At 29.9% G+C, this 69,037-nt stretch overlaps 1 protein-coding gene across 1 annotated transcript; it reads right to left on the bottom strand.

Moving 5' to 3' along the window:
* Positions 1–26,212: 26,212 nt before the first annotated feature.
* Positions 26,213–60,714, bottom strand: LOC111619794 (DNA polymerase theta-like). Its single transcript, XM_023361610.1, has 15 exons — positions 60,564–60,714; positions 58,523–58,592; positions 54,126–54,309; positions 53,009–53,301; positions 52,760–52,916; positions 44,602–44,698; positions 44,140–44,519; positions 43,676–43,822; positions 42,839–43,051; positions 42,591–42,733; positions 41,971–42,136; positions 39,379–39,530; positions 38,961–39,285; positions 33,562–33,805; positions 26,213–26,714 (listed from the first exon to the last, which is right to left on the bottom strand). Exons 2-15 carry the CDS (start codon positions 58,559–58,561, stop codon positions 26,213–26,215), a joined length of 3,042 nt encoding a protein of 1,013 aa, XP_023217378.1. The 5' UTR covers positions 58,562–58,592; positions 60,564–60,714.
* Between the last annotated feature and the right edge of the window lie 8,323 nt (positions 60,715–69,037).

A 69,037-nucleotide genomic window follows, 5' to 3' on the forward strand; every position in this document is an offset into this window, starting at 1 on the left:
CAGTATCTAATTAGTGAGCTCCCACAACAGGTATATATGTTTTTAAATTAACATTTCTTGACTGTTATTTGATAATTTAATAATTTTACTAATTTTAATTTAATTATTTAAACATTAAATTTATTTAGAAAATAAGAAAATATATTATATTATAATATATTTTCTTATAATATAATATAAATACCATATATTTCCACAGATAAGATGACCTTCAGATAAGATGAGGTATAAATTTTTGTCAAAGTTTTATAGTTTCAGCATATATCTGTCCTATAAGACAATCCTAAACTATCAACGGCCTATGAATTTAATTTAAATCATTAATCATCATCTGGATAATAATACTGTATAGCATATACAGAATTATGTCCTATTTGTAATTTTTCAAATGAACAAATTGTATTTTTTATTTTTTTTGTATCTGGCAGCACTGCCTTGCTATTGTTGCAAATGTTCACACTGATTCATGCATTTGGGTAATGACCTTGACTATTCAAAAAACAGCGTATGGGCTATTCTATTTTGTGGACATACCCTACTCTCTACTAGTAAATAATTAGTTTTTTTTATAATGATTTTAATTTATATAAATTTCAATTTAATATTTTTGTATTTTTCCTGTAAGACGTAAGATGTATATGTAATGTATGTATATATATATATATATATAATTTATAATTGGCTGTGACACATTTAAAATTCTAGAAAATCTTTCATTTAATACACACATTCATCTAAGACAGGGGTGGCCAACCTTTTTGGGAGGAGTGCCAGTATCTGAAAAAAAAAAAACTTATGCGTGCCACTTTCAACTTTTCCAACATACTGAAAAGTATAAAAAAGTGAAAAAAATGTTATTTACAGGCTGATAATGGGATTTTTATGCAAATAGCACATTTTTCATATATGTCTGAGTAGTGGGGATTTAAAAAATAATATAATAAATAAAACAAAAGTACAAACTTAGGTTTTATTGTTAATAAACATTTTTAAAGATTCAGTCAGTTAGGTTATGTATAAAATAAAAATGAATGACTTGAAACATTTAATTCTAAATAATTATTAAACAGTCAGTACTTAATTAATGTGTCTTTTGAATTTGTAGTTTTTTTACTAAGTCGTCTATATTAGGATTAGTTCTTGAAGATGCTAACAAAATTAGGTGTTTTAGGTGCATGTCAGTTAATCTTGAATGCTGTTTTGATTTTATGTTCATAATAGGAAACATTTGTTCACAAACATATGTTGATCCAAACCTACAACAATATCTGACAGCCAAATTGTGTAAATTTGGAAAATTGCTTGTTGGTACAAAATTTGATATAATTTGGATCACTTGCAGTTGAAATAAGTTCTTTATATTTGCTTTTCAGTGTAGTATGGTGCTGTAGGTCAATAATTTTGATTTGGATTTCAGGTGGGTAACAATTAACATCTTGCAGAGAAATTGAAAAATGATCCGACAGGATATTTGCTGTTGAAATCACTATGCAGTTTGAAATGCTGCTCCAGGTTAAATTTTTCCAGCACTGCTACACAAATTCCACATATCAAACAAACAGGCTTGGAAGTATTTTGATGCATAAACAAAAATTATTTTTTCCAGACAGTTTTAAAATCATGAATTGCAATATCCTCTTCATATTTTCTTTTTGATGTCAAAGGTTTACTCATGGACATAGTGAAAATAAAATTTTTAAAACAACAATGCTAGATGCCAAAATCTAAAAACAATTTAAAGAAAGCTTAACGTCTTGCTTGGCAGTTTAAAATCAACTGAGCCAGACAGACAGAGTGTTGCACTCGCTCTCGTTCGAGAAAGGATCAGAGTTGCCAGATGTTTTTAGTGTTTGTACCCAAAAATTTTATAAGTATAAAATGCGCCAAATGATATTTTTTACGCCAAACTAAAAAAAAAGGTAGCCAAATTTGACGCACAGTAGCCAAATCTGGCAACACTGGAACAGACGACTATAGCAAGACACAACAGTGCCAAAGCAAGACAACTCAACCCATTGGGCTCGGCCCATGACCACGCTGTCTTACTGCATTGTTGTACTGGTGTCAGGCAGTGCTGCTTTCCAGCGCTGTTGTATTCAGTAGTGTATGAATAGGGTTTTTATGGATTTTGATAAAGTTCCTGAAGACGACATTATTATTTTTTTCAAATTTTTTAGTTTTTCAATAAGTCTTCACATGCCACTGTTTAAACTCTGTCATGCCACACTGTGGCACACATGCTGCAGGTTGGCCATTCATGATCTAAGAAGTATAGAGGTCCTGTTTATTCTGTTAATGAGCTGCTTTTTATTCAAATGTTATAAATTCTAAATTTAATTTATTGAACAGTTATTATATTAAGCTTTTTAATACATTGACTGCCAGCTACAAATTATCTCATAGTTGGCAATAAAACAACGAGCGCCACTTATAAAATAATTTGTAATTGTGTTTTGCCAGATACAACTATTTTCGTAGTAAGTAGTCATTATAAATGATTAGTAGTCATCGGAAATCGGAAATGATTAGTAGTCAATCGACACATCGATTGGGCATCATAGAACAAACTGTAAAGAAGTTCAAAATGTGAAACAACTGTTCTGTTTTGATTGTCAGATACAAATTTTTTCATAGTAAATACACTACCATATTGGTTAATTTGTACGTGATATATTAAGGACAGATCAATTTGGTTTATAATAATAATAAATAATAAATTGAATAAAATTTGATTATATTTATTGAAAAATAATTAAAATAATTCAATTATAAATTATTATAATTGAATAAATCGAAGTAAACATCAAATACTTGAACAAGATGGGAAAAAAATTGGCACTTTAAGATGAGCTGAAGCAAAAAAAGGAGGGGGGAGATTAAAAAAAAAACAAGGACTAAGATGTTTCAAGAAGCCAGTAATCAATTACAAAAGCAATTAAACAAAACCATGCTGTAGAAATCAATCTTGCTTGGGGTATTTTTGAAGGTGTGAAAAAAGTTCAAACTGAAGAAGGGGAGAACACGAGAAGTAGAGGAACTTCAGAAAACGTTGAAAGAAAAGAAAATCACTTTTAATAACAAATTTCCTTGGTAGGAAAAAAAAAAAAAAAAAAAAAGAGGGCCTTAGGACTGAAAATCTAATCAAGATATGTCAATTCCAGTAATTTTCCAACTAATATTTGTTTTAATGTGAAACATGTAAAACTGGTTACAGTGATGAAGGAAATGTAACACAACTGATTAGAATATCTTCCTTTAGTATGCATGTATCTTGAATTAACATTTTGATTTTATATCAAGCTGAATTAAACATTGTAAAGCATGAAATATGATGACAAGAGCATGTATTGTACATGCACATTTTTGTATATGCTTTCATTAGTTTTGTAATAACAAGTCTCCCACTATACTTTCAACAGTATTTGAATTTTTTTTTTTAAATTTAAACTTGCATTTCTCACTTATTTTCACTGTCATGATTGCTTTAAGGCCTGTGAATATAATGTAAACAGAATAGATTTTACAGATATTAATGAATTTGAATTTATTTAGTCATCTAGAAGACATATGAATAATATATTTTATATATAAAATTCTTTTTTGAATATTTATTCATTGTAATGTGATTTTAATTAGTCAATTTTTAACTTACATTTTGTTACTTTCATTAATCTTAATTTTTCTTTATATATCATTAAATATTTTAATTTTAATGCTATATGTTTTATTATATTACTTTTTAAGTGACATAAAATACTTTTTAATTAGATGATGATGATAAAAATATAAAGTGAATTTTATTAAAAATACTTTCTTTATTTAGATATTACCAACTGCTCAGAGACTTCTTGATGAATTGCTATCTAGCCAACAGACTGCCATCAATGCAACACATGGTGCTCCTGGTAAATACATATTTATTTTTTTTATATATACTGTATATAATTTACAGAACCAATATGTTACTGAAAGTTAATATGAATAAACAATATTTTTAAGACCGGTCTATAAATGGATTTCCTGAAAAGGTTCTTGGTTCTTTTATATTATATTTAATATTTATATTTATATATATTTAGAGAAATTTATATTTTTATATTTATATATATTTAGAGAAAGAAAACTAAATTTGTTTACACTTGACTATATAAACATTATGTAATACTAAAAATATTTAATTTACTAAATTTTAATGATGACTGAAAACTCATGCTATGTTATATTTTTATTTACTTTTTAATAAAATTTATGGCATACAGAGTTATAAAAACTGAATTGTTTAATTATTTAAACTCTTAAGTCAATATAAGTTTATAAATGATATTTATAAAATTTGGTGATTTTAGATCCCACTGCTGGTGCTTCAGCCAATGAACAAACTACGTGGTGTTTGGATGAATCTACTCTCCATGATAATATTCATAAGATACTCATTAAATTATGTGCTCCATCACCAATTGTTTATAGTGATGTTAACTACTTATCTTCAACTGCTCCACCTGCTGCAGCAGAGTGGTCTAGTCTGTTGCGTCCATTAAGAGGGCGTGAACCAGAAGGAATGTGGAATCTTTTATCTATTGTCAGAGAGATGTTGCGACGTAGTGATTCAAACGCCATACCATTACTTGAAATTTTGACTGATGAAGTGCTTTCTTGTGATCAGGTTCGTTTATGATAGAATAATAAAAGGAAATTATGTAGCAGAATTCAATTAAATAATAATAATAGAGACAATTTTAATAATTATGCTCCATTTTAAATATTACTTTAATATTTTAAATTTTATGAAATTATTTGCTAACAGATAAATAAATGTGTATATTAAAAATTATATGTAATTGTATAAATATTTTTATTTCAGATTTTGGTCTGGTGGTTTAACACTAAAGTATCTCTTCATATGGGATCAGGTGGTCATGGTGGCCGGGGCAGCGTTCATAGTAATACTCATGCTTCTCAACATGCATGTAGTAGCCTCTGTGATGAACTTGTTATACTGTGGAGATTAGCAGCTTTGAACCCTGCCCTTTCATCTCAAGATAGACAAGCACTACTCAGTCAGGTATATTATTAAATTAATTAAATTTAATTTCACTGGGTTAAATGAAGTTTATTAACTCTTTTATTATAGTTTTGTAACTTAAGAAAAATATTAATCTGTATTTATTATTTTTTATTTATATTTTATTAATTTACAAAATTATACCAAATAATGAATATTCTTGTCTTTCCTGTATTTGGCTAAATATCAACTGATTTACTGTATTAGAATTGCATGAAACAATAGGCTTAGAGTGTGTTCTAAACTTTTTAAGATTACCATTCACTTTTAGTGCATATATCTCATTAGCACCTTCCATAAATCAATCAAAAATGATACACTGAAAATTAAATTTTAATTAAAAATTTTTAAAATTTAAGCATTTACTTTATAAATAAAAAAAATAATTTTTGAAAAGTATCGTAAAGTACTTGATTGATTAATATAAAAATAATTAATGATGGGTCTAATGTGATGAGACTAAGTTTTCCACATCTGTCTCAATATAAGTAAGCACCACCCTATTCACCTATTGCAGACAGTGTAATATGACAAACTCTTGCAATTTTAAACAGTATGTTGCTAGATTCTTTCGAACACTAGAGGCAATTGGCAACTTTTTACAGAAAAACTTTTCAATAAAATTTACAATGAAAATTTTGTGGATATTTCATGCTTCAGTGTAATAGTTAAACTTGTCAAAATGAAAGAATAAAGTTCATTCTACCAATACTTCAACTTAATTTAAATAAAAAAAGTTAATTGCCATCTTATCCCTCCTCTATACATTTTTTATACATTTATAAAACCATGCTATTACTGAGCTTAAAGCAGGTAACAGTTTTACAAGCAACTACAAATTTCTCTAATAATTTCATAATGAATAGATCAATTTCTCCAATAGTTAGTGCTGTTAGTTAGTTTAGTTTGCTTGATTCATACAATTACAACTTGTTTATATTATCATTACTTTTATTAATATAACTGCTTTTACAATCTTCGCATAAAGTCATATGTCTCAAATATTGACTTTACTTTACAGTTTGTGTTTGAAGTTTAATAGTAAAATTTTTTGTTTCAAAATAAAGTTTTACCTCCCTTGTCTTCCAGTGTCTACTAATTCTCCCTTGCTTTCCACTACCCATTTTGGGAATTATTGGTCTAGAGCAATGGTTCCCAATTAGTGGAACACGTACCCCCAGAGGTACACAAAATTGCGTGAAGGGGTACGCGCAGCAATCTAAAATCGGTCTATTTAAAATTTAAATGCATGAGATGAAGCAATCAAAAATTTAGCAATTTACAACATGATGTGAAATGCACAAATTCATTTATTTATAATTAAAAATATTCTCAAAATTTCATCAAAAAAATGCATTTGTGACAATACCTAAATGAAATTTTTACGCAAGAAACAAAAATTGTACAATTAACCGATCACCCACTGTATATGGTTGAAAAGAACTTGTTGGAGAATACTGCATAATGTCCATACAAACAACAACTGATGTTATAATTGTAATTTTTTTCTTTTCTTTTTATTTTTATTTTATTTTATTAGTTTTTAAATTATACAGGGTGTTTATAATTAAAGTTCCATTTTGAAATGGCCATAAAATGAAAACTACTTATCACCAGTGGAAAATGGTGCTGTCTGCAATATTGTTAAACGAAATAAGACATGAAGACATCATTGAAAATGTTTTTAATCAGTTTTAAAATGAAACTGTTTGTGGGGTTTTTCCTTATATGCTAAGAGCTACTGCTGAGAACACAGTAATGCGATGTAACTTGCTTATCAAAAAAGCAGACACCACATTGAACATGTTCTGTAACGCATTTTAAAACTGATTAAAAACATTTACAATGATGTCTTCATGCTTTATTTCATTTAACAATATTGCAGACAGTGCCATTTCCCATTGGTGGTGAGTTTTTGAACCTTTTTTTTTTGGCGGGAAATAAAATCCCATGACGTCTGTACATTATTGCCAAGTTTGATAATATTCTGTCCAATAGTTTTCATTTTATGGCCATTTCAAATTGGAACTTTAATTATAAACACCCTGTATATTACTGTAATTTATTCTTGGGATTCAAATAGCTCAAAATTCCAACAAGTTTTGTATTTTAAATGTGTTCTTAACTGTTCTATACAAAAAGAACAGTTGTCAATGTTTCATGAATTTTAAAAACCTGAAGATGGCCTGTAGAACAGGTTGAAAATGTTTGTTACAGTTAATAAATAATTCTCAGTGAGATAGGTTTTGTTGTAGAAATTTAATTTAAAATCAACTAAATACACAAAGCAAAGCTTAGAATAGTTTAAATTTTGTCTTGGACAAGTTTAACCTTTAAACTTCTGATAAGTTTATTGCATTGTTTAATTTAGATCTTAATTTACATGAATTGATATTAAATTAATTATATTTTTTACAGAACAATTATTTGAGGAAATATAAAATGTACTTTCAAAAATAGAAATAACTAGAGTTTCCAGTTTGAATATATGATAAAATTATTTTATTATTGAAATTTGTTTTGTAATTTTAAATTTCTCAATAAATGAAAATTTTAAATGAGAAATTTACATAAATTTAAAATTATAATTTCAGTTATGTTCATGGCATGTGAAGACATTGGAACGAGTTTGGAAAACTCGAAGCGGAGGAAGTAGTAGTGGTACTGCAATAAAACGCGGTGATATTGATGTATTCTCTGGTTTTCGTCCAGCTATGGAAGCTTGTCTTCTGGATTGGAATGATTATCCAATTTCAGGGGTTACATATCATGAAGGTGGAGGAAGAAGATGGTATTCTTCTTATGTACATGCACAATTTAATGAACATTATCTAAATGGTGAAAATAATGAATATGTTTCTATGAAGAGAGGAAGATCTGTAGATATTAGCCATTCAGGAGGATGGAAATTAGTAAATGAAAGGAAGCATTTACATGGAAATAACCAAAGCCATCATTGTGCATTAAATCAGGAGGGGAAGAATAGTAGTAATCGTAGTTCTCTTAGTAGTGAGGGATTTTGTGAAAATGAACAAGAAGTTACTGAAGCAGTAGAGGAAAATCCCATTAAAACATGGACACGAACTTTTGTATCTAGAACAAATTCATCACATCGTTCTTCTTTTAGTAGATGTCATTCTAGTTTTTTAGACAGCATGAATCAAAGTTCAGAAACAGAAAATAATGTAGTTCAAAAGAAAAAAGTGGTCTCAGATGATTTTCCAAAACGAGAAAATGAGCCATCATTTGAATTACAAAATCAACATGATTGTCGGTAAGGTTATACTTTTGTTATAAGTGCTTTAATTTGCCGATAAATGTAGTTAATAATAAATCTAATTTTTTCAAGGATCATTATTGAATGATCATTAAGTGTAATTAGAACTTATATTAATATTTACTCTCTGGAGATATGCATTATATCTTATAATATAATCAAGATGGGTTAATAATAATAAGCACAGAACCCAAATGGTTAGGAGTTGAAAGCTGAAATTTGGTACACAGTTAAGGTATGTCATGAGAATGTACACTAAGAAGGGATTTTTCGAAATTCTCCCCGTGCGGGAGATGGAGAGGATTAAGAATTACCTGAAGAACTCTGCTTCTACTATACTATTTTAGATGCAGTTTTTTGTGTTTTTGTGGGAAATTGGACATATTTTTAGATCCATCTAAAAAATTCTCTAATTAGTCTCGGAAGAGTGGGACTTAATTCTTGCACCCAATGAAAATAGGTAAGATTGGCTATATAACTATGAAGGTTATCTTATGTAAGAGTTTATCACATTAAGTGATCAATCTAACACATTTTAAAAATTCTTTATTTCTCTACTGTACACAATTTAAAAAATTTTTTTAAATGTGTTAGATTGGTCACTCAGTGTGATAAACTCTTATGTAAGATAACCTTTGTAAATATAAATTAAATACTATAATATAATATAATAGAAGGGTTAGAAGTACGAAATAATAATATAATCTTAACTTTTATTGTTGTAATTTTTTGCCTGAGCAATGCCCTGCTCATCTGCTGGTCATATGATAAATGCTTTCATGTTTAAATAAGAATTGCTACTTAAATTTAGTATTGTACTTTATTGTGTATGTAAGTCTAGTATGTATGTGTGTACTAGATAAATTAGTTGAAAAAAATGATGTTATAATCTGTGTTGAAGTATGAATTTTGTTATCATCCAAAGATCTAAACAATTGGATTATTAATGGACAGGGCCATCATTTATTATTAAATATAATTATGTAATTAAATTTCTTCCAGAAAATTTAAATTTATTATTATTCTCATCATCACAAGATGCCAACCTATTGCTTATCTTTAAGCAAAATTATGTAATATAAATATCTCAGGATTTGAAATTAAGAATATATTCTAGTTGTCCAGTGGTAGCCAACTCTAGACTTCTGGTTGTCCAGTAATGAAATCAATTGTCCAAATTGAAGGGTGCATATTGTGTTTATAAATTATCAGATAATACAAAAATATAACTACACTTAAATAAAAAAATTAAGTTTTTTTTTATATAGCTTATTTATTAGGTTTACACATTAAAGAAATCTTGAATGTCTTGAGCAATCTATAAGATGTTTTTTTACAATAGGTATTAACACCTGTTAATCATTAAAGTGAAGCTGTTTTTAAGAAGCCTATGATATTTCTGTATTTAAAACATAGTAAAACTTGTCTATTTCAGAAAAATTATTGGTTGATGGCAAAAATAAGTATTTTCTTATATATTTTATTTCATATTAAACTGAAAACAAAATTATTGTCACAAAATATTAATGTTAAAGATGCATTTTTAATTTAGTAACATGTTTTAGAAAATATGGAGTGTCTCAAAAGTCACTGTAATGAAGATTTGACCTGTTATTACACAAACATATTTTCTGGTAATGGAATGCTTTTTCCACTATAGTATATTGGCATGCTTGTAAATGCCATGTGGAAGTTTTGTTGGCAACACCTTTCATCACTCGTGGACTTCTGGGAAATGATTGAAGGTCAGTTGCTTTGCTTGAAGCTTATTTCCAGTGTTAGTTGTACAATTGATGTAGGTACATAGATATTGCGACAGAAATATCCAGATATCCCAGTACGTGTGAAAGACACTTCTTATTGTCTGGTAAAGAGATTTCACAAAACAGAATCAGTAGCAGATAAGCCACAAAATGGAAAACCCAAGGTTTTAAAAGAGGAGATCTTGGACAATATCAAGCAATGAAATCTTTTTAGAAATCAATGTGCCAATTGTCGCAACAAGCTGGTGTTTTGGGTGCATGTTGTGCATCATTACTCTTCTCTAACTGTACTTATATAATACACAAACCTCGACACAAAACCTTTAAAATTGCAGCCTTTTTATTCACTTTTCCAAACGTTTTTGGCCAGTTTGAATGGCCTTCCTCAGGAACAAAAAAATTGAATGATTCTGATTTCTATTACGGAATTTGTTTTGGAACTTTTGAAACATTTGATTTTTTTAGATGTCTAGAGTGCAGGCTCATACAAAAAGAATTAATCTATACTAGCTGAAAACGTTTGGAAAAAGTGAATAAAAAGGTTGCATTTTTAAAGGTTTTTGTGTCAAGGTTTGTGCATTAGTTTTTGCTCATACACACAGAAAAGCATTGTTATTATGAAATAATGTGCATAAACTTTCTAAGAATGTATACTACATTGCATTGTATTGTATTGTTTAATATACAGGGAGAGCAAAAAGTCCATAAAAACTTTAAACATTCATAAAAAAATGGAAGAATATCAGAATGAAATGCAGTTTGATTGGTATGTATTGTTAGCATGGGGCTTTGTTAACGGGAAAAAATTTTTTCCAAAAATCACTAGTAGGTGGTGTTAACATACAAAAGACAATGAATAGACATGCAGACGATAATGAAAATGGCTTTCAGTGTGTTTATTATATAAGTGTTCAACATGGCCTCTATCACACAATTTAGCCAAGTAACAATGTCTAAACCTTCAGGATGGTATTTTCATGGTGATGAACAGCATTTTTCAATTCCAACAATGTGGAAGGACCCGATTTTTGATTGTGGAGTATTTAAATTCCCAAGTGTTTTTAACTACTCCACAATCAAAAATTTCATCAAAAGTCATTTTCATTGTCGTTTGTACGTCTATTCATTGTCTTTTATATGTTAACACCACCTACTAGTGATTTTTGGAACTAATTTTTTTCTGTCAACAAAAATCCCTTGCTGATAATACTTACCAATCAAACTGCATTTCATTCTGATAATTCTTTCAATTTTTATGAATGTTTAGAGTTTTTATGGACTTTTTGTCCACCCTGCAAATACAGTACATTGATATAGTTCATTCAACAATTTCTGAGTATGAGTACTGAGACAATACATCCTTTATTTTATTTTGATTTGAATTAAATTTTTAATTGAAATGCAAATTAATGAACATGAGACAATACAAAAAAAATGTTTTAAAAATTTTTATTTTACACAAAAGTACTTATTACTATATATTTAACAGGATAAAATGTATACAAAGTACAAACAAGTTAAGAAAACATGAGAAAATGAATGAGCTTGACCACTGGACAAGTTCAAAAGTACATTCAGTAGTCCAAATAAAATTTTGGTTGCCTGGGGCTGCTGGTTTAGAACATTAGATTATCTAATTAATTAATTAATTAATTAATACTGTTATAGTTCATTAGTAATCCAATTGATTAAGTCTGTGGTTTATGTTTCTATGAATTTTGCATGAAGAAATGGAATTTATGCAGCAACTTCTCAGTTTTTGCAATAAACTCTGCAAATAAGTTTAATAAAATTAATAAATATTAGAACAGAATTTATGATTTAAGCTGTTTAAATAGCTATATATTCTATTTTATATTTATCTTATTAATTTGACAAATTGTTTTTAATAAGCATTGAATGAAAATGAAGATTAATAATAATTTTTTTTATAATGAAAAATGCATACCAAAAATTAGATAAAGTGAATTATGATCAATTAAAATAATAAAGAAATGTACGTAATTTTTGTGATTTTAACTATCATTAATAAATTATACTTTCAATTTTTAAGGCTGTTACCAGAAAAACCAGGTGATGCAAGTGAATCACAACAATCTAGTGATGAGTATCAATTATATTATTACGATCCGCGACAACGAATTCCTAGTCCAGAGCATGTACAGGAATATATGGTAGAAGAAGAAAGATTTTCGGTTTCAGTTAAAAAGATAGATGATCCTTTTGAGGTAATTATATTTTTTATTTACTGTATTTTTATGCGGATTACCCAAAAGTTAGCTGTATTTAAAATAAATTTGAAATGATTATGCAATGGTGTGGGTTAAATGCTAGTTGTAAATGGTTTGTAATTATGAACTATTGCCTATGAAGCAACAGCTGCTCTTATGGGCATGGAGTATATAGTGGGATAAGTTATGCAGAATGTTTGTTCTAGCATTTTCTGTGGAGTATATTCTGCTACAGGTTATTATTTGTGTTTGTCACTACAGTATATAAATATTTTTATGTAATATAATATAACAGGTTGCTAATTAATACATATTGCATTGAATCTAAGATGCACTGTATTTTCAGAGATACTAAAACAAAAAAAAAAAGTGTCTTACATTTCGACTGTTCAGAGCAAGAGGGTTACAACTCAAAATTTTCGATGTTTTAGTTATTGTACTTATGGGAATGCTTGTATCGAGTTCTATCTTATGTATAAAGGTTATATCTCTAAATGGCTTATTATGGCTCAGGGACGTACATATAACAGTTTCGCAATATGCTAATACACTCTGTTATTGAAGGTTGAGAGGGGTTACATTTTGAGGGTTACATTTTGAGTTGTAACAGTTTTCAGCTTTCAATTAATTGCATTCTTGGTAAAAGAAAGTTGCATATAAAGTTGCAACTCTTTTGCATTCTAAATCTATCTATCTATATAACCCAAAGACCACTGATGGAATAATAGATGATGACTTCCGGGGAAAACATGAAAGCAGAAAGAAAACTGATGAGGAAATACTGAAGAATGTGAAAGAACACATACTGTCTTTTGAACGTGTTGAATCACACTATTGTAGAAGAAATTCAACCAAACAGTATTTAGATGGCAGCTTAAACATTAGTGAAATGTGTCGGCTATACACAGACTATTGCAGAGAAAAAGAATTACCACTTGCTAAAAAACACATTTANGTATTTTTCCTGTAAGACGTAAGATGTATATGTAATGTATGTATATATATATATATATATAATTTATAATTGGCTGTGACACATTTAAAATTCTAGAAAATCTTTCATTTAATACACACATTCATCTAAGACAGGGGTGGCCAACCTTTTTGGGAGGAGTGCCAGTATCTGAAAAAAAAAAAACTTATGCGTGCCACTTTCAACTTTTCCAACATACTGAAAAGTATAAAAAAGTGAAAAAAATGTTATTTACAGGCTGATAATGGGATTTTTATGCAAATAGCACATTTTTCATATATGTCTGAGTAGTGGGGATTTAAAAAATAATATAATAAATAAAACAAAAGTACAAACTTAGGTTTTATTGTTAATAAACATTTTTAAAGATTCAGTCAGTTAGGTTATGTATAAAATAAAAATGAATGACTTGAAACATTTAATTCTAAATAATTATTAAACAGTCAGTACTTAATTAATGTGTCTTTTGAATTTGTAGTTTTTTTACTAAGTCGTCTATATTAGGATTAGTTCTTGAAGATGCTAACAAAATTAGGTGTTTTAGGTGCATGTCAGTTAATCTTGAATGCTGTTTTGATTTTATGTTCATAATAGGAAACATTTGTTCACAAACATATGTTGATCCAAACCTACAACAATATCTGACAGCCAAATTGTGTAAATTTGGAAAATTGCTTGTTGGTACAAAATTTGATATAATTTGGATCACTTGCAGTTGAAATAAGTTCTTTATATTTGCTTTTCAGTGTAGTATGGTGCTGTAGGTCAATAATTTTGATTTGGATTTCAGGTGGGTAACAATTAACATCTTGCAGAGAAATTGAAAAATGATCCGACAGGATATTTGCTGTTGAAATCACTATGCAGTTTGAAATGCTGCTCCAGGTTAAATTTTTCCAGCACTGCTACACAAATTCCACATATCAAACAAACAGGCTTGGAAGTATTTTGATGCATAAACAAAAATTATTTTTTCCAGACAGTTTTAAAATCATGAATTGCAATATCCTCTTCATATTTTCTTTTTGATGTCAAAGGTTTACTCATGGACATAGTGAAAATAAAATTTTTAAAACAACAATGCTAGATGCCAAAATCTAAAAACAATTTAAAGAAAGCTTAACGTCTTGCTTGGCAGTTTAAAATCAACTGAGCCAGACAGACAGAGTGTTGCACTCGCTCTCGTTCGAGAAAGGATCAGAGTTGCCAGATGTTTTTAGTGTTTGTACCCAAAAATTTTATAAGTATAAAATGCGCCAAATGATATTTTTTACGCCAAACTAAAAAAAAAGGTAGCCAAATTTGACGCACAGTAGCCAAATCTGGCAACACTGGAACAGACGACTATAGCAAGACACAACAGTGCCAAAGCAAGACAACTCAACCCATTGGGCTCGGCCCATGACCACGCTGTCTTACTGCATTGTTGTACTGGTGTCAGGCAGTGCTGCTTTCCAGCGCTGTTGTATTCAGTAGTGTATGAATAGGGTTTTTATGGATTTTGATAAAGTTCCTGAAGACGACATTATTATTTTTTTCAAATTTTTTAGTTTTTCAATAAGTCTTCACATGCCACTGTTTAAACTCTGTCATGCCACACTGTGGCACACATGCTGCAGGTTGGCCATTCATGATCTAAGAAGTATAGAGGTCCTGTTTATTCTGTTAATGAGCTGCTTTTTATTCAAATGTTATAAATTCTAAATTTAATTTATTGAACAGTTATTATATTAAGCTTTTTAATACATTGACTGCCAGCTACAAATTATCTCATAGTTGGCAATAAAACAACGAGCGCCACTTATAAAATAATTTGTAATTGTGTTTTGCCAGATACAACTATTTTCGTAGTAAGTAGTCATTATAAATGATTAGTAGTCATCGGAAATCGGAAATGATTAGTAGTCAATCGACACATCGATTGGGCATCATAGAACAAACTGTAAAGAAGTTCAAAATGTGAAACAACTGTTCTGTTTTGATTGTCAGATACAAATTTTTTCATAGTAAATACACTACCATATTGGTTAATTTGTACGTGATATATTAAGGACAGATCAATTTGGTTTATAATAATAATAAATAATAAATTGAATAAAATTTGATTATATTTATTGAAAAATAATTAAAATAATTCAATTATAAATTATTATAATTGAATAAATCGAAGTAAACATCAAATACTTGAACAAGATGGGAAAAAAATTGGCACTTTAAGATGAGCTGAAGCAAAAAAAGGAGGGGGGAGATTAAAAAAAAAACAAGGACTAAGATGTTTCAAGAAGCCAGTAATCAATTACAAAAGCAATTAAACAAAACCATGCTGTAGAAATCAATCTTGCTTGGGGTATTTTTGAAGGTGTGAAAAAAGTTCAAACTGAAGAAGGGGAGAACACGAGAAGTAGAGGAACTTCAGAAAACGTTGAAAGAAAAGAAAATCACTTTTAATAACAAATTTCCTTGGTAGGAAACAAAAAAAAAAAAAAAAAAGAGGGCCTTGGACTGAAAATCTAATCAAGATATGTCAATTCCAGTAATTTTCCAACTAATATTTGTTTTAATGTGAAACATGTAAAACTGGTTACAGTGATGAAGGAAATGTAACACAACTGATTAGAATATCTTCCTTTAGTATGCATGTATCTTGAATTAACATTTTGATTTTATATCAAGCTGAATTAAACATTGTAAAGCATGAAATATGATGACAAGAGCATGTATTGTACATGCACATTTTTGTATATGCTTTCATTAGTTTTGTAATAACAAGTCTCCCACTATACTTTCAACAGTATTTGAATTTTTTTTTTTAAATTTAAACTTGCATTTCTCACTTATTTTCACTGTCATGATTGCTTTAAGGCCTGTGAATATAATGTAAACAGAATAGATTTTACAGATATTAATGAATTTGAATTTATTTAGTCATCTAGAAGACATATGAATAATATATTTTATATATAAAATTCTTTTTTGAATATTTATTCATTGTAATGTGATTTTAATTAGTCAATTTTTAACTTACATTTTGTTACTTTCATTAATCTTAATTTTTCTTTATATATCATTAAATATTTTAATTTTAATGCTATATGTTTTATTATATTACTTTTTAAGTGACATAAAATACTTTTTAATTAGATGATGATGATAAAAATATAAAGTGAATTTTATTAAAAATACTTTCTTTATTTAGATATTACCAACTGCTCAGAGACTTCTTGATGAATTGCTATCTAGCCAACAGACTGCCATCAATGCAACACATGGTGCTCCTGGTAAATACATATTTATTTTTTTTATATATACTGTATATAATTTACAGAACCAATATGTTACTGAAAGTTAATATGAATAAACAATATTTTTAAGACCGGTCTATAAATGGATTTCCTGAAAAGGTTCTTGGTTCTTTGTGTTGTTATATTTTTATTTACTTTTTAATAAAATTTATGGCATACAGAGTTATAAAAACTGAATTGTTTAATTATTTAAACTCTTAAGTCAATATAAGTTTATAAATGATATTTATAAAATTTGGTGATTTTAGATCCCACTGCTGGTGCTTCAGCCAATGAACAAACTACGTGGTGTTTGGATGAATCTACTCTCCATGATAATATTCATAAGATACTCATTAAATTATGTGCTCCATCACCAATTGTTTATAGTGATGTTAACTACTTATCTTCAACTGCTCCACCTGCTGCAGCAGAGTGGTCTAGTCTGTTGCGTCCATTAAGAGGGCGTGAACCAGAAGGAATGTGGAATCTTTTATCTATTGTCAGAGAGATGTTGCGACGTAGTGATTCAAACGCCATACCATTACTTGAAATTTTGACTGATGAAGTGCTTTCTTGTGATCAGGTTCGTTTATGATAGAATAATAAAAGGAAATTATGTAGCAGAATTCAATTAAATAATAATAATAGAGACAATTTTAATAATTATGCTCCATTTTAAATATTACTTTAATATTTTAAATTTTATGAAATTATTTGCTAACAGATAAATAAATGTGTATATTAAAAATTATATGTAATTGTATAAATATTTTTATTTCAGATTTTGGTCTGGTGGTTTAACACTAAAGTATCTCTTCATATGGGATCAGGTGGTCATGGTGGCCGGGGCAGCGTTCATAGTAATACTCATGCTTCTCAACATGCATGTAGTAGCCTCTGTGATGAACTTGTTATACTGTGGAGATTAGCAGCTTTGAACCCTGCCCTTTCATCTCAAGATAGACAAGCACTACTCAGTCAGGTATATTATTAAATTAATTAAATTTAATTTCACTGGGTTAAATGAAGTTTATTAACTCTTTTATTATAGTTTTGTAACTTAAGAAAAATATTAATCTGTATTTATTATTTTTTATTTATATTTTATTAATTTACAAAATTATACCAAATAATGAATATTCTTGTCTTTCCTGNGGGTAATTCAAAGGTCTGTTAACATTTGAAAAATCAATATTTTAGTGAAATTTTGACATGTGTGGAAATATGATTAGTGTAGAAATGCATAGAATCTCATGGAGATTTTTTTCCAGAAAAGTGTCAAAATTAGTTCAAATTATGTTCACCAGGTGACACTTTGATCTGTAACACTATAAAGAACCATGTTATAGCAAATGTCAATGTGGCAGACTTCATTGTCAAGCATGGCTTGAAGATGAGTAACGACACTATGGACAGCATGAAACAGCATTTCTTAAGGTATCATTGATATCTCCTGTCATATAGTGATTTAGCATTGTCAGTGATTGGATGATCTTAGTCAACCCATAAATTTAGGTAGCCCTATAACCAAAAATGCAGGGCATCAGCCTGGAGACTTGGGTGACCATTCATGCTGAAAGTGATGGTTTATCACTCTGTTCTCTCCAAACAATGATAGTAACAGTTATTTCATAGGAAAAGCAACATGGTGGTGCTCCATTCTGTATGAATGTTACAACATACAATGCTTGCCTTTCCTCCAGGTTAGCATTAATACTTACCTATGGTAGTTAGTTTCAAAAGCAGACACTTATGTGACATCACTCATGGTAAAGCACCACTTGATGGACGTAATTGGAACTAATTTCAACANAAAAAATATGTAATAATATAACAGAGAAAATACATTTAAATAATATTATTATTCCAACTCAATGTAATGACTATAATTAACATTCAAACCAAATTTCATTGATTTTAAACAATTCCCTGATTTATCAGCTGGAATTGAAAACTTCAAATGGCTCTCCTGAAAAATCTATATTTTTGAGTTGTAACTCTCTTGTTCTGAGCAGTCGATTTGAGTGAATGTGGTACAGTCAAACTCAGTTATAATGAACACAAATATAATGAGTTCACAGTTATAACAAACAAAACACTATGACAATAACAGATAGATTTCACTAATTATCAGTGGTGTAACTATTAATTTTGCCATCCATGGGGCATCCACTATGTGTTTGCTCCCAAGGCAGCTGCCCATTCTTCCCCCAGTTACATCACTGTTCCTCACAGATATAACAAGGAAATCTTACCAGTCCCCTAATGCTTGTTATAACCAAGTTAGATTGTATATACCAACAGTGGCCAAACTGGCTTGCAAGCCACGTGCTCTTCTATACCCTTATTGCAACTCCCACATATTTATACAGTTTCTTTTTATAAGCTTGGTACATACTACTTACACATAATATTTTTGTATGTTTTCTGCCTATTACATAGTGTAAAATACAAATAGATTGTAAGTGTAACTCATAACTTAACCTCAAACAGGCAACTGAGAGCTTAGATTACATTCATAAAGTCAGAGGAATGATTGTTTACCTAGTCAGTTTGTCACAAAGTACCTGTAAAGTAACAGTGATATTTAGTATAGAACAATGATAACTATTTTATATTTAGTTAAAATAATGTAAATAGATGACATTGCTCTCCAAAGGCATTCCAATATAGGATGCGACTGTTGTTTATTTCACACGGGCAATGTATGGCTCTTATTGTGACAAGGTTTGGTCATCCTTGGTACATATTATATATAATTTATTTATTTTTTCTCTAATATACAAATTTCATTCTTAAAAGTAATTTTTCAGTTGTTATATGCTTATAATTTGCTGTAGAATGATTAGTTAAAATTAAAAAATTTAAGATTAAGAAATGTTAGTGCAATTAATTTTTATTAATTATACATATTTTTTCTTTTCAGATTTTATTTGCAAGAGCTGAAGCATTACATGCACATGGACATACCAAAGAAGCATGTAGACTCGCTGTAAGATTAGCAGAAGAATTATTGGCTCATCCTCCAAATTTGATGGTGGAAATACCACCTCCTCCCACAAGAGGAAAAAGAGTGAGACGATTTAATCCGGCCTGTCATCAAATAAGTCTTTTAGCTTCGGCAACTTTAGCAAAAGTAGCATTCCTCTGTTCAGTATTAGGAGAAAATACAGATCATCATCATTTAGCATTTCGAGTTGGTCTTTTCGGATTAGAAATGGCACGACCACCTGCTTCTACAAAGGCTCTTGAGGTAGGGAGAAAAAATTTAAAATATGATTAAGTGAACTATTAAATAAAGTATACATGTATGGAGTTTTAAATATTTTAAGAATTTATGTAGATTAAATGATGTAGGATGTAAAATAAAAATGCAACTAATAAATTTTATTATAAATAAGATTACAAATCCCAAACGCTCAATGTTTTTATGAAACAGAAATGAGATAAAATTTAAATTATGATTACTTTTAAAATGAAAGAAAATCTATTCAGAATTTTTAGAAGGACAATAAAAATGAATGACAAGCTTCTTAAAGTTTTTCAGCCATTTTTTAAAAGATATTTTTGAAATTTTCAAATTCTTTAAATAATAGGTGTTTTCTTCTAAACTACTTTCTATAGATATAGAATATAGCTAAATAGTGCTATATTATTTACTAACAGATGGAATTTTTTTGAAAATGTATAGTTTGAATGAATTAAGATTTCCAATATATGTAAATATTTTATAAAGCTTAAAATGTTTTAATGCTATCATAAACAGATTCCATGTAAGTACTCTCAAATAGTCAAAAAGTAAAGTCTTTTATTTTAATAATTATAAATAAAAAATAAAGGTATTAAAAAAATTCATTACAATAGTAAATTTTTAACAAAACATAATAGAATAAAATAAATTAAATTAATAAAACATAACGATAGTACTGTTTAAACTAATTTTACATAGGAAAATTACTTAAAATATAAGCACACTCTTAGTCAAAAAATAGGATTTATTATATTTATCAACATACTAAGATTATGATAAAAGTGGTGGCATTAAAAAGTAATAATTACTTTAAGAAATTGACCATAACTGTAAAAACATTAGTATTCTATTTTTGTGGCATTCTCCTGATATACCATATTTACTCGCATATAAGATGATCTCGCATATAGGATGAGGTGCGACTTTAAAGATCAAAATATAAAAAATTAGATTTATTAATAGAATTCTAATTTTATTTTTCATTTAATCACAGATAAAATATCAAATGCATGTAAATGCACATATCTTCCCACAAAATTACTGGCATTTTAAACTTTAAGGAAAAATCTTGTAAAATTGATAACATAATTTGTTCATGTAAAGCTGGACAATCAGGAACCTTTTTGCCAATTCTTAACAGTTGAATCTACTCTCCACTGATTACACTTATGAGTTTCTTTGAATTCTGATTTTTGTATAGTCATCTGTTTTCACATGGGAATGAATTAAAATTTATATTGGGCTCCCGTGTAATTTTGGAATTCAATTCAAAAGCTTTGCTTTTCCTATTGGTATTCATTTTTATTCCTGGCAATACACAAGAACGATTCAAACAACCCAGATAAAATACTTTTGTTTTTAAACACCAGAAGGTGAGAATCTGATAAAATATGAATACATAGTTTACAAAAATTATACAAAAATGAAAATAATCCTTTGCTCGTGCAAATACGATGACTTAGATTTTTGAAGCAGTGAAAAATAAATAAAAACCTCATCTTATATGCGAGTAAATATGGTATTTTACTGATATCTTACATGTTAAAAAATATTTCCCTACATTAGAATCTTCCAGTAATGTAGTGGTAAAAAAATCTTTTCTGACAGAATTGTAAGGCACCTATGTTAAGGTTCTTCTATAATTCTTTTATTAATTAAAACTTTTTCACAAGTTTGATATCACTGTCTTTCCACTATGCTCTATCTGATTTAACTTCATTTCAAACAATCTCTTTATTTTTGTCTAACATTTTATCCTATATCATTGTATTATTCTTTTTATCAAGTGGAACATTAGTGAAGTCTCTTCTAAGTGACTTATGGAATTGAGTTCATTTTCAAAATTTGATTGTTTGGATTTGATTAAACTTTGTCATTTTACATAATATGAGATAAGGAAATTAAAAATGTAATAAAAATTGGGAGTCCATGATTTCGTTTTTGAGACATATTGGGGTCAAAGTGACAATGTTTAAGATCTAGCAATCTTAAACATTTTCAATTACAATTTCTTATATTCTTTTTATATCTGTGGCAATTTTGCTGCTATGGTAGCAGCAAGTGATTATCGGAAATGGCCCCTCCAAAACAGTATTATTGACTTTCTAGCACTTTAATTTAATTCTTAGTTCATGTTTGGCAGTAGAAAAAATATCAAGTTCTCTTATATTTTCCAATGTATGAATTTACGTAAATATGGTCAAATGATTCTCCTCCAAATTAGTTGATGATGGAGAAGTGTTTTTGAATATTAATCAAGTTTGTTTTTTCAGTGACATATGTACATCTTTTTCTTATTGTAAAAAATCTATACTTATCAATGCACACACTACAGAAATGTTTATTTTTCAGATGCTTCTACGACAATTATCATTAACAAAATTGTTCTCCCAGAAAGCAAACAGATTGAATAATGTTAATAAAATGTCTTTTTTTATTAACAAAATTGGCTCTGAATAATGATAATTTTGTTTACATTTAATCCTCTTCCCAAATAAATGATAAATAAATGTTAGTATGAATCCTTACGTACATACCTTACATGAATATTCAAAAATAATTTTTAAATAAATATAATAAATTTAAAAATATCAAGAATAAATTAAAAATTATAGTTTTGTATAAAAAACCATTGATACTATCAAGATTCAAAACACAAACCTCACAATTATGAAAGCGGCATGCCCACCAAGCCATGGGCCACTCTACAAATGGCAGAAATTCTAAATGATTTGCAATTTTCAATCTCGATTTTCTCATTTAATTTTGAGTATTGTGTCTTACTGCTTGGCACATGTCAGTTATAGGGGATGCACTATAACCTCACCAAGTTTGATTCAAATCAGTGACCCTAATGTCATGCCATCCCCTCATTAGTGATATAAATTTCAAATTATTTGATAATTACAGCAATAGAACATATTCTTCAGATTAAATATTTCACACATTTTATTAACTAGTTGATGATAATGATTAGCATAAATAAGATTTTTCAAACAACATTATTACCATTGATATTTGATCTAATATATTCTGATGATCTTTTTCCTCATATTCGTATTTATAATAAATACGTTATGTTGGATTATTCATTCAAAAATTCTGTTTATTATTCTGTACAGATTATGAATTATAAGCAGAAAAATTATTGATATTCTTTTGTATTTAATTAATTTTGTTTCATGGATGAATCCTTGAACAGCACTAATTTTTATATAAAATTTTTATAAAGTTGATTTTTAAACAATGATAATATGTTAATTATTTAGTTTTTATTTAAAAGTATATATCGTAAAAAGTATGATTATATTTAAGCATATGATAAATATTTTAGGTAAAGTTAGTGAATCAAGAACAAGATTTGGTTCTTCTTTTAAAACGTTTGCCGTTAACTGATGCAGAATTAAAAATTGTTTGTGAAAGAGCCGATCAATTGAGAGATGGGCATCTGGTTTCGAGAGGAGATGCACTTCTTCCACTTATGCTTGCTAGTTATATTTTTGATGCTCTAGTTTTATCAGGTAATTCTATACTTTTTATAATTTAATATTCCAAATCTTTATATTCTTATTAAGTTAGAGACTGTCTTAAAGAAACCATTTCCAAATTTATTTTGATCAAAGCCTGTTTCTCTTGACAATTATAATTTTTGCCAGACTTTTAAATGAAAAAATGCCAAATTATTGTACACATGCACCCAAAACTTAGTTAAAGCAGGTTCTGGCAGTAAATATATTTTGAATTGTTATATTCTTCTAAAAGAAATTAATACATTAAAATCATAGTTTGTCTGGAAATTACAGCATTCAACACAACGTAAAAATGTAACACTATTGAATACTATTACTGCAGTACTAATGTCAAAATCTCACAATCAAAAGATGTCTAAAAAATGTTCGCATGCAAATGATCAAAGTGCCATATTTTTTATATCAAGTTAATCTAATTATTTGATTTACAAGTATACTTATTAAATTAATAATTTCATTAACAATTGTGTCTAGTAAAATTTCTTGTGCAGTCTGCAAAAAAGTATGAAATCTTAAGTGTATAATATTTGCAGCTTGAGAGAGCATTTTAAAATAATTTAAACAAAAAATATACCATATTTACTTGAATAATCCATATACTTTTTCCAAAAAGTCAGTATGTGCAATTTATTTGAAACAAATTTGGTGATGCAACCCACAAAGTACAGGGAGCTTCCAGTTAATATGCATTTTGTTTACTTTGGTAGTGATAAATATAATCAATAGTTACAAGTATTATTATTAAATGTTTTGGTGCAACTAATTGTGTGAAAATAAGGATAAATAAAGTAAGTTAAATGTATAACTGAGACTGACAGTAAATAATCTTTATACCTAAATTACCTTTTAGTTCAAGCTATTGGTATATTAGCAGTATTTAATCTTTGATTCAAATTGAACTATATACTGAAGTCTTACTTTCATTTAATTCAGTATAAGATACATTACCACAAATTGCAGATAAGTTTTCTTTATCAGATATACAATAATCTATTTTTTCCTTGGTATTTTTATTTTTTAAAACTACATTTGTAAACTGAGTGCTATCATATTAAATGCTACTAAATAGCAAGAATGAATGTTGATATTGTGTTATAACTATAAATTAGTAAAATTTGTCAAATGTATAATAAATTAAATTAATCAAGTTTTTTTAAGATACTGAATTAAATCCAGTATCTTAAAAATTATCAGAGATTATTCAAGTAAATATAGTAATTTAAAATTATAAAATTAATGAAAGATTACCAATTTCNGTGCCAGAAAAAGAGCATATGCAGCAAGTTTTGCTTTTCTGCTTTAATTTGAAGAAATCGGCTGCTGAAGCACATCGAATGCTTGTGGAGGCTTATGGAAACAGAGCTTTATCGGAAACCACGTGCAGAGATTGGTTTCGTCAGTTCAAAGATGGAAATTTTTATCTGAGTGACAAGAAGCGTGAAAATCGGCCCAGGAAGGTTGAGGACCATCAACTGCAAACTCTTTTGGATGATGACGATACCCAATTGCAAAAAATGCTTGCCGATCAATTGGGTGTTACTCAACCAGCCATTTCCATGCGTCTACGTGCCATGGGAAAGATTCAGAAGATCGGAAAATGGGTGTCGCATGAATTGAACGATAGGCAGATGGAGCGACGCCAAAACACATGCGAAATCTTGCTCGCCAAACAAAAAAGAAAGTCGTTTCTGTATCGGACTGTAACTGGCGATGAGAAATGGATATATTTTGAGAATCCTAAACGCAAGAAATCGTGGGTTGATCCAGGCAAACCATCAACATCTTTCCCAAGACCAAATCGCTTTGGACGGAAGACAATGCTGTGCGTTTGGTGGGATCAGCAGGGTATTGTCTACTATGAGCTGTTGAAACCTGGTGAAACTGTCAATGCTCACTGCTACCACCAACAACTGATCAAATTGCACTGTGCTCTGCGTGAAAAAAGGCCGGATTATCAGCAAAGACACGACAAGCTGATTTTCCTCCACGACAATGCACCATCGCATGTGTCAACATTGGTCCGAAACTACTTGGAGACACTCAACTGGAAGGTGCTACCCCATCCCGCTTATTCACCAGACTTGGCCCCTTCCGACTATCATCTCTTTTCATCGATGGGCCACGTGCTTGCTGAGAGGCACTTTGATTCTTATGAAGACGTCTGAAAATGGCTTGATGAGTGGTTTGCCTCGAAAGAGAAATTTTTTTGGCATGGTATCCACACATTGCCCGAGAGATGAAACAAATGTGTCACTAGTGAGGGAAAGTACTTTAAATAAATTTGTTTTTGCTAAGAAAAAAACGTGTGTTTTTCTGACTAAAAAATAGCGGATTTAAGCTTATACATTTATGTACTTTAAACAGTTAAAGTAGTTTTGACATGCTGGGGGCAAATCCAGCATCTCACAACTACATTAACTGTTGTGAGATGCCAATATTACCTTATACCACCTAATTGGCAATGGTTCAGTAAAAACTGCTCACTTTGTCAAAGGATGGTTCAAAAAGATATTTATTAAATGATGTCAGAACTGACACCATTTAGGATAGGATTAATGCGTCCTAACTTGCGAGATAAATTTAATACGTTTAAAAATAACAGGGCTTTAAATTTGAGAGGGGGTGTCGTAATTTTGTTGATAGGCCTGTACACATTTGAATTGACTGACATTGAGACTAATATAATGAACAAACAATGAGATTTAATAAAAATAACTAATAGAATACAGACATTTGAATAACTAAATAAACTATTCCTAAATATTTTTAATATTTGTGAGAGAGAGAGTTTACAATATTATAAATATAATACCTCTGAATATTTAATTCATTCTATGAGAGTTCATATGAGGTGGANAACATTATTATTAATTTGAATTTGTTCTTTTGCATCTTCATTTTCTTGCACTGCCATATCTGTTTTGTTGTGTTTTGTATCATAATTACATATGGACTTCTCAGCATGTGAATTTATGTTATTTTTATCTTTGTGTGTTATTAAATTATTATTATTGGATTGAGTTTCCTTTAGATCATCACTACTTATATTATTGAATGACGATATATTTTTTCCTCTATTAATGGAAATTTCTATATTGTCATTCAATAATTTTAACTTTTCATTTCTATTTGCAATTGAATCTGAATGAATAAATTTGCTATTTGGATCATTCCAATCTTTAATTTCAATCCCTAAATCTAGCTGAACAACTTGTCTTGCTTCTTCAATAATCATTTTTGCAGCTTCTTTCTCTGTCACTCCCTTTTGACCTGTGATCCATATAACATGAGCTTGATGTCTCTTTTTTAATTCATATTCTGTTTCAGATTCTTCTGGTTTAGCACTGAGATTTAATAAAAATAACTAATAGAATACAGACATTTGAATAACTAAATAAACTATTCCTAAATATTTTTAATATTTGTGAGAGAGAGAGTTTACAATATTATAAATATAATACCTCTGAATATTTAATTCATTCTATGAGAGTTCATATGAGGTGGAAGTCAGGCGACCAGCACAAAATTATAAGGATTGATGGAATGACTGATTATAGTTAATTCATGTGGAATCTGGCATGTAAACCCTTTTATACAGAAAATATTCTTTGATCAGGAATTCTTATTGTGATCATTTGACAATGAGTTGATTTAGCTCGGTATTTAGTCATCGGGTATGATGTGAACTTTTTAAGGAAGTGAATGGTTGGGAAAGGAAACTGTATTTCCTTATCCTCACTTAATTTCCCTCATAAAGTAGAAAATTGTCAAATTTAATATTGAAATAGTACATCGAAATTTAAATTAATAAAAATTAAATGAATCTTATAATCAGATTCTCACATAGTTATTACAACTGTTTAGTATTCAGTAACAGATACATGCTGCATGTCATATTGTAAATGTAATAAAATCCCACACATTGTTTTAATAAAGATATTGAATTAATGTAAATATAGATTTTTTCCTACATAAACATTGGACAAAAACATTGTATTTAGAGAGATGATAGCTCTGAAGTTCGGATGTGAAAACAAAAAATACTGTACAGATGTTTGAAAATTGAAAAAAAGAAATGTAGTGATTAATGCTGCTCAATTTTTTAAATTATAGTTTTAAAAATTACATTATATTCTCAATATAATGTAGTATTTTAACATTATATCACTTTGCAATATAATTAAAAATTTTTATTTTTAACAATGATAAAAACTTTTTCATCAATTTGTAGGAACATCACTTTAATTTTTTTTTAATTAAATGCTATCCTCCACTTAAGGTTTCAGTTTGTAAAAATGTTTTTCTTAGCAAAATAATAGCGTAAATATAAGTTTTAACAAATCTTGTTTAATTGTACTTGTAAAAAATAAAATATTTTATTATCTGCCTATATTTTGATAAAGTAAAAACTTGTGAAGGTTTGTCAACAAACAAACAATGAAATTTCAACATTTTGAATGTTGAATAATTAAAAATATAATCTAGATTATATTTAAATCTAGACTGATCTGAATTGTATACCTATATATACTTTTCTTGTTTAATAAGAAACATTAATGTTTTATAATTTCTTGATTAGGATGTGACATTTGTTGTAATAACATAACTAATTATAGTAGATTTCTTCAATTAAAAATCAATTCCTAATTACTTCACAAAATTAACACATACAAAAATATAATGTATTTCATATTTTTGTAATTCATAAAGTTATAACTTTTTAAATTTCATAATATGTGGCATTTTAGATCTTTTCTTTTTATACATTGAATTATTTATTTATATAGGACGATCTATAGTATTAGATAATGGAAAATCTGCCGATGAACTTTTAGGATTTGAAGCAGCAGTTGCTGCACTGGGTAAGTTATTTTCAAATTTTTAATTACTTAAAAAAATTTTTTTTAATTAATGATAACTCACAAAAACATTAATTAATTACTTTGTGAATTTGTTGGGCTGCAATATGAAAAAATTGTAGACCTATAAATTCCCACTGTTGTTTGTCCGTCTTTCCTTAATCTTGAGAACAGAATTAAACAGATGAAAGACAAGATCAGATGTGGAAACTTTAGAGACAGGAGGCCCAAATTATCTATATAAGAACTTTTGATGCAAACCAGAAATCACATTATTTTAGTTAAAAAATTTTTCCTCAAAAGGTGTTATATAGATGACTGGCAAGACTCTATTGTTAAAGGAAAAGTATGATGTATGTACAGGGACAAGTCAGTACTGATTTGAGGCAGAGAGAATATATTTTAAATTAAATAAGTTAAAAATAGGATTAAAATTTGCAGCTCANTATAATTTAAATTAAAATTAAAGACAAAGTCTACCCAAAAGGGACCACCATTTATTTCTTGTGTCCCAGACTACACATTCACATTGACAGACCTTTCTTTTTAGGCTACAAAGTTTACAAAAGAAAAATTGAAATGTATTGTCACCAGGGGAAGTTTCCAAAATCTGCATTTTCCAGTGCTTGTTCCAGTAGATAAAAGCAGAAACACCCCATAGGATGGATGAAAAGCAAGATGTCTGTATATCACCAGTTCTTTTTTAGAAATTTTATAATTTTAATTGGATATATTTGTGTTTTTTAAAGGACTTTTTTAAAATTCTGGCAGCATGTAGCCTAAAAAGAAAGGTCTGTTGCCATGAATGTGTAGTCTGGAATACAAGAAATAAATGGTGCACCCTTTTGGGCAGACTTTGTCTTTAATTTTAATAATAATAATCTCCATTGGACGAAAAAATTTACAAAACATTATAACTTGTTGATCTAGTTTATCAATCTACATCTACATCTATATCTATATCTACAGTATGTATAAATAAAAATGGACGTGTTTGTGCCTATACGTCACTCTGCAGCCAAAACTACACATCACAGATGAATGGTGTTTGTGTGTGGTAGTAGCACCAAGTCTCCCATCGTGCACTATGATGGTTTGTGCCTCGATAGCTATAAGGGTGTAAGAGATATGGGGTTTGAAAGTGGTTGATTTCAAGAATGTGTGATGCTTCAATGAGAATGTTCCAGTTTTTTCTAGAAAGTTCCAGAACCTAGAGGTGAAATTTGGTACACAGTTAGGGTACATCATAAAAACACACACTAAGAAGGGATTTTTTTGAAATTCCCCCATGGGGAGAGGGAGAGCATTAAGGCTTAACCTGAAAAACGGCTTCTACTATATTATTTTAGATGTGATTTTTTGTTTTTAACTGCGTTTTAGTAGGGTACGTCATGAAAACGCATACTAAGAAGAGATTTTTCAAAATTCCCTCGCAGGGGGAGAGGGAGAGCATTAAGACTTAACCTGAAAAACGGCTTCTACTATACTATTTTAGATGTGATTTTTTGTTTTTAACTGCGTTTTAGTAGGGTACGTCATGAAAACGCATACTAAGAAGAGATTTTTCAAAATTCCCTCGCAGGGGGAGAGGGAGAGCATTAAGACTTAACCTGAAAAACGGCTTCTACTATACTATTTTAGATGTGATTTTTTGTTTTTAACTGCGTTTTAGTAGGGTACGTCATGAAAACGCATACTAAGAAGAGATTTTTCAAAATTCCCTCGCAGGGGGAGAAGGAGAGCATTAAGACTTAACCTGAAGAACGGCTTTTACTGTACTATTTTAGATGAGATTTTTTTCGTTTTTAATTATGTTTAGTCTTCATTGAGTACTTAAAGGTATTAAATTCATAATATTTCAGACATTGTTATAAATATTTTTATATATTTCAATTTTTTAACCAAATGTTTGAATCGTTTTAAATTCAAATTTCTTTTTGCATATTGGTTTGATTATAGAATGATTGTAAACGTTCCAGAAAATTTATCAAATTAAAAACAGTTCATTTGATTCTCAGTGGTAGGTGTTATATAACAATTACTATGGTTGTTGAAATATTGAATGTAAATAGGGTTTACTTGCAAAATCTGTGCGAGCGAAGCCACAGGTAACAGCTAGTATAACATAAAACATAAATCTTGATGATAATGCAAAAGCCTATTTTGAAACAAAAATTTCTGAAAATATCAGATAGTTTCAAGTTTTTTAATAAAGTAAACAATTTTATTTTTTGTTATTACTTATCATTCATATGTATTGAATTTCTATGCCTTAACCATTTTTTTACTGTTGTACCAGAAAAAAAAATTAAAATTTTTAAAAATAAAATATTTATTAGTGATGCAACGAATAGTATATTCGGCCTCAGGCCAAATACCGAATATTCGGCCAAACTATTTGGCTTGATTAACGCACGTACGAAAATTGGCAAGGATCACGCACCCATCTCTCTATTGACCCGCTGTCACTACACTTCACCAATCGCATTAATTCTTGACAGTTGTAGCGGACAGACACAGGCGTCATGGCAGTATGTAATAAATAATGATATCAAATGTGGATAACAACGAAATGACCTACATGTATAAATAACGGAAAAAGAACAGAGAAGGACCGCAAAATGAAAATGTGAAAATAAATATGAAATTGAGTTGATAACATAATCGAACAAGTCGAAGCAGTTTATTGGTGCGAAATTCGCCGCTGTCAATGCCAAATAATTGTTCTCATAGATTTCGGAAACTAAATTCTTGTAATGAAAGTCACTTAGAATGCATGAGCGAAAGCCTGGGGCCATTCAGGCACCAAGCTGTCTGGAACTTCAGTTATGATAAATAATTTTCTACGATGAAACAAAAAAGTTAATTTAATTTTCAAGTTTATAATAAGAGATGATGTCATAAAAATGCTTTACAGATCATTAAATATTTTTTTTTCATGTTTTTATTTACCTGAGTTTCTATCTAATGTGCCCATGCAGTAAAAATTTTCATACAAATTTTTTTCCCTTTTCACTCCTTTAGGGTTGAATTTCATAAAATCTTTTATTAGCACACCTAAACTATACAAAAGGAACACACCCTCAAATTTTTAAGATTTTAGCACCAGTAGTTTTGGCTCTGCATTAATTATCCTATCAGGACTTGTTCTTTTATATACAAGTACTAGCTGTTACCCGCGACTTCGCCCACGTAGGTTTTGCAAGCAAACCCCATTTATATTCAGTATTTCAACACCCATAGTAATTGTTATATAACACCTACCGCTGAGAATGATGAGAATTGCCTAGAATCAAACAAACTATTTTCAATTTGATCAATTTTCTTGAACGTTTACAATCGTTCTATAATTTAAAACGGTTCGAACATTTGGTTAAAAAATCGAAATATATAAAAATATTTATAACAATGTCTAAAATGTTATTAATTTAATACACTTAAGTACTTAATGAAGACTAAACATAACAAAAAAATTGCATCTAAAATAGTACAGTAGAAGACATTTTTCCAGTTAAGACTTAATCCTCTCCCTCTCCCCCTGCGAGGGAATTTCGAAAAATCCCTTCTTAGTGAGCGTTTTCATGACGTACCCTAACTGTGTACCAAATTTCACCTCTTTAGGTTCAACGGTTTGCTCTGGGTGATGATGAATCAGTGAGTGAATAAGTCAGTGAGTCAGGACAAGCAATTTTATATATATATGTTACCGCTAAAGCTCGAAAGCCATTAATGTGTGCATTATCTAGCTAATTTGCAGATTAACTAGGGTGATCCGTTAAAGTTGCGAAAATTGTTCCATTTCTCAAATTACCTAGGTAATGTGCAGAGTATCTAGGTAATCTGCACATTACCTACTAGGCACTTGGTAAAGTGAAAATAAGATCTTTGCTGGAACAACAGCAACGTTTCTGTACACTTAAATTAACATAATGTCGTTTATTTAATTTTCAATATCTAAAGAATCAAGTTAATACAATCAAACAATCCACAAATTAGTTAATAGAATTAATCATCAATCAAGTAAAAAACTGTAATACAAAAAATCAAACAATTTAAAATATTATTACAATTAGGGAAATGGGGGATTATATAGATTACCACCTATGGAATTTCGGAACTTTGAGTATATATCTGAACTGAGGGGACTGAGATGAGTTCAACGATACCCTACTTTTGGATCAGAGACAAAAAATAAGAAAGTTATCATACTTTTTCTGGCGATCGCATGATAAAATTGTGCGTTAATGTTACCTTTGGTGACTAAAATGGCGGCTCATCTCTGATTCCAGCAAACCGAAGAAAGGAAACGAAGAATAATTTGGTTGGTAATAATTATGGTAATTTATTAGAATACGTTAGAATGTGTGTCCCCACTGTTTTGTTTCTTCTGTTTGCTGGAATCAAAGACGAGCTGCCATTTTAGTCGCGAAAGGTAACATTAACCAATTGTGGTTACTTATTAGTGCAGTCTAAAGATTGGTGACACTTTGAATTACATAGCAATTGGTTTTTCTGACAGGCACACCTATTTGTGGTACATTTATTTGTGGCACATTTATTTGTGGCAAAGATCTTATTTTCACTTTACTGAGCGCCTAGCAGATTACCTAGATACTCTGCACATTACCTAGGTAATTTGAGAAATGGAACAATTTTCGCAACTTTAACGAATCACCCTAGTTAATCTGCAAATTAGCTAGATAATGTACACATTAATGGCTTTCGAGCTTTAGCGGTAACATATATATGAGTATATAGATGACTAAACTACATAATAAGTAGGTAGTTTTCATTTAATTTGTTACCTTAAAAAATAACTTAGTTATATTACTTTTCCTTTGATCTTTTACATAAATAAGCAAAAAAATTACACTTTCTCAAACTTGAAATGTATTTGTTCAATACATTAAGAGGGCGTACTCACACTCGCTTGAAATGTATGTTCAGCATTAATAAAAGTTACCAAAATGATTAATTTACTGTGTTTTTGTTATTTCTTACTCCTTTTTTAAGTATTCGGTATTCAGCTGAATAGTAACCGAATATTCCTTGCATCACTAATATTTATCTTTTTATTTTTTCTCTATCAAATGTGATTGATATCCCAAATTATTCTGGATAATTTTGGATATTAAAGATTACTTTTAACAATCACCACTCTACTGTACTAGAAAATTTTTAAACTGACAGATATTCAAATAAGCATATATCAAACTTTATAACACTAAAGAGCTGTAATATTTGCAATTTTAATAAATTTATATTTCTTAAAATAATTATTTCCCAATATTTAAATATACCAAATCAAATAAAAGTAACTTTTAAAAATTACCTTTGAAAAGGAACTGAATTTTTTAAAATCATCTCAATTTCATTAACATTTGCAGTAGCAAGTGATGACACAGATTCAAAACCAGAATCAAAAAAAGCACGTGCTCTGTTAGCATTTAATGAATTTAATCGAACGAGATCACACAATTCATGCTGAATACCAAAATGAAGTCGCTTTTGGAATTGTTTAATAAGTAATTCCATGTTTGTCCATCCCAAGCGATTGCAAAAAATTGTAACCATACCTATAAAAAAAAATGCAGAATAAAAAGTTAAATTTCATTAAAATATTTTCATATAATTCAAACAAATCATTTATTATTTTATAATTTATATTTGTAATATAATATAAAAGTCTTTTATACAATAAAAAAAAATTCAATGTTAAAGTGTATATATGATCTTATCTTTGTACAATTTTGAATATAGTGTAAAGTATAATACCATCAAAATTATGTCAAGTAGAGTTAAATTTTTCAAATTTAATCTATTCTTCATATTGAATTTGTACTAAAAAATTACTATTTATACAGTGAGCAGCAACAAAATTTTTTATTTAACTCTACAACTGTTTGCACAAAAAACTTTATTTAGCCTCTTGTTTTTTATTTCAATTCCTTTAGTAAAAAATAAATATATTTTCATTTATTAATTAGAAACATTTTATAACAAAACTTTTCTCTATGAAGATTCTAAATTTCAACCTGTGTATTCAATGTGATATAACTACTTTAGATATAAAAATTAACTTCATTATGTTTAATGAATAATTTTTTTAATTAAAATAAATTACAAAATCTGTCATGGTAATATCGTGTAAGAACACGATTGATCAATTTGAAGTGGCAATGCATGCATCTCAAGAAAGAAATGATTGGCAAAAACATCACACCACGTGGCAGACCTGGAATAGAGCTGAGACCAGCAAAACTGCTGATCGGTCAGCTTCTTGATGAACAAGTTTAGGAAATACAAACTAAGTGAACTTTTCATTGTGTTCTTGGCATGCCAGAATGAATGCAAATTGTAAACAGTTGTAATTTTTAACTTTACCAGTACAGTCGACGTAGATTTGGGTTTCATACAGTATTGGAGGACGACTTTGGAAGTGGAAAAGACCCTCATCAGGAAGACTGAACTATGACACAAGTGAACTCAGGATCCAAGAACACGATGAGGCAGAGATACAGCAAGCTATGGAGAATCGTTGGCAGTCATAGATGACCCAGGTACCTTTTTGCACAGAGATGCCAAAACATGTGAAATCTTGGGATTGGGTTAGGAATGGGCTGGGTGTATTGAGGATCAGTTGCAAAGCAAAGGTAAACGGACCTTCGGGGACAGAGTAAACTTGACGAGGAACAAATCATGAGATGTGGTCAAACTCGCAAAATCCAAGTTAGAGTGGGAAAAGATGTATTACAAGTCTCAAAACTCTGCAGATCAAAGGACCAAGGAAAACTGTGATGATCAGGCACGAGGCAAAGGTAATTGGACCTTCGGGGACAAAAACTTGATGAGGAACCAACCACTAAGTGAACTTGAAGTGTTAAGGCTGTGAGGCCAAGATCTTGAGGAGAGAGAGGGAAAAGACAGAGATCAAGTTAGAGCAGGAAAAACTGTATTACATGACTCAGAAACCTGAGGACGGGATCACTGGGGAAATTTTACATGATCCAATGTAAAAGGAATGACAGACACAGCTGGAAAAAGAGAAAGTGCCTTCTTGGGGCCGGGCAGAGACTCACAAGTTTCCAGTAAAACGAAGAGGGCAGATGGTACCGGGTGCAGTAGTGAGGAAATCCGGTGTATGAGTAATGAGACCAGACAGCTGCACTCATTGCTACGGAAAAGCCTAGGCTCAAGACAGCAAGGAAAAGTGCATAATAAGACACAGAACTCTATGAATCAAAACACCAACAGAATCATGCACAGGGAGTTTGAGGGACACTGCCCAGATCATGGGAAGGAGGGAAAATGCCTTCTTGGTCCTGCATGAATGAGTTTGTTCTGGAAACCCACGAGGTACCAGATAAGCCATTAGAGCAGAGTATACTAAGCATGGTGACAGAGATGTTTGGGGAAGCAAGTAATGAGGCTAGACATGAGCCACTCATTACTAAGGGAAAGGAGATAGAAGCAAGAGACAGCTTGACAATGAGGGCGAGAGTAGACAACTGACCCTCAACACAAGAACCTGGAAAAATAAGGGAAATGACTAGGTTAGTCGAACACATTGAAGCAGTCAGTAAGTGAGATTGCGACAGAACAGGCAGACTCAAAACAAAAGCAGTATGTGACCCAAGGAGTTTAATGTAGGAGATACGGTTCTAGTTAGGAAGATGCATCGTGATAATAAATTGGATGATTGCTGGGAGAGATCCGTCACGATAGAAAAAGGGGAGTGCGAATGTGGTTATGAGGTGAGGTTAGAAGATGAAGGGACGAAGTAGATAGGCTTCAGAAATACCATAACCAAGCCTATGGCTTCAGGGTAATATCAGCTCCAGGGAGATAATAGAGGCTTCTGCGATACAGAGGTCAAATGACCAAGAGTGGGAAAATGCGGAAATTAGCGAAGTTCCACTAGGTCTCCTGTCTGCTGCAAGGGATTACTCTTGTAATACTTCAAAGGAGTATCATTCGAGGATTAGGTCGGCTGGGGTCTTCAAACAATGGGTGGATGTTGCCTTGACATCCATCCCAATACAGGTATACCTCGAGTTATGTTGTTTTCAATTATACATTGTTTGTCAAAAAATATATGGAAAAATAAAAATCAAGTTTAAGTCATTATATTCAACTTTACATCTGTCCACCACAAATATTGAAGTCATAATATCACCAGAAAAGCATTAAAGCACATAAAATCATATTAAAATATGTACATTTACAGTAAATGTTAATACAATTATCATAAATCCTAGAGAATGAAACATGAAAACATCTGTGTTTCTGTGTTGTCATCTTATTTAGCAGTCTTTAAGTGCTCAATATTGGTATTTTCCATGGTAGCTCCAATATCTACCATTTGGCGTTGTTGTCAGCGCCACTCGATATTGGTAAATTTAATATAAATTAGTTTATTTTCTACTGTCGCAAGATAATTTTAATGACTGTATTTGTTATTTAACCTTACAAAATCATTTTATTTTATAATGTCTTAGAGCAAACCACATTCACAAATAAAGAGTCTGCAATGTACTGTAAACATCACTAAATTGTAAACATGTACTGTACAGTACATTTACAAGTATATACTGTACCTACATGAATTCGTAAATTTAGATTACTTTTTTCTGTACTATATTAAAAACTAAAATTTATTTGTTTATAAGCCTAAAATAGATTCTTATTAACCATATACAAGTTCAAGTTCAAGTTCTTTATTGCCGTACAAAGGTACAAGCCCGGTACTGCATAAGCACAACTGGTATTAACCATATACAGTTGACCCCCTGTAACATTGTTGATTTTTCCGTTTTATATGAATTCCATGCTGTACGAATCACTTAGATTTTACAAATAGGTGAGCCATTCACAACCGGCACATATATTTGTAAATTTCCCAGAGAATCAGAAGCCTCCTCGTCGGGAATGCAGACGGAAGGGCGAATTCAGTTAGCCAAAATCTTCCGACAATGAGTAGACACAGCCTTAGTAATAGGCCCAGTTGTTAAAAAAAAAAAAAGGCTGTGACAAGGCACAGAAATCTTATTGCATGTGCGGTCGCTAAAAAGGGGTCTGGACAACAGACAGATGCAGCCTTGATACCTGTCCCTGTAATCCAATGGGAGGAAGGCAGCGAGGAACCGAGGAGACCCCAGATCATGACATGCACAGCCATTTTTAAGTTAAAACAGATGGCATATGCGCTGTTTTCGTTAGGAGATCATAAGGCTTGGCCGATACAAGATAACGGGACACAGGTGAGAAGGATATTACAGGCCCGGAAACTGATGGCTATGGGTCATGGCCAGACTCAGGGTAGGAAACCAAAATCTTTTGAGAAAGTAGGCGGAGAGACAATTGATGACTGTTGAAAGGAAAGAAGGAAGTGCTGATGACACCGTGGGTGCCCTCCTCAGGAGAGGGTTGGCGAAGCCCAGTCTCGCAGAACGAGAGGGCAGGACATGAGCACAAGGAGACATGGCATCTCTGTGCATAAATGGGAATTGTCCTCCCGGGAGTTCCAGAAAGAAGTTGGATCAGTTCGTGTGTATTTAACATTCTGTACTTTATGGTGTTGTGATTGTAAGACATTGGGTATCAAACAGGCTCAAGTGAGATCAGTTTGATCCTCGGTTGGGGAGGTGTCATGATGATAATGTGTAAGAACATGATTGGTCAATTTGAACTGGCAATGCATGCATCTCAAGGAAAAGATGGTTGGCAAAAGCATCACACCATGTGACAGACCTGGAATAGAACTGAGATCAGCAAAACTGCTGATTGGTTGGCTGTCGATGATTATATAAAGTCGATGTGGAAGTGGAAAATTTGAGTTTGGATCTGTCTTGCTGACTGAGTTCTACAATAGCCAAAGAAAGTGTTACTGCTAGCCAACTGCTTGTCGGTCATAAGATGTCTTCTTGAAGAACAAGTTCAAGAAATACGAACTAAGTGAACTTTTTGTTGTGTTATTGGCATGCTAGAACGGATGCCAATTGTAAACAGTTGTAATTTTTAACTTTACTAAATCTATAATAAAACATATTCAAATATAATATTTGAAAAGAATATATTAAAAATAAATTTTTTCTATGACTGAAATAATATAAAACATTTAAAACCATTAACATATATTTTCATTAATTAACTGGGTAATGTGAAACAATTTAATCATTGTCAAACATTAAATATTTAGGAAATTATATCTATACAGTAGAGCGTCGCTTATCCGAATCAATTGGGGATAACTTATTTTTCAGATAACGAATCATGTACGAAAAAATATATTAATTTATCCCTTGTTGAAATTTCTCTCTGTTGCGTGTCACTTTGCGTTGAATTTTCGTCGATGTTAAGCCTAACGAAGACTATTGTATTGTTAAAAATTATTTTTTTATTTTGTACAAACAAAATACATTTATTGAAAAATATAAAAACATTAAAAAATTATACTTCAGATGTTAATTTAGTATCAAAAACATAAAATATTTGAGTAGCCCGAGAAATAGCTGAAGATTGCAGCGCCACAGCACTAGTGAAAATTTAAATTTGCCGACTGGAATGCTTTCGGATAATGGACGTTTCGGATAACCAGCTTTCGGATAAATGACGCTCTACTGTATTAAAAATTAATTATATAATTCTAATAAACAAAATTATTATTATTTACTAAGTTATTTAAATACATTTAAAATTAGTATTCAAAATTTATAACAAATATGTATTTACCTGCAAATGTTGAAGCATTTTGTTGAAAAGACTGTAGCATTCCACGTGGAAAATCATATTTATTTGCAACAGTGGCAATAGGTATTTCATTAATTAAATCATTTAATGCTAATGCAACATAAAAACGCTGATGAATAGCTAATTTCTGAGCTTGATAAGATGATTTATTAAAATATTGTCCCGTCACTGCTATTGCAATAAATCGTTCTTCAACTCCAACTAGTTCACCAACTTTTTTCATGTCTTCAGATAAATGTTCCCACAAATTCAGATAATGTAACCAATCTTTAATATGGACTTGATCACTGAGAAATGGTGGTGTCACCTAAGATAATGAAATTATTTTAAATTACTGTACTATAAGATGTAAAATAACTTATAAAATCATTTTAATACAATAGATATTTATGAACTTTACTTGGTATAATAAATGGAGTTCATTTTCTAACACAAAACATTTTCTAGCTTGTTGCAACTCTTTTAAAACACGTAGACTTTCATCTGGTGACATGGAAGATGCTAACACTGCTTGTCCTAATTTTGTAGGTTTGTATACCTTTTTTGTTTCATCTGTAAAAATATGAAATATAATAAATAAATAAAAAACCAAGAACAATAAATAAATTTATTAATAATTATTAACTTTTTCACACAAAAATTAATTATAATCAAACTTATTGGTTTTAAAAAATCCAATTTATTATAAATAACAGAAATTCTCCCATCAAGCATGATGGAATACTTTTTATGAGAAAGTAGAGATTGAAGAATTGAGAAAAGCTTCAAGTCAAACTTAATGCGATGCTGTTTCTGCAGCCCTTGACAAAGCTATTCTTACTTGATGTTGTTCAAGTCGGACTTCATGACCTTCATGGTCTTGGTTGTTCTTATTCTTTTAAATCTAGAATTTTACTCTTATGCTTTCCCCCTAGGCATTTTTTTTTCAGACAAAATAAAAGTCTTTTTAATTCTACATTGATAAAACAAAGATAAATTGTACGTACTATAGCCTACATTAATTAGATGAGCAATAAAACTTTCTAAATAACAGGCTCGTTAGATTGTTACTTCTGATTAGCTATATAGAATGTCACATAGTCACTATGGAAAGCATTTTTAAAAAAATTTCTTATAGAAGTGACATGATGTGGCTATTATTTTTAAAGTTTAAATTTAATGAAGCAAGTTTAAAATATGCCATTTACCAAAATATTTAAAAATGCAACTTAACGGAAATTTCTTTGTCAAGCATGAACATCACATGGTCACTGATGTCACTGCAACAATAGTGCAATCACCCATCCAAAATCGATAAAGCATTTATTTTATAGCTACTATTTCTGCAAAATAAGTATACTATACTTTCAATCAGAACATAAGATGATTATAACAAAAATTTAATCTGGATTGAATAAAAATTACAGGAGTTATAAGGCATTAACACACAGACAATGACTTTTATATTGATAATAATACAGTAATACCCTGAACTTACGCAATAGGTGGGACCGAGTGATAACCGCGTAAGTCGAATTCGCATAAGTCAGGGTATAATTTCGCAATTTGTGTAAAATCCAAGTCGGATGTATGTAAGCTAATAAATGTTCTCGTTAATCTTATCTCGTCTTTTGATTCGTTCACGGTTACAAGAAATCACCACATAGTCTCTCAAGTCTCCATAGATATAACAAATACAGAAATAAATAACACAAAATAAATTGTAGCTATGCGTCGATTCCGCACGACATGTCCAAACATGTAAGTTGAACAATAGTGTGGGGGGAGTGAGTAATTGAGAGTTGCGTGGCACTCAAACAAAAGACGAATTGACGAGATTTGAAAATCGCATAACTCTGGGTTTGCGTAAGTTGAGGTATTACTGTATAAAAATGCCTTTTCCTTGATTAGATTTTACAATAGTTAATATTTTTAAAAACATATTAATAACACACCAGAAAATTATTTGATTTTCTAAATCTGTTCATATATGCTGCTAGTTGATAGAGATATAACAATAGATAGAGGAAAAGGTGGTATTATGGAACCACCCCATTTCGAACTAATAATAAAGGCTAACTGTAGCAGATTGTGGCTGAACTGAACTAGGCAGACATCCATAGCAAGGGGAAAACCCGTTTTACTTCAGTTAAACGGTTGTCCATATTTAATCAGCAAATTTGTTTTTTTCAAAATTCGCAAGTTTTGAATGCTAAGTGAATTTAATTATTTTTAAAATATAAATCGTGTAGTTATAGGTTCACTGGTGCATGTATTCCGTTCCAGAGACTTAGGGGTACATGTTAATCTGTGTGATGTTCACGTTTTTTAAATTTTGGTCTTGACAGACATAAGTTAATTCAAGATGGCAATGTGTAAAATATGGATCCCATTGATGCTTTTACAGTAATATGGAACTCAACTCCTCCGAACTCTCTCTTTGCAAGCAGACATTCGTCCGGAGCAATTTGTGAAAAAGACACTAGGTAGAAAGTCAATTCTTCCTGAGAATATCGAAAAAGAGCTGCTGGAATATATATTGTTGATGAAGGTCATATTTTTCTATTATAAAAGCATTTTTGCAATAAAATACATTGGAGTATAAAATTTTGTAATTATTTAACATTTTTTTTGTACTTTCCTATTTGTTTTTGGCTACATTAAAGCATTTTTTGAAAATATACAGTAAGGTTCCATATTACAACCCGATTTTCTCTAAGCCTACTTTCTGACTTTTTATACAAAAGTCTTCAAAAACCATACTTATAGTTAAACTAGCGAAAAATCCAACTAGAAACATTTAGTTTAATAGTTACCAGTACTTTTCGCACAAAAAAAAATGTGGGTGTAGTTATGATACCTTGTTTACAATTCACTAAAATGTAATTGGGGTTCCATAATACCACCTTCTCCTCTAATATTTACATAAAAAATAATATAAAATAATGTATAAAATGAATTTAACATTATATTTTTATTTTATTTTTTTGAATAAAAAGAATTAAAAATTTACCTTCTTCAGAATTTTGTAAATGAATGAATTCATTTTCAACTAGATATTTTAAAGAGTGATCAATAACATTTTGCATTTTATTTTCAGTTTGAGAAACAGCTGCTAATGTACAAGAACTGTACAATTCAACTTCTTCAGGTGTTGATGCTATACCACTAGCAATTATCTAGAAGAAATTAATGATACTAATTTTAAAAAGTATAACGAATCAATAAGTTAATAATATATGAGATTTTCAGAAAAGAGTTTCTAATGTTTACTCTTCTCAATTATTATGTCATTAAGATTTTTTGTTATATATAAATTTATGTGCATAAAAATATAAAAACATAACTATTACCATTGTCATCTATTTAATTAAGCAAAATTTAAATGTATATGTTTTAAAAAAATAATAATTTTTGTAATTATTATAATAATAATAATAATAATAATAATTTTGAATTTACAAAGTTGAGTTGAAACATTTCAACATAATAATAATAATTTTGTACTTATTATTATGTTGAAATGTTTGTAAATTCCTTGTAAATTCAAATGATTGATAGAATTTCCTAAAATATTTTGAGAAACTTAGCTCATTCAAGAANATATTAAAGTATTATAAATTTAAAATTTACCTCTAAAATTGCTCGTTTCACACTATTACTTAGAATGAAATCACCAAATCCTACAAGACAAGATTGTATAGGTGGAATACTTGATTTAATTAACATGTTTGCTTGAAAACTCTCAGTCTCCTTACAAATTAACAAACTTTCACCTATGATTTACAATAAAAAAAATAATAAAGAAAATTGGTTATCTGTTTAAATCAATCAATTACTTTCTTATATATAAATACTAATTTTAGCAATATGATAATTACCTTCTGTATCTTTGCCTTTTCTTCCTGCTCTTCCAGCCATTTGTTTGTAGGTGAGAACATCAATAACTGAACCACAAAACATGGGTGATCTAATAATAACACGTCTAGCTGGAAGATTGACACCTGAAGATAAAGTGGAAGTAGCAACAAGTACTCTAATAAAACCTTGTTTAAAAGCTCCTTCAATTATATCCCTTTCATCAAATGTAAGTCCTAGAAATTAAATATAATATAAAAACTGATTCACTTCATATCCAATCCTACAGAAATGAGTAAAATAAATATAATTTTATGTACAAATTAAGTGGAAGAGTTAGAATAAAATCTTTAAAAAGAATTCTTACATTTCCTTTATGAATTTTAATAAGAGCATTAATGTATAATGTTTTACTGTAATGTATTAACATTTTCTATTTCCATTCCTTTAATCAATATTTATGAAATGATCAGAGAAAATGAAAAGTTTATTCATGAATGCATTAGTAAAAAATAAATTTATTTTACTTATGAGTTACATCTAATGAATAAAGAGAATAATATGGAAAATACAGTTTAATTCAAAAAATTTCTTAATCTGGTGCAATTAATAACTGCTATATTATTAATAAACTTTAAAATAAAATATTAAAATATCTTGATAAAAAATTTTTTTCCAAATAATTACATTTAATAATGTATTATTCAAAGTTCCCCTTTTTTTATTACAAAATATTTTATTATTCTAATTAATATATCATTAATTTGAATAAAAATAATATTTTACTTTATAAGAAAAAAGCAATAAAAATAGTTTAAAATTTTAATATCTTATAATAATAAAATTCATATTTTCCTTACCTGCATGATGAAATGCAACTCCAAATTTAATTGTGTTTAACAATGTATTATCCAAACCTGCTGGACATCTTTGTAATTGTTCTAAAACATCAGATAAATCATTACTGTTTAACTGCTCTCTTAAACGAATGCCCATCAATGTTGATTCTATTAAAAAATAAGAAACTTTAATAAAATATATTCATTAATTTTTAAATTAAAGTGAAACATTATAAATAAATTTTAATAGTATAAATTATAAAATTTAAAATTAATATATAGGTGCATCCAATACAATTCACAGAAAATATTCTATATTACTATTCTTTCTTATAACCGCATATAAAAATATATTAATAATTACACATGTCTCATGCCATTTTATTTATTTATTTTTAATAAATTCTTAATAAGTGATTAGCTAATTTTACCAGAAAAAAATATTTACAGATTAGTAAAATCTTCAATATATAAAATATATATACCTTCAGAGTCATTTTCAATCCTAGTTTGAAAGTTTCCTAATCTGAAGATTTCCTTTGCTATATTTTCTGCAAGCTTCTCACACCAAATTTTAGAGGGGCAAAATATTAAAACAGAATGACCATTCACAACAGTTTCTATTGACAGATATATTGTATGATCAGCATCATTTTGAAAAGAAATTGGCAGAGAATTTAAACAACGAATCTCTTTGAGAGTTGAACAATCGTATATTGTTGAACCTATTTTAATTAATTCATGCAGAGGAACAGGTCTGAAGTCAGTAGTATAAAGATCTGCTTCCAACCAGTGTGCTAAAATTTCTAAATTAGGAAGTGTAGCACTCATCCCAATAATTTGTATTTTATTATTAAGATGATGCCTTTAATAAAAGATTCATTAATCAAATTAAGTAAAAATCTAATCTTTTTATAATTATGTTTATTAATATTGTATGATCTTACTTTTTACTTATATATAAAATTTTAGTTAACAGTAATTCCAATAAATAACCTCTGTGCGAATCACCCAGCATATGCAGTTCATCTACAACTAAAATACCTGCAAATAAAAAATTATTTTATTATTATAACACTTTACAAAAAATACTTATAATCTACATATACAAGAACAGGTCAACTGCTATCTAAACTTCAGTAATGGCAATTGAACTGTGTGTTACATAATCCCAATTTATGTTTTATTCTCTAAGTACTACCTCTCAACACACTGACACTTCTCCCATCATTTTGACAATAATGATATGCCTGCATAATAGAATAGTATTTGATGTCTGAGCCACTGCATGACAAACACTCTAACTTCAGAGAGTTCTTCATGCAATGGTTCTTGTCTCCTAAGGCTTCCTTTAAAAGACCAAATAGTGATAATTGAATGATGACAGATCTGAACTGTATGCTGGGTGATCCAGAATTTCCTAATCAAAAATCATATTCACCATGGGCAGGACCATATTCTGACATCAGTCAAAATACTTTGATTCTGTGGACAGGGACCACTGTTGCCAAAACACAGGGAGAAGTTTGAATGTGTGTAAGGAAAAAAAAGCATATATTGGAACTATGTAACAAACAGTTCCATTGTCATTACTGAAATTCCAAATAAAAGTTGAACTGCCCTTATATGTACAGGATGGGCCAAAAGTCCCCAAACTCTGATTTCAAAAAATTGTGGTGAAATTTTTAATGCAAATAAAAAAGTTTTACATATCTTAGCTGTATTTCCCAATTCCTTTGAAAACACTGTCACAGAAGATGATGAAATGTCCTTGCAGGAGCAAGCACAAATGCATGCAGAAACACATGTTTGTAGCCACATATTTTAAAATGACCAGAGATGTGATTTATGATAATGGCAATGTTCCTTTTCAAGGACTGCAACTTTTGGATTATTGCTATATGTTCATTACTTTATATAACCTCAAAGGAAGAAATCAGATGATGACAAATTGGGAGATATTGCAGGAAATCTATCTATGCATTGTGCTTATGATTTCATTTTAAAATACACCTCCAAAAAGAAAATAAAGACTTGTCAAAAAGATATGCTTATGCATGTGGGTAGCCTACACTGTTGCATTATAATGTCAGAGAGACAATAAGAAACTGTCACAGGTTGATGCATCAGTATATCTGTGCAAGGGAAGATTCTGGCATGGTTTAAAATTTGCACTTTGCATAGCTAATTTAAATGCTTAAGGGCATTGTCATTGTCCTTACATGTTCCCAAAGATGTGAGAAAGACATTGATTTTACAAATTCATAGCACAAGTTAATATTACCAATGTGAAAAATTTTTTAATATTTGAAGACAAGTTTGCCCAAATAGGGATCACCATTTTTTTCTTTTGCGTTCTAGACAGTACATTTCTGGTGACCAACCTTCCTTTCTAGGCTACTAGCCACCAGAAAGTTTTAAAAAAGTCCTTTTAAAAAACAAAAAGATTTCCAATTAAAAACACAAAGATTTTCTAAAATCAGAACTGATGTTCAAACTTGATTCCAAATATTGAAAAATAGAAAGAACCATCAGACAAAAAAATTACCAATGTGAAAAATATTAAAATCAGGATTCAGAGACTTTTGGCTTGTCTTGTTTATTTATATACACTAGTACATATGATTTACATAATATAACAAAATATAAAGACAAAATTAAACTGATTTGCTATAATATAAATAATTCATGTTAAAGAAATTTCTAATGAAAAAAATTACTTAAGTAAATCTTTATAAAATTTTAGCAAAACCAATAGCACATCATAAATTTTACATTTTATATATCTCAACATTTATTGAAAGTAAACATAAATATCAACATAGAAACATAAGAATTTTGTGCTTTTAATGTTTTTCTAGATTATATTTGATTTTTGATAAGATTTAAATTATATCATTTTCTTATATCTTGTAAAAATAGAAAATCATTAGTTGTTAACACTAGAGCTGAAAGTTTTTTCAAGCAAATATTTAACTTTACACAAAAAAACCTAAAATTAATGAGTGAGAGACAAAGTTTGATGAGAAGAAAAGAACTTAATAATGTTAGTAAGATTAAATAGATTTTAAATATTTACGATCATTATAACATAGTGCATATTTTGCTAATATTTGATTTAAATTCTATAATAATTCTACAATAATAATTTTATTTATAAACATAAAATCTAATTTCTACAACAAAATTAAATTTTCAAGAGATGATAAACAAAAACAAATAAACAATGAAATAGATAGCAAATAAATATAAATAAGAAAGCAAATATGTGGGTAGCTGGAAGCAAGGTGGATGTCTTGCCTCTTCCTCAGCAACAGTTTGGCGAAAACTGCCCACTTGTCAGTGGATGGCTTGTTTATGTTTTACAATCCTGAGGAGTCGGGATTCTTTTTGTGAAGTCGAGTGGAGGAGGAGAGAGGGGTCATCGGTAAGGCATAGGCAATAAATGAGTAAAGGACACCATTAACAAGAAAATCAAAAATTTATTGAATAACAAAAAGGACATTTACAATTACGACAATCAACATAACTTCGAGCTCTCCTAAAGAGCCCTCTCTTTCGAGTACAAGTTTAAGGGGCAAGAGAGAGTTTTACATGCTTGATATCATACCTCTTGATTATTCCCATGGAGGTTCGTATCAGTCCTTGATGTCGATGGTGCACAATTTTATAAAAATCGCATCTCAGATTCTTAGACTGCACTTAATAAAGGTAGTTCAACAATATTGCTCCTCAGTATAGTCCAACTTGTGAGACACTCCTCGGAAGGGGAGGAGGAATCAGTCTTATATCGATTCGGCCTGGAAAATTTAGTCAGGTGATGGACTGTTGTTAAAAGTAAAAATTACTTTAGCAGGTGTGGAGGTTAAAAGGTTTTCCCGGGACCATAATAAAGTAAAGAAATCGAATATAATTATAAACTTATATCTTGTAATATTAGCTGAATGATGTTTAGATGAGTGACTGTTTACATTTTTTTGAAGGAAGGTTATATTTGATCCTTTTTTCTGCCAATGTTGTTTTAATGGTTGGGTGATGTATTTATTTAAAATATGTTGAAAATTTATGAGAAAAGGGGAAATTAGTTTATTCACGGTTCGGATCTCACAAATATATAAATCTGCTTTCTCATTTAAATTTATTTGTTATTCATTCTCATTGTTTACTTGTTTGCATTGTCTTCCTATACATACATGTACTACCTATGTGCAAATATTGTATTATGCTCATAGGTATTACCTATATTGTGCACAAATGCCCAATATAGATATTTTCATTTAAAATTGTTAATCAAAATAATAAATAATATAAAAAAAGAATTATTTGTCATCATCAATCAATCTAATTAATTCAAAAATATATATTATATGTATATTGAAATATTGATTGAAAAAACATAAATAATTATATTTTTATTCAATATATTTTGTTGTCATTTATTTGAAATTTATAATTAATTATTCTGTATAATTAAAACTTAAGTGTTAGAAAATAAAATTATTTGTTTTTAATTACAAACATTTAATTCAAAAACTTCATAACAATTTATAACATAATAACAATATTGATATCACTATAAATTTTTTACATTAAAAAATTTACAAGGATGAATTCATATTTAGAAAAAATATATTTCTTGCTAGACTATACATACAAATGAGTCCAAATCCTTCTGTTGTTTCACACGCTTGTGGAGCTAGAAGACTTTTTTAACTTTTTTACATTTGATGGTGGACAAGTAGCCTAAAATAAAAGGTCAGTTCCACTGTGGATTTGTTAATGCCTCCACAAGTGTGTGAAAGGACAGAAGGACTTGGACTCATTTGTATGAATAGTCTAGCAAGAAATATTTTTTTTCTAAATATAAATTTGTTATTTTCAGTGACTGACAAACACAACTAAGCAATTAGAGGACACTGCATTTTTTAAATATAGTAACTATATTTATTGGCTAAATATATTCAACTAAATGTTTACAAGTATAAATATATTTAAATAACATGGATACTATAATTATCATTTAACTTATGAATGTCAGCCACACTAATCATAATGAGTGGGGATTCCCTATAAAGCATGAGAGTGCAATAACATATCCACTGTGCAGACAGTGGAAGGTAGTGAAAGGATACTCATTTTGCTGGTCAAACAGCAATGGCTAAGAGACAGAAAGGTCTAGAGGTAGCAGAGACGACAACCTATCTGATTTGACTAGATAACAAGACTCTGGAGACAAAGACCAATGGATGGTAACATACTAAACTTCATAAGACGGAACTATCTCTGACTGTCTGAGATTTTTCTAGGTAGATCCATAGGTTATCCAATAAACTCCATTTCTCAGCTCTTTACATCAGAAGAATGTGATCAGCTGAACAAATCCCATGAGATTTCCACTTTTACAAGATTATCTCTTCCTGCTTGTCATCCTTGATGAAGGATGCAGAGCTGTTTCTTTCATGTAATGGATTTTCTTTATTTGTCTCCCTTATGGTCATTTATTTGCAAGATTTTTAACTTTGTTTATTTGTTATCAAGTATGAGTCGTCCATTGTTTTATTTTTATTACTAAATGCATTTCATTGCTTTCTCTCCAAACTTCTTATTCATTATTTCCTATAATTTTGTTGACAGCTGTAGATTTCTCCAGACTGTCTTAACAAAATGGTTAAAGTATACTTTTTATTTAAGATGTTAATTTCAGAAAAATATTTTTTGATATTTGAATAAGTTTTTCAATAGACCAATTTCTCTTATATTTACTGACATAATTCATTATATATTTACTGATATTATAAGGAAACTTTCTGAACATTTTCTCTCAATCTAATATTCCATAAAACTGAAAAATGTTTCAGTTTTTTTATTTATCAAATCTTACACTTACAGATAGATTTCAGATATTTAAAATGTCTACTTAAATTTTACAAATACATTTGAAATATAAATCAACAACAAGTTGCTCAACTTTCCCGACAACATTTAAAATTTTGGTGGTGCCATCTGTAATCATATTTTATTTAAAAAACTTGTTATATTTTTAACTATTATAAAAAGGCAAAAATCTTAATTTTCAGGGTAGGGATGAATTTTATAAAAAATTGTAAATGCTAATAGTGAATAAAATCGTCATTAAGTATGACCCTACTTAAAATACATACCCCTTTATCTCCTTAACCACCCTTGACTTTAAGCCACCAAAATGTAATAGCATCGATCCCCCTAATAAACAAATCTCCGTGCAAAATTTCAAAAATTTTTGATAAAAAGCAGGGGAATTATTAAGCTTCAAACAGGGTGAACAAAATAGTGCCCCCACACACTAACATCCATATATACAGAAAAAAAAAACCCCAAATTTTTTTCATTCCTTGACATTTCAAGTCCTCTTAGTCCAAAATGTAAAAATCTTTGTGGGATAATTTTTTGACTGATTGCCACACTTTCCCCTGTTATATATAACAGCTGGAAAGTATATATTCAGGAAAGTAATATATATAATTTTGTAATAAAAAAAATCTGCTTGAAAACTGAATTTTAGCTAAAATACATGGATGGATCAAATATAAACAGTAATTTTGCTATTCTGCTTACCATGCAGTTCCTAGCTAGATGATGTAGAGTGCAGTTGATGTCTGGTTTGTGAGGAGCGGGGAACTGGCTTGGTTAACAAGTGCATTTGGTTCTGTTGTCAGTACAGCCATGACCGAGTAAAAGGTACATTCATCTGTTGCACAATGCATCATCATAAAGTTTTTAACTAATGGAGGCATTAAACCCTCAGAAATTTTTAGTTGATTGAAGGCACAGTTTGGGGACAGTACACTGTCTCAGAATCATGAGTATACGTGAGCCAAAGAATTTAAGGGTGGGCAAGAACGTGTCTAAAACGAAGTTCATGATCAATGCCCAAGGACAAGCCTTACAGATGACAACATCCATGTCATTCAAGAGCTTATTGAACTTGATTGCTGGTTAACTGTTGAAGAAATATCAACAGAAGTGGGTACCAGCTATGGAAGTGTTCAATCTGTTATCACTGATCATCTTGACTTCAGAAAAATTAGTGCCCATGCACACCGCGTTCTTGACAAGGAATAAATTGGAAGAAATGGACTGGGAAATCCTCAAACACCCTCCTTATAGTCCAGACTTGTCCCCCTGTGACTATTTTTTGTTCGCACCCTTGAAGGAATCACTTGGAGGAAAACAATTTGCAAGTAATGAAGAAGTTGAGGAGCATGTGCGCAATTGGCTCATAGTTTGCCCTCAACCTTTTTATGAGAGAGGGATATTGAAGCTTCCAAATTCTTGGCAAAAGTGTGTAGAGTTTGCAGGAGGATATGTAGAGAAGAACTAAAGTTTTCACTTGTGTATATTATTAATCAATAAATGTCTAAAAAAATTACCGTTTATATTTGATCCACCCTCGTATATTTCTGTATGATTTCTATCTATGCCATTGCATAAAGATTAATCTAGAATAAGCATCAACAATTTAAAAAGATATTATTTATATTAAAACAATAAAGAAGGATTAAACTGCATGCTTCTTGCCCTTCTGTTTATCATTATTAATTATTTCAATACTATTATCAATTTAAGGTTGCAATATCTTTTAGGGCGTATCATATGTGGAGACCGATTTTCAGATTTTAGTTTTTAACATCAAAAAACAATACTTAACCCTTAACTGGTTTCTTGGGGGCCACGCGGCCCCCACGCGTCATATTTTTATGATTTTCTAAAAATCTAAATATCATGCGCAGCTGCCATTTTATGTAATCTCATTACGTCGCGACTCTTAGCGAGTGCCAAATGTTTGGCCCTGTAGCACTTACAAGGATAGAGCTACGTACCTTCTGGGGGCCGCGCAGCCTCCACGATACCAGTTACGTTGGTTTTTTGTGGAAATGTGTTTTTATGTTTTTTTTTCATTTTTACAATTATTTTGCAAAGATATCTCAATCTTGCATCAAAAATTCAAAATGACTACAAAAGAATCATTTGAACTGCTAATAGATGATATTATACAAATTGCTAGATCAAGCCGAAATCTTCTGAAAAGAGTATGTTGTTATTTTGTGCTGGAAAAAAAGATGGTAAATATGCTACTAAGTGCAACAGTTGTTTGAAATTTATTTGCAAAGTGCATAGTACTACAAAAATACTATGTGATAACTCTCAAGACTGAACTATGTAATTGAGTTAAAATGTTCCTGAGTCTTAAAAATAGAAGTGATTATATTACCTGTGGTTTTTTTAACAAATGATAGTTAGAGGCTATAAGAGATACTTTTTTATAAGATTAGTTTCTTAAGAATAAGAAAAAAAAATATCTTTGGTAAAAACTTACAATAGGGTAGATTTTTGCATTGTTCAAAAAAGCATACACCAAAAGTTGTAACAATTTTGTGATCTCTTGTAATAATTAAGTAAAGAAAATTATATAAATAAATAAAAGTTGATTATACTAAAGAAGGGTTCCATTTAGCATTTATGCACTTTTGAACTGTCACATTTGTAAACTTGCTCTCTAAAGGCAAATTTTGCTTGGGGGCCGCGCAGCCCCCATATACTAGTTACGTTTGAAAAATTTACGATATCAGTTAAGGGTTAAGTAATTTTACAACAAAATTCTTATTCAAATTTTCAGCCTACTAATGTATATGCATTTTGGTATCATGCTGTCATCAGTTTACATTCTTTTAGGCTGTTCTATTATAAATTAATATATTTAAATATGTCCAACACGATTATTTTAAATATGTCCAGAATTTTAAATACATTAATTTATAATAGAACAGCCTACAAATGTAAACTGATAAGGGCATGATACTGAACTGCATATTTATTAGTAGGGTGAAAATTTGAATAAGAATTTTATTGTAAAATTAGTTAAATATTATATTTTGATGTTAAAAACTAAAATCTGAAAATCCGTCTCCATGTGTGATAAGCCCTAAAAGACATTATAGCCTTAAATTGATAATAGTAATGAAATAATTAATAATAAAAAGAATGAAAAAATCAAAACTGATTTATAAAATTGCTATACATTAATTAATTAAAATTAATAAATTTTCAACTATTTTTAAAAATTACCTATTTGCTGAAGTCTATTTTCTTCCAAAAGTCTATTGATAAGTCCATTTGCTTTTTCAATTGTACAAATAGCAATATCTACAGTATCAAAACCTCCAGCAGGGGAATGACATCCCATATATCCATCAACTCTAATTCCAACTTCAAAAAATAACTTCTATATTAAATATTAATGCCATAAACATTTCTATCAAGAGGATTATAATGGAAAAATGCATAAATCTTTTATATTCAATTTATTAGATTTACCTGAAAATAGAACATTTTTTCTCTAGCAACAGCAACAAAAGGTAAAACCATAATAGCTTTCCTTTTAAATTCTAATACTTTCTTTAGCATCAAGATTTCTGCAACAATAGTTTTCCCAGCACTTGTTGGAGCAGAATAAACTAAATTTCCTCCATTCAATACTTCTCCAGTTAATAAACATTCAGCTTGCCATTTAAACATTTCTCTTACACCAAATTCTTCATACTTTTGTACAACAGTCTGTGGTAAACTCCAAGAAGATAAACATTGGATATTTTGAATTTCACCGTGTTCTGAAAATTAAATGTCAGAATGTTTGACTATAAAATTTTATTTAAAACTGCAATATTTCAGAAATTCATTTGCAATTTGTAAATTTTAAACTCTTATAATTAAAAATAATCACAATACATGTAAATTCATGTAGCATAATATCTATTTTATCTAACAAGTTTGTTCAAACATCACTCACAATACCTTGAAAACAGTTTCAATTAAAAAAAATATGGAATTATATTACAAAGTAAAAAAATGAAATTTGCATGTAATATATTATTGCATTATTAAATAAAATATAATAAGCAAATATTAAGCAAAATTAAATAAAAAAATTAATTTAATTGAAAAAATTTGTCAAAAAACAAGGTTATCATCATGATCAGTTTATTTGTTCAAAACATTTTGAAAAATGTATCAGTTGTGTGAATTACTAAACTTTGTTTTTTAATTAAATAAATATGTTTAATTTCAATTGCTTTCATTTACTTTTATACATATTCCACTGTATTGTATTTATAAAGCAGAAAGTATAAGACACCAGAACCAAGGAATTACTCTTTAAATAGTATTTAACAAATGAAGCAATTTAGTTTACATTTATAACTAAAAAATCTTTCCAATAGCTATCATTTTGCAATATGAATTAATGTTCTATTGTTTTAAGAAAAGTGATACAAAATTAAATAAACTTCTTATATAAGTACATGCATGCACTTTTTCTTTTTGATATAGAACATGATATAAACATAACACACAAAATTTATTTTTAAAATGATATTCATATATTATGTAAAACTGTATTTTTAAAAATTAATTTTATAAAATAAAAATATCTTACTTTGAATTCTTATTCCATTACATTCAGATTTTTGTCTACTTGAATCAAATTCTTTAAATTTATTCAAAGCTTGTGAAATGCTGTTTGAAGATTCATTAACTGATGATTTCAAAATAACTTCATTTATTTTGTTTTTTCCATTATCATCTTCAATAATATTTATAGAACTATGACTGCAATCATACTGAAATACATAATTAAAAATTTTTTAAAGTGATAAAATATATAAAATAATATTTATCTAAAAATTTTTCATTATTCAACAAAAAATTAAGCATAAAAAATTGTAAAGCTTTCAAAAAATGTATGGTCCATTACAGGTTTTTGTTCTTAATCTGTTTTTGATGTGCAAAAAAAAAAATTACAAGAAATAATTTAAACTTCAATATTATGAGTACAAAAGTGAGTGTTTTCACTACATAAAATGAAGAATACTAAACATTTTATATATCTAAATAAAACTAAATTTAAACTGACATTTTCATTTCATTTTCTGAAAAAAAAAAAATTTGCTTCATTCCTATCTAAAAACGAAACAAAATATATAAAAATTTATGAAACATTATTCAAATTATTAACTAATTATTAACAATTAAATTATAGCTTAATTACTGGGTTGTTCGGAAAGTAATTTCGTTTTTCTGTGGAAAAAATACACAATATTTTTATAATAAATAAATATTTTGTTGAATTATTTATCGACCATTTTGATCAAATATTTGTTGTCATCATTTCTGGTAGTAGCATGATTTCACATTCATAAAAGTTTTGATTGTTGCTTACAAAAAACTGATCCAAGTGATTTTTGACATTGTCATTTCAAGTAAATGTCTTACAGTTAAAAAAAATTTGTATAGACCGGAACAAGTAATAATCTGAGTGTGCTCGATCTGGCGAATATGGTTGGTGTGATAGCACGTCCCATCTAAGTTATAACAGTTTCTGACGAGTTACCAAACTTGTGTGAAATTTGACATTATCGTGGTAAAACACTACACCTGTTTTGTTGATCAATTCTGGCTGCCTTTTCTATTTAATGATATTACTCAATTTGTTTACTCAATGGCAGTACACTTTCGAATCAATTGTTACATTGTCTGGTAAAAGCACCAAAAAAAAATTTCCTTAAAATCCCACCAAAGATAGCATCTCTCCTTAAGAATATGTGGAACTCATATATCAAGCTTTGAAACAAAACCAATTTGTTTCAAGTAATCATAAACAGTTCAATTTGACAAATTTAATCTCTTAGTGATTTCACGTGTTGTTATTCGGCAGTTTGCTTCAATCGGTACCTTTTATTTTGTTTTCATTGGCTTCAATTGGCCATCCATAATGTGGTGCATCTTCAATACTGAAATTGCGAGAACGAAATTTTGTAAACCAGTTTTAGCACTGTTATTCTGTCAACACATCTCCACTATACATGTCACATGATTTTTTTCTTGCTTGAACGGCATTTTTATTTTTTTGGTAATAAAAAAGCAAAATATGTCGAAAATTCTGCTTTCGATCTTACATATTTGATGAGACACAAAAAATAAACAATTGCACAAAATCAAACAAAATTTTTTATAAATATGCCTTAAAATGCTAGCTGTCAAAATATATAATAATAATACGGTTTAGAATAAAAATGGCAGGAAAAATATGACTAATCCATCTAGTGGTAAAAAAAACGAAATTACTTTCCGAACAACCTAATATATAAGATTGATATAAATATGTTGTTTTGCTTTATTACTAATTAATAAGACAGTTTAATTAAATACCGTATATATTGAACTCAAGTAATGTATTACACTAAAAATTAAGAAATCTTTTTATACTTAATTATATTATTAAACTAGCTGCAAGGACCCACTTCGCTGGGTTTTTATTTGTTCGTACATTTGTATGTAATATAGTTTTTTATATATATAAAAGACTGTTTTTCTACGTAATCTAGAATCTAGCTGCAAGGACCCGCTTCGCTGGGTTTTTAAAAAGTAACGATAGTGAAGATTCAGATAATTACATTATAGCCAATCTTGCCTGTTTTCACAGAATGCAAGAATTAGGTCCCCCGTTTCCAGACTAATTAGAGACCTGGTCCCGATTCTATTTCTGAACATCTCCTGTCCACGTCCGGTCAAACGAACTATTTTCAACGTTTCTGGAACGTTTATGATCATTCTATAATCGAACCAATATTCGAATTTTATGTTCGAATTTAATTCGAACAAATTCAAACAAAACATTCGAAATATAAGGACCTTGAATAAGTTCTCGCTGTTTTCCAACAGATGGCGTTACCAGAACCACGTGTGTTTATTTTTAGATGGTGACGCATCTGTAAGGAAGTACAATAAGTGACCTTGAAATTCAGTATACGTCATTTCACCGAAGTGTAAACAACTTATTTTTTCATTGTGTTAAACATGTCTAGTTTTGTGCCAAAAAAGAGTATTTGCGGGGAATTTTATTGCACTATTTTATTCAAAAAAAATCTGCAGCAGAAGCACACAGAATTCTTGTTGAGACTTATGGCGACCATGCTCTGTCGGAAACAACATGCAGAGATTGGTTTAGACGCTTCAAAAATAATGATTTTGATGTTGAAGATAAAGAACGATCTGGTGCACCAAAAAAGTTTGAAGACAAGGAATTAGAGGCATTACTTCATGAAGACTCATGTCAAACGCTAGCTGAACTTGCAGAATCATTAGTTGATCACACAACAGTTTCGAAACGTTTAAAAGGATTAGGAATGATTCAAAAGCAAGGACATTGGGTGCCGTACGAGTTGAAGCCGAGAGATGTCGAACGGCGTCTTTTCACATGTGAACAGCTGCTTCAACGGCAGAAAAGGAAAGGTTTTCTGCATCGTATCGTGACGGGTGACGAAAAATGGATACACTACGATAACCCTAAGCGTAGAAAATCGTGGGGTAAGCCCGGTCATGCATCAACATCGTCAGCAAGGCCGAATATCCATGGTTCGAAGCTTCTGCTCTGCATTTGGTGGGATCAGCTAGGTGTAGTTTATTACGAGCTGCTCAAACCAAACGAAACTATCACGGGAGATCGCTATCGACTACAATTGATGCGTTTGAGCCAAGCATTGAAGGAAAAACGGCCGCTATATGAGCAGAGACACGACAAAGTGATTTTGCAACATGACAATGCTCGGCCACATGTTGCACAACCGGTGAAAACGTACTTGGAAACGCTTAAATGGGAAGTCCTACCCCACCCGCCATATTCACCAGACATCGCCCCTTCCGATTATCACTTGTTCCGATCGATGTCACATGGCCTGGCTGAGCAGCACTTTCGTTCTTATGAAGATGCCAAAAAATGGGTTGATTCTTGGATAGCCTCAAAAAACGTGTCGTTTTTCCGACATGGAATTCAAATGCTGCCAGAACGATGGGAGAAAGTAGTGGCTAGTGATGGACAATACTTTCAGTGACGTGTTTATTACGACTTTTTTTAAATAAAGTGTTAATTTTCACAAAAAAACAGCGAGAACTTATTCAAGGTCCTTATAGAAAGCCACTTTCAACCACTTTCAAGCCCATATCTCCCGCACCCTTATAGCTATCGAGACGCAACCAACCCTACGCACGAATAGAGACTTGGGGCTACTACCACATACAAACACCATTCACGTGCGATGTGTAGTTTTTGCGAAAAAGTGAAATATAGGGACATACATGTCCATTTTTATATATATATATAGATAATATTTTAATTACAATAAAGTACTATAAGCTTGTAATTATTTGTCATTTATGCTTTGATTAAATATGGAAGATAAATAATATGGAATGGCTTGTTGAAAATACAAATCATGTTATAATTAAATAAAAAGTTAATTTATATATCTATCAGCAATTATCCTGTTTCAAGTTAATCAACATAACAAGCATATACCATTTTAAAAACTTCTTAAGTAAATGTTCTTGTTAAATATTTCAATAAAAAATTCTGTAAGTTTGTCTGTTGTTCTGAAGGACCTAGGTTTGAGTGTAGATTAGATTCTTGGAAATTTTCATGGGTAATTTGAACTGGGTGGCCACAACCAACCCAGCTGCTCTGCTCTGTGTGAGCTTAGTCAAACCCACAATAGTATGAAAAAAAAAATTCTTAGTGCCACAGAGTAGAAAAGTTTAAAAAAGTTTTAATGAACTAAATACTGCTACTTTCAAAAAATGTAAACTGTTATATTTTCTATATTTTCAATCATAAATATGATTGTATTATATTGTATTATAAATATTGTATTTATAATTAAACATTTCTTCTTAAAAATAATTTTAAAGTTTAAATAAATTTCATATAATTCATTAAATTTGAACAAATATTATAAGACATACTCTAAAAAAATTGCACATAGTAATTCTTTTTCTTACCTTTTTATTTTCATTAATTGAAATTTCTTTTTCATTCATTTTCTTAGCATTTCCTTGATCTGACTTTTGTCTTGAAATAAAATATTAAAAAAACATATATTAACATATACCAAACATATTTAGTATTAGAAAACAACAATGCATTTTTTTTGAGTCAAATATTAATTATCATCTTTTTAAATTCAATTAACCAATTATTCAGAAACTATCAATATTAAGATACAGTTATATTATATTATACAATACATGTTATATTTAACAGTAAAATAAATAGATAATAAATGTAATTTTCACTATAACGTTTTAAAAACAAAACATAAGAATTTCTAATTTGTAGACAGATTTGTAGAAAAATCTCTAAAACTTTTAACTAACTAACTAAAAAAAAAAAAATGTTTGCTAGAAAAGTATTGCTCTAAATTGTGGAAAGAAGATCATATCAAAAGCAAAAAAATAATTTTTTTAATATTGAGTGACTGATTCTATTAAATCATCAAAGAATAGAAGCGTTCCTTTAGCCACAAGAATAACAGTATCCCTGTTTTATTCTTGTCATGATGAGTAATACCCTCCGACAATTTCCTTATCAAGAGGCTTATTAAATACATGTGTATAATAATATAAATACATAGTGCAGTCATAAATTTTAGGGTAGAAATTATAAAAAAATCAAAAACACATGGGTGAAAGATAATTAAATACATATGTATAACAATATATCTTAAATGCATAGTGCAGTCCATAAATTTTAGGGTAGGAATTAAAAAAAAAATCAAAAGACATGAGAGAAAGATAATATATATTTTTTATTTAAACTACAATCCACTAGCAAGTGTGCAGGCTTTAGAATTGTCACAATTTTTTGGGATTCACAGAAAATTCCTCTTTTCCAAGTCTTTAATTCTATTATGAGATATTTATTTTTTGTTTATAATAATACTTGTATAATTTTTGTTTTGATTTATGTATATGTTAATTTTCTCTGTAATAATGGATGGATTATGATATTTTTTTGTGTAATGTACATGTAACAAATTATTGTATACCCCGCATCATGGGCTCTGCCTAGTATGTCTGATTAAATAATTAAATAAATAAATAAATAATTCTATTATGACTTTCTGGATGGTAGAAACATCCGCAAATTACTATTTAAAGGATACTAATTTGCGGATGTTTCTACCATCCAGAAAGTATTAAGCTTCAATTTCAACTTGAAAAAGAAAATAAGCCAGGAGAAAACTGGTTAGTAAGGGGTGATAAAAGTTCGAGATTTTTTTTTTGTGTGTCAAAATATGACACATGCAACTTTGTGAACAAATGCGTTATCATGAAACAAAATATCTTGGGACCAGCATGCAGAAAGACATACATGCGAAATGCATTTCAGAGACAATCCAGTACAGTACTGGATCAAATATATGGCTTCCAGAAATCCAGAATTACAGAAAACCAGCTATTTTTGATACTGACTAGTTTTGAATTTGAAAGTCTGTAGTTCATCAAACAATGTTCAAATGAAATAAAGTGGCTGACACAATGGTGCAGCCACTTTGCTTTGTTTCCCATGGTATAAGAATTAAGTGGCAGTTATAAAATAAAATACTTAGGAATCTTGGAAATTTAAAATAAATCCAATTACCAACTTGGAACAACAATGAATTAATTTCCAAGATGCCAACATATTATTCAGGGTCTGGAAATTGCTGTATGAATTGTAAGGTGACAACCAGCTCATATCATAATTTTTGGCTTAACACTTGCACACTTTAAACAGTTAATGTTCTCTTTAGTCAAACCTTAAATTCTGTAATTGTATTGTAATTTTCATCCTATACTTGTAGCAACTAACAAAGATCTAGCAATGTAGATCAAAAACATTTGTCCTTAATAAGTTGAAAGGTTTTATGTTAACTTTTACCTTTTTTAAAATATAACCTTTTAAATTATAAAATATACTCCTTCCATTGTTTAAACTTTTACAAATATTTGTCATTAAACTGATTTTTCAAGATTAAGAAAGGCAGTTTCTTTTTCTTACCTGTTTCTCCAGTTTTTCAGTTTTATTCTTTAAAAACATTCAAACATTTATTCTTTAAAAATGTTTTCAAATTAATTTAAATTCAAAATCAGTATATCAAACTGAACATATGATATATATAACTCATAAAATAGAATTTAAATTTAAACAGTTGACATTCAGAATAACTTACATTTGAATTTTAAAATATAATTGAAAAATAGATTTGAAATGGAAAGTTTGTTTCAAATAATGTAAATAATTCTAAATATCAAAATTTAAATTATTCTAAACATCAACTACTTAATTTTGTTTTTCAATTTTCAATTGTATTCTAAATTCAAATTTAAATTATTCTTAATGTTAACTGTTCCAATTTATATTCTATTTTGGGAATTGTATCTAATGTTCTATTTAGTGTGCTGATATTGGCCAAAATTAGTCCAAAAATGTTTCTATAAGAATAAATAATTTAGTTACTTTAATTTAACTGTTACTTTCATGATATTTGAATGTTGTGCCAAGTTTTAAATAATCTTTTGATAGTGAAATATAATATAAATTAAAAATCTATAATAAATTAATTTTGTGTTTGTCAGACATGATTTAAGTTCAGAAACATTCTTAGGAAATAAATTAATTAAAAAAAATAAACAATAAAATACTTTAACAGAATAAATATACAACATTAGCATCTTGAAAGTGCTTACTAATATTGCATGTTAAATTAATTATCACCAATTTTTCTAATAAACAGCTATATGATAAAATTTTAATCTAATATAATTAATGTTTTAAACAAATAAAATACAACCATTAATTAATCATTTTAAAAATTAAACATATAAATAAAAATTTTTAATAATAATTTTCCTTTAAAAAAAGATTATTATTAGATTTCTATAAGTAAATCAAATTAATAAATAAATGTGTCAATTTTTTAGTAATTATTTATGTAATATGAAATTTAAATTTAAAACAGTAGAGTCCTGAAAACTCGGCCTAATATGGACCGAAGGGTGGCTGAGTTTGTGAAAATGCCAGGTTATTGGGAATGGGGTTAAAAAAGAATAAGTAAGAGTGTGGAGTCCTCAGAAAATACTGTACTGTACTTGTATGTATAGTTTGCTTGAGAATATAACGGAGAATAAACTGCCCAAATACCCTTAAACAAAGGAAAAGTATGTACTTTATGAAGGCATAGAGCCATTACTACATGAAAATGAAAATTAATGAATACACAGTGTACAGTAATTTACCTGATAAGACAGACCTCAGAAAAATACTTTATAAAACATATATCTGTCTATAATGAAAATTAACTAGGGGTTTTTTCACTCTGCCAGGGTTTGGCCGAGTTATCCGGACTGCCGGGTTATCGAGTGCCAAGTTTNACAAGAAATGTATAAAATTACAGTACTGTATTAGACTTACGGTACCTAATTTACATACTGACAGACGATAGTTAGCGTAAAAATCTCCGTAGCGTGGCGCCACGCTAGACGGCGGAAATTATATATTTAATTATAACAAAGTTACAATAAGTTAATATATAATTATATATACAGTACCTAATTTATATATAATTAATATATAATTATATGTACAGTACCTAATTTATATATAATTTATATAATACTGTCCAGACGATAGAAATCTCTCCGTAGCGTGGCGCTACGGACGGCGGGAAAGTAGTTCGGCTTCCCGATGACGTTTGAGGTGTTTATAGGGAACTTTTACTATTTTTTACGGATACCGGTAGCAATTTTTTCGTAGTTTTATAGGAATCGTAACTATAGGGACCGTAATTATAGGGGGGTTGACTGTATAAACTTGACAACACAAATATAGTTCACTTACCATATAATTTATGTATCTGCATATGAATGATGATAAATCAACTCAAAATATATTTTTTCATTCATTATTTATACATTTCATCATGACTCAGTCTTTATAAAATAGACAAACAAGTTAGTAATGATGAAATGAATAAACTATACATGAATTGACTTAAAAACGTGTTGTTCTGAATGGAACATGACTTGAACATATAAGACTTTTCGACTTTCACCACTTATTCATTGATCAGAGATGCATCAATTTACTAAACTAAATCTTTACTTACCTTAATATATCAAAATATGAAGCTTCCAAATAATTACATTTATTTAATTCATCAACGTGTCGATAAAAGGAAAAAAAAATTCACAAAATGCAAAACAAACTAAGCGATATATCATTTTGTTTACATCAATTCGTAATGTACATTTTAAATTTAACCGCTTTACCTGTTGCCAAATGTTCCAGTAACTGCCTGCAAGAAGTAGCCCAAAAATAGCAAACTCAATTCGTCATTTCTATTTCTTCCGCTGTTTGTCCCACTTTATATGGTGCTTTTTTGTGTTTTTTCCCTCACTGTATCCTATGCGTCTTACTTCAATTCTTTTCGTTTAAGTCCACTTCAATTGTATATCCGTTCTTTTTTCTTTTAACTTTTTCCGCCCTGTGGGCACTAAGAGGGCCTCTTTAAGCAAGCCCATTATGGGTTCGGCCAGGCCCATAATGGGGCGGCAGGGTGGTGAGGGAGGGAGCCAGCGTCGACTGTAATTTAAAAAAATATATATATACAGTCGACCCCCATATAACGCGGTACATACGTTCCACTTTATAAGAATTCCGCGTTGTAGGAATCCTTAAATACATGAGCCAATCACAGCCCGACACGTGTGCAGTTTACGGACTACGGCTGTTTCAAAGGTTTTCTTCCATAAAAATAATCGATTCTAGACTAATTTGACTCAACTTTTCCAAAACTTAAAATTTTTTGGGAATAATCCGTATAAACTATGCTATAAACAAAAAATTGTAGGATTACTTACCGAGTGTGCACCGTTCGACGACGCCATTGCTTAAGCTTGTTTTCATCGCGGAGCGGCGCACCAAACGGCGGGCGCATTTTCTAATACGTTATTTTTCTGCGAAAAATTCGCTGAAATTTGGAGACATCATTAATAAAAATAATTTTTATGGTGGTTGAATAAGAAATGTTTGTTTTTCACAAGAAATGTATAAAATTACAGTACTGTATTAGACTTACAGTACCTAATTTATATACTGTACAGACGATAGTAAACTCAACTTACCCGCCTAAACTCTCCATAGCGTGTAAGTAGTTCGGCTGCTTGTCCACTATTGGTCCAGATTCGACCAATCCTGTCGCGACACGAGTCGGCGATGACGTTTTACCGCATTTTACGAGTCTCTGTTAGCGTCTTTATACGAATACGGTCGCAATTTTTTCGCCGCGATATACGAATCTGCATTATATGAACCCGCGATATAGGGGGTCTACTGTATTTTATTCATTAAATTACTGTAACAATGATATAGCATGAAATACATGCACCATTACACCATTACTGCACATAGCACTTGCCTGCGTGGAGTGTAGTACTGTTTGCCCCTGTACATCATACTTTTCCTGTTAGCAATAGAGTCGTGCCTGATATGTATCTAACTATGGGGAAAAATTTTTGTATTGAAATAACGGCTTGTAGTACAAACCATAAGTTCATATATAAGTACTGGTACTTTTTTCTTACGATTTCCATGTCTGATTTCTACTTTCATCTATCTAACTCCGTTCTCGAGAGTAAGGAATGACAGATAGATAGGTGACTACAGTGGGAATTTACAGATAGATAGGTGACTACAGTTTTTTCAAATTGCAACCCGATAATTTTTACATAAACGCAATATTTACGAAAACACACTTCCTGCATAGTTTATACAATCTGTTGACAAAATTTTAAAAATTTTATCATCATATAAAAGCAATTATGATACCATTTTTACAATTTTTTTTATTTATTTAAACAAGTTATACGAAGTCTTTCAAACGTTAAGGTTAGCAACGTCGATCACCAGCGGGACCATCACAACACATCCAACACAGATTACTTTTCAAATATTAATAGTAGACCGATATTAATGACTAGTCGCTGACGACTACTTTTGGTCGAATTAACTTAGACTCCCTTCTGAAACAGTTCCTTCATTCTATCGGACTAGTGGTATTCGAATAGGAAAATTACAATATAAGGTTGCCGACCAGCACAAAACATGATTTAAGTGGTTTTCGAGGGTGTAGAGTTTAAATATTTGGTCCTTTTTTTTCCGAAATTTGATTGGTTGGCAGATTACAGTTTGATATTCGGCTGTGAATGGTAGAAAATATTATGATACCTGAAAATTTAAGATATACTTTCAATTCCTGTCTACTTGACCATTGAATTTGTACCATTTCGTACCATCCGAGTATCGCGATAAACGTGACAATGGTAGGCTGAAATAACCAAACTCTATATGATTTTCGTTTTCATGTTTGTTATACAGTATTATAATATTTAATTTATATAACTACAAAATTTACTTTAGGTAAAAGTTTATCACACCGAGTGACCAATATCCACATTTTAAAAATTCTTTATTTCTCTATTGTACACAATTTAAAGAATTTTTAAAATGTGTTAGAGTGAGCACTCGAAGTGATAAACTTTTTTACGTATATGTAGACAAGCAAAAATCTTTGCAAACAATGTATTTCTAATAATTTGATTTATTTTCAAATTGGCACAATTTTATAAATTTTAATCAGTTACAATATTCAAAATGTTAAATATATAAACGGCTTGCTGTATATTATTACAAATGTAAATTCGTCTCTGTAATCCAAAAACACACTTTGGTAGACGTATCTTACAGCAATTTCTGGTTAGCAAATTATCCTTTATTTTTCATTGGACAACATATATATTTCGGGTTGGTATAATACTCCAACCCCTCTTCAGTGCTAGTACAAATAAAAACAAGAAATATTAAAACATGACTATGTTTCATTATATAAAATCAAACCAAATCACAAAAACACTTACATTTACTAATTATGTAAACCAGGGCTGTCCAACCCGCGGCCCGCGGGCCGCATGCGGCCCAAGACAAGTTCCAATGCGGCCCAATAAACGTGTAAACAAAACCGACAAATTGTTTTAATTTTCTATTATTTATTTATTTCAACAACATAAACTCAAAAAAGAAGTTTCACAAAGTCGTAAACCTTCATTCATATTTTATTTTTGAGTGGAAAGAAATATTTTCAAATACTCTGAGATGTGTGAATGAGGAAGGATTACTATAAAGCTGGAGTTGTGACTCAAAGGATTATAGACCCAAATTTAGGGAAAGGAGGAAAAGGAGAGAAAAAACAAAAGATAAAAAGTAGTAAGAAAGGTTAAATAGATCTTCTGTTATGAAAATATTGACCCTTAATTTTCCAACCTTTTTCACTTCTTTATCTTTTGTCCTTTCTCTCCTTTCCCCGCATTTGAGTCTATAATTCACTGAGTCACAACTCCAGCTTTATTTAGTATTTCTTCCACCGTTGCAAGATTTGGCTACATTGCGCCAAATGTGGTTACGTTTTCTTTTCTTTTGTTTGACGTAAAAATTATCATTTGGCATTTACGCTACTTTTTTCGCTGATGTGAGGGTCAGGATTTAAGAGGGCCGAGATTCGAATAGTTATATTCATTTTGTTCATTCATTTACCGTTTTTTTCAAAATCAAACCGATTTTTTTAAGTGAGGGTTAACACAAAAAGGGAAAACAACTGACAAATTTTCTCATAAAAATCGCTCATAAAAACTCCGTTCCCACGACAATACTTCCCTGTAGAGGATGAGTTAACTGTTGTGTCATAAGTTTGTCACTTCGCCCACCATTGGTCAAAGAAGACCATGTACGTCACCTGTGACGTACATGGGGAAATCTCGAAAAAAGAGCCCCCATATAAAAGGCAAGTGCGATGACGACACAAGGGGGAAAATTAAGTTTTTTTCTCTATACTGTGAGTGTGTGCCCGTGGATATACCTGCACCTCGTCGCCACCGTCTTTAATGGACTTTGAACTTCGACTTCGAACTTTGGACTGATTTGAACTTTGAACTTGGAAGGACGAACCTCGGATCAACGTTATAACAACCTAATCAGAGGTATTTATCCTACACGCGATGATATGTAAGCTCTCTCTCGCTATTCGAATATTCCAAACTCGCGGTTAGGATTGCGACTACTTTATACTTTGCCGTTAATTTATGAACTATGCGCATTGAAAATCCCGAGAGGGATTTGTATTCCAATTATTAACTATGTATAAATGTACGGAATAAACGGGTATTTTGTTAACGAACGATTGGAGTGCATTTCTTCCACCATTAACCACCTCCATACTGAACCCGAAGTCCTCGACGAGATCGCTCGTGATAAATCCCCCCCCCCCATCTATCCGCGTATCTATCTGCGATAAATTGATAGATTGGTGTCAGATCCTGACGGGTGAAAGAATCTAACGATCCTTTCTCCTAACCCTTTTTCCCCATCCTTTAGACAAGCGAGACCGGACCTCAAGGTCTTGAGTCGAGTAAGAGGTAGGAGAGGAACATCCTCGTAAACATCCTACCTCCGATTAGTCTCACACTACATGTTATTTATAAATATATTAGTTGAATAAAAATGCATTTTAAAATGGTGCTTTATTATTAATTACAGACCCAAATAAAACAAATATTTGTGTTTTTCAAAAAAATGTTTGTTTGTCTCTTTTAGATAAACAAGATAATAAATGAATTTATCTATTTCTTAGTAAAAATTGAAAGTGCCTGTAAAAGTAATTTTTTAAAATATCCTTTTTCATGATAAAGTTTTAATACTTATTATTATAATGTACACATGTTAGTCCTTAAATATAGATCTACTTGTATATTCGGTCACAAGTATATATTATATAAGCCTATACTTGTGGCCCAAAACTCCTTGACTTCTTCCAATGCGGCCCAGAGAAACAAAAAGATTGGACACCCCTGATGTAAACTATAAAAATTGATTCTTTTTTGGTTTTTTTTTTCACAAATTAGGGAGTGGGAGGGCAAACCGTCCTCATCCTTAATCTATATTAATACCTAAAATTGTGTATTTCATATTAATGTACATCTAAAACAACTATAACTTTTAACAAACAAACTATGGTACTTACAATCATTTAAAAAGTTTTTACACATGGGTGTATAACAAACGTAGTAAAAAATTGTTGACATAGTTAACTTAATCTACATTATACCAGTATCAGGATTATAATGAAGAAAATTTTTTACAAAATAATTTTACCGTGTTTAAACATACTTATAACATTTTTAACTTGTTTTAGCGCCATCTATTAATTCATACCAGCGGCAATGAATTTGCATACCTTCTGAGAGATTTATTAAATTATTTTTTTTGTTTCCTTATTTCTAAATGTTCTTTAAATTTTCTTTTATAAACATCTTTTCCAAAATGCAGAATTTTTATATTATTTCGGTTAATTTTACAATTATTGTTATTTGTATGATCAAACCACGGAGAGTTATTGTACTTTAATCTGATTGCCGCTTCATGTTCTTTAATTCTAACTTCTAACATGCGCCCTGTTTCACCTATGTACCCTACATATATGGATTCTGACAATCACATTCTAACCTGTATACAATACCAGCTTTTTTAAAGTAATCTATGTTATTAATACTACTCTTATTAATGTATCTGTATATATTCTGTGAAATTTTATTGGTCAAAGATGGGGCCAAACAAATGTTATAATTTTTAAGGCTATTACTACAATAATCAAAAATATTTTTAATATATGGAAATCTATTATATGTTTTTTCATTTTTAAACTTCGTATTATATTTGTTTTTTAAGTAACTTGTTTTCCATTTAGTAAGAATAAACTTTGGGTAATCATTCATTATAAATTTTAATTCTAAATCTTTAAGTTTAATATTTTTATTATGATCATCAGTTATTCGTGTATACAGTAATACCTCGACTTACGCGAACCCGGAGTTACGCGATTTTCAAATCTCGTTGATTCGTCTTTTGTTTGAGCGCCACGCAATTCTTGATTATTCACTCCTCCCCACACCATTGTTCAGCTTACATGTTCGGACATGTCGTACAAAATTGACACATAGCTACAATTTATTTTGAGTTATTTTTTTCTGTGTTTGTTATATCTATGGAGACTTGAGAGCAGAGCCGACCCTACCATAGGGCGAACGGAGCAGCCGCTCCAGGCGCTAAATCCCAGTGGGCGCCTCAGTGGTAAAGAAAATTAAAGGGTATAAATTAGGGGCAACCAAGGGGGCACCATAATAGGATCTCGCTCCATCTTAAAACTTGCCTCGGGCCGGCACTGCTAGAGAGACTGTGTGGTGATTTCTTGTAACCGTGAACGAATCAAAAGACGAGATAAGATTAACAAGAACATTTATTAGCTTACATACATCCGATTTGGATTTTACACAAATTGCGAAATTATACCCCGACTTACGCAAATTCGACTTATGCGGTTATCGCTCGGTCCCACCTATCGCGTAAGTTCGGGGTATTACTGTATT

This window comes from Centruroides sculpturatus, unplaced genomic scaffold, assembly GCF_000671375.1.
Source record: "Centruroides sculpturatus isolate CEXI.00-Female unplaced genomic scaffold, Cexi_2.0 scaffold178, whole genome shotgun sequence".
In the NCBI taxonomy this organism is placed as follows: domain Eukaryota; kingdom Metazoa; phylum Arthropoda; class Arachnida; order Scorpiones; family Buthidae; genus Centruroides; species Centruroides sculpturatus.